The 70206-nt window shown below is 52.5% G+C and overlaps 2 protein-coding genes across 3 annotated transcripts; both read right to left on the reverse strand.

The window, feature by feature from the left end:
- Positions 1–7566: 7566 nt before the first annotated feature.
- On the reverse strand, positions 7567–11608 carry LEMD1 (LEM domain containing 1). The gene is made up of 2 exons (XM_027976141.3): positions 8637–11608; positions 7567–8060 (listed from the first exon to the last, which is right to left on the reverse strand). The coding sequence occupies exons 1-2, from the start codon at positions 8716–8718 to the stop codon at positions 7921–7923; spliced, it is 222 nt and encodes a 73-aa protein (XP_027831942.2). The 5' UTR covers positions 8719–11608; the 3' UTR covers positions 7567–7920.
- An 11869-nt stretch (positions 11609–23477) lies between these two features.
- Positions 23478–43342, reverse strand: BLACAT1 (BLACAT1 overlapping LEMD1 locus). 2 transcript variants are annotated; one of them, XM_060396281.1, is made up of 2 exons: positions 42962–43342; positions 23478–29331 (listed from the first exon to the last, which is right to left on the reverse strand). In XM_060396281.1, exon 2 carries the CDS (start codon positions 29294–29296, stop codon positions 29195–29197), a length of 102 nt encoding a protein of 33 aa, XP_060252264.1. In that variant the 5' UTR covers positions 29297–29331; positions 42962–43342; the 3' UTR covers positions 23478–29194. The 2 variants fall into 2 exon arrangements, with proteins under 2 accessions (XP_060252264.1, XP_060252263.1); XM_060396280.1 differs by lacking the exon at positions 42962–43342 and adding an exon at positions 37484–37585.
- Positions 43343–70206: the final 26864 nt, after the last annotated feature.

A 70206-nucleotide genomic window follows, 5' to 3' on the forward strand; every position in this document is an offset into this window, starting at 1 on the left:
TCACTAAAACCAACCAACATTGTAAATTAACTATAGTTCAATTTTTTTTAACGTGGTGAAAGGTAACCATTGGATTTTCTGGGATATGGGAATTCTATTGAGTTGGTCAGAAAGTTCTTTTGGGTCTTTCTGTAAGATGTAATGGAAAAATCCAAAAGAACTTTTTTGGCTAACTCAATACTATTCTTGCAACTTTCCCCAGGTTTGAACTTATCTCAAAATAAATTATTCAAAAAATGTTTAGAGAGGCAGGGGATAGATTTAAATCTACGATTGAGAAGAAGGAAACCTATATACTGAGAGAGCACATATAACATGTTTTTTTTTAAGTTTGATCTGCCTCATTCAACACACACCACTCACGGAGAGCAATCTTTAATTATATCTGTATGTTTAACTATATAAACACATTTGTGTGCGATGTGATAAGTCGCTTCAGTCATGCCCTCTCTGCGACCCTATGGACTGACGAGCCTGCCAGGCTCCTCTCTCCATGGGATTCTCCAGGCAAGAATACTGGAGTGGGTTGCCTTGTTATTCTCCACACCCAGGGGAGGGTCTGGAGACCCAGGGATCCAACCCATGACTCCTGAGTCTCCTGCACTGGCAGATGGGTTCTTTACCACTAGCGTCACCTGTAGGCAACTGTGAATCACATTCTGTGGCACTTGGGAGTTCAATACTGAAGATTCCGTTTCCATTATATTATTTTTCACTAAGTATGTTGCTTTGTTGGAGAAGGCAATGGCACCCCACTCCAGTACTCTTGCCTGGAAAATCCCATGGACGGAGGGGCCTGGTGGGCTGCAGTCCATGGGGTCGCTAGGAGTCGGACACGACTGAAGCGACTTAGCAGCAGCAGCAGCAGCATATTGCTTTGTATCACAGATAATTAAATATCATGCTTTTTATATAATATTAATGATAAGAATATTTTTATTTGTACTTATATAATCCATTATACTCTACCACTTCTCTATTTTACCCACTCCAACTTAATCCTTACAAAATTATATGAAGTTGAGATTATTATCATCCATATTTATGAGTGAAAAAATGAAGACACAGAGAGGGCAAGTGTCTTGTCCAAGTTAGTGGCAGAACTGGGATACGAACCCAGGCAGTAGAGTCCATATTTTTTATAGACATGTTCTTTGTTTCCGGAGCTCTACTTAAATTTCTGTAAGACAGAAACTACGGCTCCTTTTGCACCTATTTTCTTCCTAAAGAAGGTCCAGCACGACACCCTATATACAGGGTGCATAACTGTATATGCCCTATATACAGTTACGAAGTATAAGCAGTCGCTAACTCACACTCTGAGACCCGGCGGAAGCTCTGTGGTCACGACCCCCTGGACGGTCATTACTTTGCTCTGACCCAAGCACTGTCTCGAGAGACTGCAGTAAGGTGTGTCTAGGAGACGGCACAGACGAGGAGGCCAGAGAGCCAGATCATGATTGTCAGCGCAGGCGAAGCTTCCCTGCAGGTCAGCAGCAGGGACTGTGTAACTGCCCCAACCCACACATGCCTGGTGTTGAACTAGCCAGAGGACTCGGATACAGTTTTTCACCCTCAAAAGCTGACAGCCTGGAGCACTCCTGGGCAGAGGGTGGCAGTAGGGGGTGATTGAAAAGCAGATTCCTAGAACCAGACCCCCAGAGCACATGAGGAGAAACTCCTGGTCGAATGTAGTATAGGAGAGGCGGCAAGATGAGAAGAAGGCATTCTAGGCTGGGAGAGCAGAATGAACGGGGTTTCTGGCCAAAAAGAGCACTCTGTTGGGGAGAGGATAAGGAGACACCCAGATGGGACCAGGAGCACACACCTTCCAGGGCCAGCTGCCCTCTGGGTGTTGCACACGGCAGCTCCCCGCCCCCCCTAGACATGTGCCTGCATAAACACGTCACCCTTTGGAACCACTCCCAAACCCAGGGTGACCATATGCCCTGTTTTGCCAGAATAGCCCTGTTTTTACTCCTGCCATTTCAGCATCCCTTCTGGTTTCATTCTCAAAAGCATCCTGTTAGGGATAATAAATTGTATGGTCACCCTACTCAAGCCCCACTTTATGCAACCTCAGTGCTGTAGATTGTGTTGCCTCCCTACTTTCACCTGAACACTATTTTTCCCTCTTTGGGAGAAGGGCACTTAGAGCCTGAGTTATGCACATTGGCCTAACTCCTTCCTCCATCAGTGGAAGCACAAACTGTGTCTAGAGTCTATCTGATGGAAAAAACTCAATAAAAAATGTTCACCTGGCTTTGTTGGTAGTCTTAATCACCAAATCAAATGGGCCATATATGTGACTTGATAAAACACACACACATATAGTATTAAAACGTGTCCAGAAATTGACACAATCCAAATCTCAAAGTGGTTTGTATTCCCCTAGAAATCTACTAAAATAAGAGGGAACCATGTGTTCACTGGTGTTTCAGAGAAATGTAAACACTACCTTTGCAGGTACTTAGAGGACTATTAGGTACAGACCACTGCTTTTAAGTAATTAAAGTCTATGGTGTTCGACAAGTGTCTCAATACACACACTTTCTACCACATTTTACATGGAAATTTAAGTGCTTATTTACATTTACTTTCAGACTTAAAGTTGAAAAGATGTCTTGGGGCCCTTCCGAGAATCAAAATGGCTTATATAAATCCTTCAGATCAAAACATCTTATGCCATCACAAACTTTCTGTTAAATTCTATTGCTAATTCAAAATATTGACGTGTTTTATTTCAGGTTTCCGTAAAGCAAAGCATGAAAGACATTGGTCCCACCTGATGCATCTTAAATAGTCAGACTGCTATTATTTCTGGAAATGTCTTTGCAGGAACTATACAAAAGGCTTTTTCTGTGGAAATGAGGCTTACTGAATGGAAAGGATTCCTTTAATGAGCCATTTAGAAGAATTTAAAAATCCATTTAGAAAATTTGTAAGATATCAGAAGTCCTTCATCAAATGTGAATTATGTTTCAGTGGGAAGCTAAAGCTACAGTGTACCGCAGAAATGTTTACATGGGGGCTCCTTTTCACTTGGTATTTAAACTCAGCAAGTAGTCTACATACTAGATCACACTGGTAAACTCACCCATTTGCCAACAGAACTGTCTGGTAGATTTGATGAGGTGAGCTTTGTGCTCCTACTATGTGCAACAGCCTGTGGCAGCCACTGAACGGCACACAAGGCCCCTGCCAAGGGATGCGTTGCTTTGGCCTTTGAGATGCGCCTAAAGTCATTGCAGGATTTTAACAGGAAGGGAAACGGGTAGCAGGTGGGAAAATGAAAGGAATTCCACGCAAAAAGAACAGCTGAGGCCAAGGCCTGTGGAAAGAAAGTGTGCGAGGTGCAGAAACAAGCAATTACGGTTGAGTCTGATGAAAATCCCATGGATGGAGGAGCCTGGTGGGCTGCAGTCCATGAGGTCGCTAGGAGTCGGACACGACTGAGCGACTTCACTTTCACTTTTCACTTCATGCATTGGAGAAGGAAATGGCAACCCACTCCAGTGTTCTTGCCTGGAGAATCCCAGGGACAGGGGAGCCTGGTGGGCTGCCGTCTCTGGGGTCGTACAGTCGGACACGACTGAAGTGACGCAGCAGCAGCAGCAGCAGCAGCAGCAGCTGATGATGATGGAGATAAAGTTCCTGGAGACACTGGTGTCTCCTCATGGCGTAGAATAAGCGTGCATCTTGCTCTAAAGCCTCCAGGCAAATTAGTAATATGACTTAATCTCTACTGGCAGATTTGAACCCGACTTGGGTAAGTTGGAGGAAGAGGCCAGTTAGGAAGATTTTGCAATTGTTCAAATTGTTTTTAAAAAGTAGATGAATGCAAACCAACGTAGCAGCAGTGGAGAGATAAGGAGGGATAATTAAAAACAAAACAAAGTTCTAATTCTAACTCAGAATTCTAATCCACGGGACTTGGCAATGATGTATGTGTAGGAAGTGAGGACTGTGGACATCCCACAATAACTCAGAGGTTTCGAGCTGGGACAGTAGGAAGGCAGTGAAGCCATCAGAATGAGCAGAGGCCACAGATGGAGTTTGGGGTGAGTGAGAATGAGCTGCTGGGATATAACCGAAGTGGGGAGTATAAACATATCTATCTAATCTGTGAAATGTCCATGATTACAAGCATTTGTTGGGTGAATGTGAGAAATGGGGAAGGAAGGACGGGGAGGAGAAGGAGAAGGAAGGAGCTTTCCAGGACAGCAGGCAGTTGGATATGCAGACCCAAGCCTAGGAGAGGGTTCTCTGTGCAGGCCATGCAGAGACACCCCAGAGAGAGGCCTGAGGGGAAGAGACAGAGAGGGAAAAGACGCGGAGTGAGACGGAAGCGGCTGAAGACAGACTCGGGCACCAGCGCCCACAGGGGCCGACAGACAAAGACCCAGCTCAGAACAGGAAGAGGGCAGACCCAAGAGCTGCCAAAATCTAAGGAAACAGGTGTCTCAGCAAGGAGGGACAGTGGTCAGAAGGCTGAGAAAGCGCTTCTAGAGTTGATGGCCCGGAGTTCATTACGTGGGCTAACGGTGCTCCAGGTCCAAGGCTAAGAGCTTTCCCCTTCCCAGTCGCTCTGTGTCCCCGGCACAGCGATCCAGCTGCACTCGGGGAGGCCTAGTCGCATAACCAGCAAGTGGAAAGGCAGGGCTGCTAAACCAGCAGGGCTTGCCCAAACCTGCGACTCCCACCAACCGGCTGCTTGTCTCAGCAGTGACGAGGGTGGAGGGCAGACCTTGGCGTCCGGGAGACAGAGAGAAGGGCACGGGAACTCACACTCACCCCATGCTCACTGTGGGTGTACGTGTGACCGCGGGCGAGAGGAGAGACCGGGGACGACAGCTGGAGGGGGCGAGGGTGGCTATTCAGGGAGGGGCGGGAGACACTGTCACTCTGGGCCCTGCACTGGGATGTGGAAATAGTTTCATAAAACAGAAACCTGCATTAACAGGGGCTTTTTAAAACACTAGGATTTTACCATTATAACTGAGTGTAGCGGACTAGCTATTTCCTCCGCTAATACACATGAAAAGTGCTATTTCCCATATTTAATATATGTGTAAAAGTATTCACGCATTAGAATTGTACATACATTTTTGGGTCCCTTGCTTTTTTCTGATGAGGGTGTGATATTTCTTTTCAAAATGATAGTGGCATTAAACTCTGGATCATGGGAAACAAAAGGAAAATCAGCCATGAGAACATACCAGCTAGCAAAGGGAATATACACCAATCACAGGAGTGAATCCTCTCAATCACAGGGCAAGAGATTCTTGTGAGGGGAAGAAAATTCATTTCGCTTTCTGAGGGCAGATTCTGCACTGGCCTTTGGGAGCACACAAGTACGCTGCGGGCTCCTCCCTGGGAGGCTGCGGTCATCTTTGTGTGCCTCTGAGAGAAACACGCTGCAGAGCCGGAGCTGGCTGCTCATCTGGGCGTGTTTTTGGTCTCATCGTTGCCCCTTCAAAGCGGCTGTAAGCCTCATGCATCTCTGATCGTCAAGACAGGGCAGAATTTGTCCTGTATTCAAAGGAGCACCCAGGGGAGGGAAGGCCCGGTCTGTGCTAAAAAGGCTTTAAAATCAGGGGAACCGCCATGAGCAGAAAAGGTAGTTGTTAACTCTCGGCTTCAGTTGGCAGAGAACTGTTTTGATCAACTTGGAGCAGCTGTGTGCTGCTGGACATGCAGCAGAGGTTTTCTTGCAGAGGATTTTACGTGAGTCCTCCCAGTCAAAAGTATTTGGGACGTTTGAAGAGGTTGTGAAAATTGAAAGTGAAGTCGCTCAGTCTTGTCTTTGCGACTCCATGGACTGGAGCCTACCAGGCTCCTCTGTCCATGGGGTTTTCCAGGTAAGAGCACTGGAGTGGGTTGCCACTTCCTTCTCCAGAGGATCTTCCCCATCCAGGGATCAAACCCAGGTCTCCCGCACTGCAGGCAGACGCTTTAGCCTCTGAGCCACCAGGGAGGCCCCTGAAGAGGTTAGATCCACGGAATGCCAGCACAGTGAGTGAGAACAAGAAAAACCGAACCCGCTCATTGTTCGGACCACCTAATGCTCAGCCTCAGGTCTGGTGCTGCCCTGCCCCCTCCACCACAACCCCACCCCAGGGCTGCGTGCCTCTGCGAAACGCCCAAGGCCGAATGCCCACAAGACCTCGTGAATTCCATGACAACCCTGCTTTCTAACGGCACCAGGGTCTATGAAACTCCTCCAATGGGCGGATTCAAGCGTCTAATTCAGACCTGACCTTGAGAGGCAGGTTTTCTGCTTGTACTACCCACCGGCCATTGCCTCTTGCATTACGAGAGAAGGACTGAAGCAGAGCTTCCACTCTGACCTGACTGCCTGCAGTCGGCTAGTGTTGGGCGGACGGTAAAGCAAGAGCAGAGCTTGCAAAGCGCAGGTCCAGCTCCCTCCTAGACCTCGCATGAATGCACCTCTGGGGAGAAACTGCCTGCTGAGAACTGGGATGGCTTGGCTTGAGAACACAGCAGCTTGGCTGTGTAGCTCTGACCTGCAGTCCTGGGCAGCCACGAGCAGTGAGCATACAAGCCTTCCTCTCTGGAATCTTCTAGGCTGACACTGCATTTCATCAGAAGGCTGGTCAGGTCCCTTCAGCTCCTGTCTCTGGCAGGGTACCAAGGTAGCCCCAGATCTGGATCAAGACTCTGAACACATCCCGCCTCCAGAAAAACTCTGCAGTGGCCATTTGTCCTGAGGGACCCCCATGCTAACTGCTCTGCTCAGGGGCCAGTGAGGTCTGTCCCCAAGCTCCGCTGCCACTTCCACGAGGTCATGTTGGGCTCAGGGAAAGCCTCAGGGTCTGCGCCACCACCAACACTAGGTATTCCAGGGGATTCTTTGGGGGCCCCAGGCATCTACATTGTTTCCTGAGTTCTTACTTTGAACTGTATGAAATTGCCATTTTTCGTAGGTCAGACATGGATAAATGTGTCATATGCTCATCCTCATAATGGAAATTACGAGAAAAGTGTAGAGTGAATTCCCGTTGTATGCACAGCATTGTTCCAGGACCTGGACGCGTAGTGATGATGGAGACGGGTGGGCCTTGCTCTTCATGGCACATTCTATTGGGAGCTGATTTTCTGGGGCCGCTTCCTAGCTATACGTTAAGCCAGTTACTGGGCCTCTCTGAACTTCACCTAAGTATTGTGAAGGTTAAATGTGATAATGTATATTAGGCCAGAAATGTACTGATGGCCTTCAATGAATGATAGTTCCTTTTATTTTCCTGTGGTTCCCATAGGACTCCTAATAAATGTCTAGTCAACAAAAAAAGCCTCAGAATGCGTTGTGGGAATCTTAAAGCCCACCCACTCAGAGCCTAAACTAGACACTCCTGCAGGAGAACTGTACACATGGGGCAGGGGTCCCTGAAAAGAAAAACCATGGATCCCAGAGTTCCCCGCTCCCTATGCATCCTGGGGCCTGGTAGAGACCAGCTGTGGTCCACCCGCACGAAGTCAGGAAGGCAGGAGGCACAGGAGGGCTGGTTCATGCGTCTGAATGGACGTGTCATCATTTAGTCTGAAGAAAATAATTGTCAGATTTATTGCTTGAGGCTAAGCAGAGGTTGAGACCTGAAAGGAGACTAGGAAATTACCTGTCGGAACTTCTGGTTTTAGAAATCAAATACAGAGTTGGCTCTGATTAGCAACAGAATGTGCAGATTGACCAGTCCTTTCTCCAACAGTCCACCCGCTGAGTCACTGGCATGACTGTAGATGTGGAGTTAATAGATTCCTTTTGCAGCCCAGGGGCCTATTTTTTGGCTCTGTGTGTAAACAGGCCACAGGGGTATTTCACAGGTCACCTGGCATGTCATTTAAGGCTGCACAAATCATAGCGTGCAAGGCATGAATGAGTGCGCAGCTGCTACCTACAGGTCAGCCTCTGATGGTACCTTCACTGCCGTCGTCGTCCCGAGCTCTGCTCAGTTCTCCGGGTCGATTCTTCTTGGGTGGTGCACATGGAGTTGAGACCAACAATTGCCTTAGCTTCTTTTCATACACTTTTCTGGTGGAAGCTGAGAAAGAATGTGGGGAGCAGTTAAGTCACTCTGTGTATGTGATCTCACTGGATTCAAAATATTACACAACCTAGATTTTTATTCTTACATTATTGGGAAATTGTGGCTCTTACAGTGAGGTGGACCCCATACCTACTGGACTCACTCCTCACCTTCCACCAACACTTATGGTGGGCTTCTGTGCACTGGCCACAGTTAGGCGTCGTGGACATTGGAGAACAAGACTGACAAAGTAGTACATCCTATTTATGGGAAATACTGACAAGAACATAAACAGTTGACATGGTGCACATTCTAGAAACGTAGAAAGAGCCCAGGGTGATATAATCAAGAGTAACTAGCTTCTCACGGTTGTAAAATACCAATACTTTCTCTTCACTAACCTGTGAATAAGAACTGGGTTACTTATGGTCTCTTCCTTCCATGTGGTTTTCTGGGTTTTAAACGTTTTTCCTATTTCTATTTTAATGTTTTTTTACTGCATGTGTTCCTTCCACTACAAATGATTTTCAGCCTTTGGAGTTAGCTCACAAGTAATCACCGCGTAGCGTCTAATAATTGCCGAATACGTACGTAGTATTGGGCCAGGTGGAAATCCCAGTGTGTTGAGTTTATTCTGTAACTCGGCATCACTCAGACACGTCACCTCCACCATGGTGACAAAAGTTTGGTCTCTCTTCTGACAGTGGAATCCTTGAGACAGCAAAACATTAAGTTATACATGAGACTTGTAAACGAGAACTAAAACTTTCCCCGTCCACAGAAGTGTTTACAGCCCTAGCTCCCCAGTTGCGGGGGTGCATAGTCAATAAAGCAAAACCCACCATTTTCTGCTGTTTTTCTGTGGTCAATCTCTTCCAGGTTTAGTGGCCTCAATGCAAAGCTTTGATAGAGTGTCACTTTCCCCAGTGTCTTTGGGGTTCAATTATTTCTAACTTTTCTACTCAGCTAATGTAAGAAAAATCTTCTACACAAAATGAACAAATATTTGGATCACTGCTTAGGAGCTCTGAGTAAGACACAAGCTCTGAGAAGATAAGTTAATTAAATATGAAAGAGCTGAGAGAGATTTTTTAGTGAGTTAAATAAAAGTTATTTATCCCCGCCTTCCTTTTGATGAGAGCACAGAGAGCGCAGAGCACTGAGTACCGCAGACAGTATCTTCTCACACTCGTAATTCAACTCTGAACATAACGGGATGGCAGTTTTTAATTAGCTGCCAGCAGACTTTGTAATTGCTGAATTGGCATTTGAAAAAAAGTCAGCTATTCATTCTCTGGCACACAAATTGATTTATATAGACTCAGGCAATTCTTAATATGGCTTTCCAAATCTACACAACCTCAGGTTCGATCAGTTCTATTTTGTGGATCCTTGTATCCCCTAAAACGGACCTTCTACCTACTTAATAAAACTCTGAAAAGACAGACGCCTTTGTCAAATCTTTATTTATTATACCTCATCTCTATCATGTTTCCAGTCTTCTTAATATTGCAGCAAAAATGACTTCAAGACAATCACTCAGCATATCAGGGTTTGAACCAATTTTAAGTAAGGACTTTGAACTTTATTGGTTCAATAAAGCTATACTTTGACCAGAGTCACATTCTGGCACATAGTAGGTACTTGGTAGATGTGAGTTTCCTTCTTTCCTATGTGTTTGGAAAGCTGAGTTGACACTTAGTAAATGACCTGATGGTGTGAAGGAAAAGGAGGATGCGCCTCAGATAGTTTTTAAACTGGAAGCCAGCTTAGGCAGATCCTATGACACTTGTTCCCAAGAACAGCTGTCTGTTGTTTCACCACCTTCCCAAAAATAACCTCCAAAAGAGCCCTCATCAAGTTCAAGTGACAGGAGACAACTGCTTAAAGGGAACACACATATGGAAGAAAAATTCAAATGGAATCCAGTTGAATGATTAATTCACTTACCCGTTTACATGGTTGTCTAAAGTCTCTGCAGTTGGGGTGGTTACTTAAAGCTGGGTGAGTTTCACCCAAGGATTTCCACTAGTAACCAATCCCTTTTTGCCTGTTAAGTATTATGGTAATCATAATACTGACATGTGACATCAGAAATCCCCCTGGCAACAAACTGATGTGAAAGTCAGATGATGAATTTAACCTGACTTCAAACAGAAGGAGGCACTGGTCAACTTCAGAGGCCAACTGAGAGACTGTCATGCATAGGAAGTGAGAAGGGTCTGTTACCAAACCAAATGGTGCTAAGAAATTGGGAAGATAAAGGAGAAGTCAGACTGACTCAAGTGTCCAGGCCATCATCAAAAGACTCCCAGTAGTAGATGGGTGATTTGGCCATATGCTCTAGGGAAAATGGGAAGGTACTCATATTAACTTGTTAAGGAACTGCTCACGTAGGGAAATGAGTATTTTGGTAAACAGTGTTTCAGAACTTTGATGGTTTTGGCCTATTCAAAGCACTCTCATATCATCTCATTTCATCCTCTGCACACTCCTGAAAGACCTCTGGCACAGATATTATTTATTATCCATGTTGCAGCGGCTAGTTTTTGTTGTTGTTGCTTAATTTTGTTTAAGAAAGAACCCTCAGACTATCAGCTTGGGCATTTCAAAAAATACTGCTGAGACTTTAAAAACAATTATGCAAGACAAAATATAGCTTTGTGAAAACACAATGCTTTCATTAAATACCAGGGGTAGGAGGAAATCACTGGGAGGGCTTAAGAGGACGGTGGAGCCAGCCTGGCTAGAGTCAAATTCCAGTTCTGTGTCCTACCAGCTGAGTGCCCCTGGGTGGGGGAAGTTACTAACCTTACTGCGTCTCCTTTCCTTCACCTGTAACGCGGATGACAGTGGTACCTACCTCACAGGGCTGTTTCGTGGATTCACTGAGTGTTTGGCACATGAAGTGCTTGGCACATGGTGAGCAGTATATAAGTGTTTTCTGCTGTTTTGATTTTTCATGAGCTCTATCGCAGAAAGTTGCTACAACCAGTGTCTTTCTTAGAAGTCTCCACCCCACTTACACTTGCCCGTGGGACTCTGTCATGTCGACACTGTGCAGGTTCTGGGAGAGGACTGAACATCTCTGTGTGCATGTGGTTCCAAGGGCTCTGGCTCCCGAGTCTGTGAATAAAGCTTCAGTTTCCAAACAAACATACAATGCAAACATTTGCCAACATCTGAACACTGGGTTTACCAAACAAAGACTTTGAAAATTGACACATTTGTTTCATATCAAAGCAAATAAATGATAGGCTTGGGTTATTAGGATGCACAAGCATTTTATTTACATTTCCCAGAATTGCTTTGAACAAAGAAAGCAGCCAGCAGGTGGAACTGCTTCCATTCAAACAGACTCTTGGGATGACACAAGCATTTCTAAAATATTTTCTTGGTCAGACTCCTGGAACTTAAAACAAGCTAGGCTGACAAAGAATTTTATCAGATGATGTGATTGTGTTGATCCCCCTATTATTCGCAAACCATTCTGTCTGAAGCATATGCATGATTCTATTCTCAGTGTGATTCTGTTTAAAAATTTCTGTACTCTGCGATATCCTGAAATATTTGATGTTTATGTTTACATCACCCATTTCCCTTGGTTTTATCTGTGAAGTCCTGGTCATTAGCTTGTTTTTTTGTGTTATTCTCTCCATGGCTGCAAAGATGTTTTATTCCATTTCTCCAGGGAAACAAGTTTTAATTGCCAATCGACTAGGTATTCAACATGATAAGGTATCTAAACCCTGAGAGCTTCCTCCTTTCATTAAAATGTAGATCCAATTTCTTTTCCCTTAATGCCACATGCTGTTATTAAACTGAAATAACGGAAATACTAAAAGCCAGATGTCACTTCAGTCTCAGGTTTGACATGGGGCACAATTTCCTCTCCTCAAGCTTAATCTGATGTTATTTACTAACCCCATCCTTTGGAAGAATGCACAATTTAAATGTAAATGCAATTTACATAGGGGAGCAGAGAGTAGATATGCAGTTTCAATTGCCAATAACCATTTGCAAAGGGGGAAATCAACTAAAGCAAGGATCAGCAGCTGTCAGGCTGAAGTATACATCACTTGCCATTCTCTCCCAACTTTCCTCCCAAAGCCACCTGCCTCTGAGCCTCAGCTAGGCAGGTACAAGGAAGTGGAGAACTGAGGCATTTTCTCAGATATTTCAAGCTGCACTTACTATTGACTGAGGGACGAAGGAGGAAGTTTGTTTCAGTGAGCTAATCCGCTTGGCATCACTATTGAAATTGTGAACTGACCAATGTCTTTCAACAAATATGTATTAGTCATCTCCTAAGGGATAGACTTTATGCTTGGCCTAAATTAGGGAGACAGGGAAGAGAAAATACAAAGATGCAAAACCCACAGTCCTTTTAAGGAGCTCATTCCCTTAAAGAGAAAAGAAAGCAAATAATATCAAGAAACTAAGAGAACTGTTAACAGAGTGCTCCAGGAACCCAGAATTGGAAGTTTCTAAGGGCTGAAAGTTTCATTTGGGCTGGGGCTTCTAGAAAAAGCCATAGTTTGCCCTGTAAAAAGAGAGCTGGGGACCGTCATTCTGGGATGTGGTGAGCAAGAAGGAAATGAGCCTGGTGGACAGGCTGGGCCCACTTGTGAAGAGTTCTGTGGCCCATGCCAAGGAGTTAACCCTTCACTTCTATGCGCATTTGGAAGTTCACGAGCAGCGCATGGCATGACTGTGTTTGACACTGGGTTGAGGACAATGCATTTATGCATTTGATGCAATTTCACTTTGAGCCTGAGTAGAGAATGAGTTCGTAGAGCAGAGTCCGGAGGCCTCTTAGGGAAGTTATTGAAACAGTCCAGAAAACAGTTGACTCAGACGGGACCAGGCCAGTCTGCGAGAGGACTAGAGAGAAAGGCACGTGGTCTGCGAATGGTTTAGAAGCTGGAACAGACTGGACAGGATGTCTGATTGGAGGGTTCCTCTTTGCCTCCCTTGCACGGGGACTACTTCAGCCCAAATCTTTGGTCTCAGCCATGAGCCTACTTCACAAGGAGCCATCTGGAGTTTGGTCTACACGGCACTGACACTTAAATGATTATTCTTTGCTCATCTAGTCAGCTCTTGATTCTCCACATCGCTTGAACGCAGCAGCAAAGCAGATAATCCACAACTCTCCTCTATTTGGCTTTGGAATTAATTACACTTTTAAGAGCAAATTTGCCTTCCTAATGAATCTTTCTTAGGCTAATATTAAAATTAACTAATATTCCTGGAGCCCGTGACAGTCAGGCAGGGGAAGAGGGGAGCAGGGGAGGGGAGGGCAGGGTAGGTGCTCCGCCTTAGGCTGTGAAGCAGGAGAAAGACACGCCACACCCACAGTCCACGTGGATCAGCCACAGAGGCCACGAGCTGGGCCTGGCTCACGGAGAGAGGGCTGAGTAGCTAGAGACTCAGGTCCCTTGGGACATCAGTTCCTGAACACCTACTGCACACCAGACACCCTGCTAAGACCGAAGATGAGAAAGTGGGTAAGGCAGACTGTCTGCTTTCAAAGAGCTGCCTCTTTAATGGGGACAACAGAGGAGTGAACAATTGTTTAACCAAATGCAGTGAGGGCTCTGGCAGAAGCATCTTCTCAGGAGAATAAGGCATGAACAAGGCTAACGGAAAAAAAAAAAACCAAATTTGTGCGAAACAAAGAGAAGAAAGTTGCTTAATTGCCATTTTATAAACACAAAGCAAATACGTTTTCAATAAGATCGAGTGCACATAGTCTCTTCTTTCAGCAGCCAAGTTAGTAAATGCTGCTTACGTGAAGTAAGACAAGATGGATCGTTCCCAGGGGTTTTCAAGATATCATACTCCATCCCCAAGGTTCCCTCCAAGCTGCCGTGGAGGCGGGTGCTGAGCACAGAGCAGCCACACTCCAGGGCAGTCGGAAGAGTCTGTCTCTGCCAGCTTCACGTGTTGGGCTCCTATGAAGATTGCTTTTAAAGGCAGAATTTCACTGCTGTGTGAAGTTAGGAAGCTACCCATCTGCCCTGTTCTCTGTGCTGCTTCTTAAAACCGAAATGAATCTATCCTCTAGTTCCCTTATGACGACAAAGCAGCCCTTAGATGCTGACAAATTATTATCTTAAGCACTCCCTTTCTGGTATCCTGTAGGTCTTGTATACAAGATTTATTGTGCATACTGCTAAGTCACTTCAGTCGTGTCCGACTCTGTGCGACCCCAGAGACGGCAGCCCACCAGGCTCCCCCGTCCCTGGGATTCTGCAGGCAAGAACACTGGAGTGGGTTGCCATTTCCTTCTCCAATGCATGAAAGTGAAAAGTGAAAGTGAAGTCGCTCAGTCGTGTCCGACCCTCAGCAACCCCATGGACTACCACCTACCAGGCTGCTCCATCCATGGGATTTTCCAGGCAGGAGTACTGGAGTGGGGCGCCATTGCCTTCTTCTATTGTGCATAACTAATGTACAAAAAATGCTGGATAATCTGTGGACAATAGAAAGAGATCTAAAATGTGATTTTTGTCTTCAAAGAGATTATATCTACATGAAGAAACAAACTCTAAATACACGAGATTAAAAGTAAGAAGTCAAAGTTCATAACTGGATCCCAACACAGTACCCAAAACTGTTGCAGAAGTTCAGAAGCAGAGGGGAAAAGAATCACCCCTGGTTAGGGGTGGAAGGTGTTCAGGGAGAGCTTCCTGAGGAAGGCGAAACTCTGACTCTGTGTGTGTGTCTGTGTGTGTGTGAGTCGCTCAGTCGTGTCTAACTCTGCGACCCCATGGACTGTAGCCCACCAGACTCCTCTGTCCAAGAAATTCTCAAGGCAAGCGTACTGGAGTGGGTTGCTGGAACCTACCAAACAAGTAAGGTGTGGAGAGGCAGAAGACAAGGTTGGACATCCCAGGCAAGGACAGACACATTATGAACAGAGACTTAGAGTAGGAGTGGGGATTAGAGCAGACCAGCTTCAGCCAAGGATTTGCTTCACATAGGGATGGACACGGTTGAACAAGAGAGCCCTAGGATTCCGTCCCTTCTGCCTCCAGGATCCTCCCACTCTGGGGCTCTCTGATGACAATGATGGGTTGTCCCTGGAGGTCCCTGACTGTCAGAAAGACTAATCTGACAGTGCAGGACAAGATGCACCGCAGGGGAAGAGCGGCTGTAGGGAGGGAGACGTGGGGTCCTTCGCCCTAGTCTCCCCATGAAATGATAATAAGCAGTAGCAAAGGCAACGGAGGGAGGCTGCAGACTGCCAGAGTCTCGGCCGGAGGAACTTAGAGGCAAATGCAGAGCAATCAGGAGCGGGCTCGGGCAGGCTGCCTCTGCTTCTACCCTGGACCCACCACCACTCTAAGCTCTGCGATTCTGTGCCCTGGCTTCCACATCTGGGAAATGGAAACGCAGTAAATTACCTTCTCCACAGAGTGCCGCAGGACCGAGGTAATGACCTTCAAGTGCTTCATGCACTGTTCTCAGTAGTGCCCGTGGTAAGGACTCAAAAATGGGAGCTGTGAGTGAAGCCCCGTTACTCTGCGGGGGCAGCTGGGCCCTGTCGCAGGGTGCTTGGTGGGGCGAGGACATGGTGCGATAGCGCATCTGCCGACCTCACGAGTGTCACAGCCCACCTCTCCCTGTGAATTAGGGGAAACCGAAGGTAGCTTGTCCTCCTTTAAAGACCTGCCTGTATATTTTGGAGATTAATCCTGTATCTGTTGTTTCACTCCTTATCTTCTCCCATCCTGAGGGTTGTCTTTTCACCTTGTTTCCAGTTTCCTTTGCTGTGCAGAAGCTTCGAATTAGGTCCCACTCGTTCATTTTTGTGTTAGCTTCCCCTCCTCTAGAGGGTGGGTCATAGAGGAACTCGCTGTGATTTATGTCATCGAGTATTCTGCCTATGTTCTCCTCTAAAAGTTTTATATTTTCTGGTCTTACATTTATGTCTCCAATCCATTTTGAGTTTATCTGTGTGTATGGTGTCAGGAAGTGTTCTAATTTCATTCTTTCACACGTAGCTGTCCAGTTTTCCCGGCACCACTTATTGAAGCGTCTGTCTTTTCTCCCTTATATATTCTCGCCTCCTTTGTCAAAGACAAGGTACACTTAGGTGCATGGGTTTATCTCTGGGCTTCCTGTTTGGTTCCATTGGTCTATATTTCTGTTTTTGTGCCAGTACCATACTGTCTTGATGACTGTAGCTTTGTAGTATAGTCTTAACCCTCTTGCACTGTTGGTGGGAGTGTAAATTGATACAGCCACTATGGAGAACAATATGGAGATTCCTTAAGAAACAAGGAGTAAAACTACTGTTTGACCCAACAATCCCACTGCTGGGCATGTACCCTGAGAAAACCATAACTGAAAAAGACACATGGACCCCAGTGTTCATTGCAGCACTATTTGCAATAGCTCGGACATGGAAGCAACCTAGATGTCCATCGACAGATGACTGGATAAAGAAGCTGTGGTATATATATATACTACAGAATATCACTCAATCATAAACAGGAACACATTTGATTCAGTTCTAATGTGGTAGATGAACCTAGAGCCTATTATACACAGTGAAGTAAGTCAGAGAAAAAATATCCTATACTAAAGCATGTATATGGAATCTAGAAAGATGGTACTGATGTACCTGTTGGCAGGGCAGCAATGGAAATGTCAGCATAGACAGCAGGCTTGTGGACACAGTGGGGGAAGGGGAGGATGGGACGAACTGAGCGGGCAGCGCAGAAGCACAGGCGTTACTGTGCGTGAGACAGATGGCCAGTGGGGATCTGCTCTGTGACCAGGGCGCTCAAGTCTGTGCTCTGTGACAGCTTAGAAGAGTGGGATGGGGTGGGAGGTGGGAGGGAGGGTCAAGAGGGACGGGATTTGTACGCTTATGGATGATAATGAATTTAAATAAAATGGCCAGTCAGGGATCTGCTTTTACTCTAAGAGACATTTGAGAGAGAAAGAATGCACTGGAGGGGAACGGGCTCACATCACAGGGAGAGAGTGTTGTTCAGCGGACCAACTTGCAAAAGAGAGACCAAATTTAATAAAAGATGAGACAAACCAAGATAAAGAGGGCATGGTGGGACAGCCATTCCTGCCCCTAAAACCAAGGACAGGTGAATTCCCACAGCTTAAAGGAGACTCTGTATTAGCAAGGGTTTGAAGACAGGCATAGAAAGATAATCAAGGTAGAAGCAAAGGAGAAAAAGAACAAGCAGGAGCATAAAATGGAACCAAGAATGAGGCTAAGAGAGATGGAAACCCTAACGGCCTAAATATACTCTTACAGGCCTTGCAGGAGAAGCTCTAAGCTGACCCTACTTTTCAGCAGCCACACACACAGACACACACACGCGCACACACACACACACACACACACATCTACAATTCTACACTGGTAAAATGAAAACAGAAAACTGCTCCAGGGCATTCTGAGTTTTCCTGATGTTGACAAGTGTGGCTGTTTCACGGGGATCCTCTCAATGTGCAAAGCAATGAGGTGACTGCTGAGGGTGAGGCCGGAAGCCTGGCAGGGGCTGGAGAGTGAAGGGCGTGAGAAAGAGGAGCACCAAGGCTTTACCCTGAGGACAGTGGGAGCCACTGGAGGTTTTATTTATTTATTTATTTTTTTGCTTCCACAGTTTTCAAATTCAGTTTGCTTTAAAGGGTCTCAAAGAGTAGTAAATTATAAGGAAGTAAAGTGAACGTATGATAAAATCCACACATACCCTTCACACTGCTTCAACAGTTGCCAGTGTTTTGCCTGTCACCAAAGGGCTCTGAGCAGAGCAATGACACGGTGACACCGGTGTTGGGGGAAGATGCCTCTAAACGTGACGGAAAGAGAAGAGCGGGGCAGGGCTGGGCTGCCGTGAGGTGGCGGCAAACCGGTCACTCACGGATTCATTCATTCCTTCCACAAACATCTCCTGAGTTCCTCCACATGCCTGCACTGTTCTTGGAGCTGAGGATTTAAGGGTAAATAAAGCAGATGGGGTTTCTGTCCTGCTAGAGCGTATGCCCCTAGAGGGGAAAGCAGAAAAACAAGCAAATGGAGTGAAGGAGGGGATTCAAGAGTGTGATGATGAGACTGACTGGACAGAGAAGGACTTGGGAGGGGAGGGCCTAACAGCTAGAACGGGCGGCCAGGGACGGTCGCGTGCACCTGGGGCACCACGAAGGTCAGGGCGGCTGCAGAAGCGCCAGTGGAAGGGCGGTAGAGACAAGATCCGAGGGCAAGGTGAGAAGAGATGACAGCTTGCACCAAGTTGCTGGCTGTAGAGATGGAAGCCGGTAGTTTCGAGGGAGATTTAGGAAGAAGAGCCCACAGGCATGGTGATGGATCCAATGTGGGGGCGGGGTGGAGAATGGGGGAACGTCAAGACGACACTCTGGCTTGAGTTGAAGGAGCAGTTCTGGCTTGAACAAGGGTGCCCATCACGGGGTCATGGAGGAGTGATGGAAAAAGTCCAGGTGGCCCCTTCGCAGCCTCTCAAAATGAGGGCCTGGTAAGATGAAGCCCCTCCCACCACTAGACCCAGTCAAGGAATCAACTGTCCGTGTAGCTTTTGGATGGGACAGCTCCTCACGCAATTCTGAGTGCTCATAACCTGCACTCCTAACCCTCCAAAGTAGGGCCAACCTGCCTTCACCCCCAACCACTGACAAGTGCGGAAGGACACCTCTGGGTCCAGCTTAGCTGGCTCGGCCTGTGGAGAAGGCCAAGGCGATGCCGCGGCCTGGGGGAGGGGCGGGCACCGAGACCCCCAGGCGCGGGGCGGCGGCAGCCGGGCGAGACTTAATCGCAGTAGCTGTGGTCCTCTGAAGCCATGTCACTGTCTCATGCCCCTTGAGGCTTCACTCATCTCAGCGTCCCTTCCTTGTCTCAGGCAGGGATGAGGGCTGAGATTTAAAGGGAGCCAGATTTTGCTGGGAGGCAATATACAGGTCTGGCTGGAGAAGAGTCTGGAATTAGAACACATCTATACCCTTAACCCGGAGAAGGCAATGGCACCCCACTCCAGTACTCTTGCCTGGAAAATCCCATGGACGGAGGGGCCTGGTGGGCTGCAGTCCATGGGGTTGCTAAGAGTCAGACAGGACTGAGAGACTTTACTTTCACCTTTCACTTTCATGCACTGGAGAAGGCAATGGCAACCCACTCCAGTGTTCTTGCCTGGAGAATCCCAGGGACGGGGGAGCCTGGCGGGCTGCCGTCTCTGGGGTTGCACAGAGTCGGACACGACTGAAGCGACTTAGCAGCAGCAGCAGCAGCAGCAGCAGCAGCAGCAGCAGCATACCCTTATCCAGTGACTTGAGCATGATGAACAGATTAGAAAGGACATAAAAGGCAGCCTCTGAAGACAGCTGGGCAGGGGAGGGGAAGACCCGAAAGAGCAATCTAGACAGGAGACCACAGTGGTTAGGGCATGTGTCTGTTCTTGGAAATGACTCCACTCTCTTGCGCCGATTTCTGGCTATCCTCTGTCCTTGCAGCACCTTGTCCTAGAAGGGCCTTTCTTTCCAGCTGTCTATCAGGGGAGGGGGGTCGGCAGGGACGGCGGTGGGGTCATCGTCTGGGAATGAATCCTGGACAGCAGGAGGCTGCTGCCCTGACTCCTCGTCGCCCTCATCCGTCACCCAGCGAGGGCGGCGGGCAGCCAGGCTGCGGGCTGCCTAATGAAGACGGAGAGGCGGCTCCGGCTGTGCACAGGGCCGCCTTCCCATCAGCAGAGGTGACATTCCCAAACAGCACTCATTACAGAGCAGACGTTGGACGGGGCTGGGACACGTATTGATGGCAGCGGAGCCAGCCAGCGTCTGTCTCAAATCCCACTGCCCCTGAGACAGCGAGCAAGGAAAAAAGCGTCACGAGCGTCAAAACCGCAGGCCCCTCACTTTGCCCAGAAAAAATTTATTCTTGCCATTGCTGACATTTAAGGCGAAGTCACTCTCTCCACTGCTTGCAGATCCAAGGGGCCTTAGCTTCAACCCGTCCAAACGCTGACCAGCACCTTCCTTCCCGGGAGTGGCTGTGCTGTGGATGCCCGTGTGTGTGTGTGTGTGTGTGTGTGTGTGTGTGTGTGTGTGTGTTGGGGGGGGTGGTGGTCCTCAAAATGACACCTGGATCTGGAGGCCCAGAGGTCCTGCTTTAGAGCTTGGTGGATCCAAGATGCAGCTAGGAGGGATGATGGTTGCTGAATTGGGGGCTGAGGTTATCAGGGGCTGGGGCAAGGGGACTCTCCTTCCCAGGGGCACAGGACAGACCTCCATCCTGGCTGGGGGGGAGGGGAGGCGGGGTGGAATGCACGGTCACCCCTGTCTGCTCTGGGAAGGCAGGCGTGGCCGGTTTGGGTGTCCGCGCCTCCCGAAGGTCGAAGCTCGGGGCAAAGTGGCTGGAGGATGAGGCTGCGACCACACGCGCCAGGCCCAGACACACACAGCCGCGCCAGGCCCAGACACACACAGCCGCCCCGAGCCCCCGCACCGGAGCTGCTCCGCGCCCCGCCGCCCGCGCTACCCAGCAGGGCGCCCCGCCCCCGCCCTGCTCGATTTTAAACCGCAGCAGACGGAGCTCGACTTAAAAATAACTATTTTGACAGTTCGGATGTAAATATGTGAGCTGCGCGTGGGGCTGTTTTCCCTGCACACTCCCCCTCACCCTTCGCTCCCTACCCCAGCCCCAACTCGACCGGCGCGCCAGCGACCGGAGAGCGCCGCCTGCGGGACGCTCCCCGAAGTGCGGCGGAGGGAGCGCCGGTCCTCGGTCTCCAGCCTGGGGCGGGGGAGGGGAGGGGAGAGTCGGGGAGGGGAGAGTCGGGGAGGGGAGAGTCGGGGAGGGGAGAGTCGGGGAGGGGAGAGTCGGGGAGGGGAGAGTCGGGGAGGGGAGAGTCGGGGAGGGGAGAGTCGGGAGGGGAGAGTCGGGGAGGGGAGAGTCGGGGAGGGGAGAGTCGGGGAGGGGAGAGTCGGGGAGGGGAGAGTCGGGGAGGGGAGAGTCGGGGAGGGGAGAGTCGGGGAGGGGAGAGTCGGGGAGGGGAGAGTCGGGGAGGGGAGAGTCGGGGAGGGGAGAGTCGGGGAGGGGAGAGTCGGGGAGGGGAGAGTCGGGGAGGGGAGAGTCGGGGAGGGGAGAGTCGGGGAGGGGAGGGGGCAGTACATGTGTGAGATAAGGGCAAAATCTCCTGCCATTCTTAGCTAAGCCTCTCAGTTAACTCACTGAACTCGTGCTTTATGCCAGGCAGTGAGCTAAGGAAGCATTTTAGCACATGCTATCGTTTGTTTGATCCTCAAAAAAAAACATGCGGTGGGCATTATTATCCGCATTTTACATATGGAAAACAGAGGGGGGGGGGGTGACTGAGTTCCCTGGGCTGCCACAGCTAGTGAAGAGAACTGACATCAGATCCCAAGTCTTCCGTTCTTGCCCCCATAGCCAGCTGAGAGGAAGGGAAGTGGAGGCAGAGATCCACCCGTTCCATAAGGAGGGAAACTGGAATTCAGACAGATGAAGTCATGCGTCTTCCTGGCTACCAACAAGCATCTTAGCTGGGGCAGGGCAGGACAAAAACACAGCAGCTTTAGGACAGGCAACCCACGCCTCTCTCCCCAGTGTCTGTGCTGGGACATGATGGGACATCTTTTGGAAGGAAGCTGGGGGGAGAGTACTTGGAGAGAGAAAACAAGAGGGAGGGGAAAGGAGGGAGGCTGTCTACAGAGTGAGGGCGCTTAAATGGGCTGCACACCTCGGCGCAGAGCCGTGCCGCGGGGGGAGCTCGTTGTCAGAGCTCCCAGCCACCCTTTGCTTTGTCCGTCTTCCCCACCAGGTGCCCCACCACGACCACCAACCCATGCCACCTTGGGATCAGATGTGCACCGACGCTCCCATGCTTTTCTCCTATCCGAGTGAAACCTGCTCTGGAAGAGAGCCCAATGTATTCTCTGATGCTGTGGGGCAAACGCCTGATAACTGCTCAGGGTTCCCCTTCCTCCTGGAGGACAAGCCTCAGGGAGTCAAAGCCTGAAGAGGAAGAAATGTCAGACTCCTGGAAAGGAAAGGAATTTGGGAGCAACTGGGCCCACCTGCGACAGGAGAGGCTCTGTATGGTGCTTGTTTGCAAGGTCACCGCATGTGTATATAACCATGGGCAAATGTCCTAGATGCTGGCAAAGAGAGAGGGGTCCTGGGATCTGTGCTTTGAGCATGCCTTCGTCTCCATCTTTCAAATCTCAGCTGGAAGTCCACTTGCACAGTGAAGCCTTGCCTGATCCCTCCCCACTCTCCGAACAGTTGCGTGTTTGGAGGCCCCTCTCAGGCCCCTGAAGCCTCAGAGCACTCTGCTTGTGCCCTGCATCTTGAATCCTTCAAGTCTTTTCGTTTTATTAAATTGTGAGTTCCTCAAGGGCCTAGACAGCGTGTGATTTCCCCGTGTTTCTCCTACGGCTCTTCCCCGAGGGCCTCGCACAGTCAGGACTCAAGTCTGATGGGACAGATTAACAGACAGCAGGACGCTGCACACATTTCCCCACACGAGGGGCGAGGACTGGGATTCTGGCAGCAGAAGCTGACACGCCAGCTGACTCCTAAAGGCTGAGAGGCGTGGGGCATTTATTTATCCCAGACCGTCAGCAAACACCTTTGCGAGCCTGTTACTAGCTCTGCGGTGGCTGTCCCAGGAGAAGGGGCCGGCCACCCCAGGGCACTCAGTCGCTCTCCACGCTGCAGCAGCCTGAGACTCTTCAGCACCCCCCTGCCCCAGCTACCCTGGGCCTCACATGAAGCTGGCTCTGGGTGAAACCTGATGGCTCTAGCTCTCTGGTCCCCTCAGAGCCTCTTCAGTGATGATTTGAAATCGCTGGCCTTCTAATCAAAGTGGAGTTATGATATAATAATCCTTTTAAAAGACAGTTTTATTGATATATAATTCACATACCGTATGATATAATCATTCTTGTTCTTAATATTATGGCATCTTTCTCTCCTTGTAAGTCTGAAAATTCCCATTTGTCCTGTCAATAGTCCTGAGAAGTACGCCTAAAGGTCTTTATTTCTCTTGTAAAAAATAAAAGCACCTTCATAGCCGTGTGCTCACACTGTTAGTCCCAAAGCACTCTTCCTGTTCCCCACATCATCTCCTCCAGCCAGCTTTATCCCACTGTTTCTCTGAGATGCTCGGAGGGAGAAGGCCTGCCTTCCTCCAGTTTCTAGATAGCACAAGTGAGGTCCACGGCCCAGGGCTCTGCGTGTCTCCCAAAGCCTCCTCCGGGACCCCATCACTTCACTTTGTGTTCATACTCCTCTTGTTCCCAGTCTCCCTTCTCCCCAACAGAGCTGGTGGAAATAAATGCTTAGCGTTTGCTGCTGCCGTGTATTACAGTGTGAAATAAACACGGGTGCCCCATCTACCCTGACAACATAATTCATTTACTGCAAAGGGATATAATAAAAGTCTGTTTATTACAGCAATTAACAGAGCAGCATTTGCCAGCATGCTTTTCAGAGGCAACCAGAAAAGTGCTTACTCCAGGTGCATAGATGGTGGAAACCATGCGTCTTGAGCCAAAATGAAACCCATTAGAGGCTAAGTGAGTGGGTCCCAGCCACCCTAGAAAAATTAGCCATCCAGGAGTCAGCTCACCTCAGGGCAGGAGTCTGACACAATATGATTGCACTTTACTGGGTTAAGACCTGGGACCTGTCTCCAGGATCATGATCTTAAGGACATGCAAGAAATGCTCGCTCTGAACCCAACTACCCCAGCTGGAGGGCTCAAATCTCACTGGCCTCCAAAGCGTATCGGTGGGGAAGGTTAGCACCATTGGCTCTCAAGGGTACCTTGCCACGGGAGTGGGTGGGGTGTAGGGAGAGGACCAGAGGCTGGGCCAGGGAAGAGAGGCTAAAAAAGCTTTTCATTAAACCCAGCCTTCAAGAGCATCATCAAAGTTTAAGACTTCAAGCCTTTGGAGAGAGACAGCTATTGAGGGGTTAGGGGGAGAGAAGGCGACAAACCCAGACTGGAGAATATATGCGAACAGGCTCTGGGCATGAAAACTGGACAAAGGCACGATGCCCAGCTGGCCCAGTTCTTCGGTGGAGGGCAGAGGAAAGGGAGGAACCGTTAGGCTCCCTAGGGATGTCCAGTACATCTGATTGCTTACTAACCAAACTTAGCTCTCCAGCCCCTTTCGGGGGGGCAGGGGTTGGCTTGTGCCAACTGGACATTCTTCAGAACCAGCTCTGGTTTTCCCAAGAAGGGCAGCAACCCCAGTGTCATCGCTTTGTGGGGAAAACTCATTGCAAGCAGCAGCTCTTCCTTTTTTCTCTGGAGCAGCCTCTCAGGGAGACCATGGGGAGTTTTGATCTCACTGAAAACATAAAACTGAGCGCCTAAGCCAGCTAGAAAACAAAGGCTCGCAGGTGCAGAGGCAAACTGCTGTCAGGCAGTCCCCCTGGCTGAGGGGTGGCCCAGCGGGTTTCGTTCCCTCCACTCCGCTTTCCCCTGCCAGGCCTCTGGGAGAAGGTGCTGCCGTGAAGGATGAGGGCAGAAGCCAGCCTGGCCTCTCTCTGGAACAGAGAGTCAGAGCTTTGAGCGGCATGAACAATGGGATAAAAATAGCAGCGTTGCCATGGCAACGAAGGCTGGGAGAGTCCTGAGGATCTCTGGGTCCTGCCATCTCCCCCTCCAGCCTGCCTCCCACCTCTCGCGTGGAACTCAGGGATGGGCAGAGGGGAAAGGGAAGGCTGCCCAAGGGGAGGGAGACAGGGGGGTCACATGCTAGGAAACCCCTGAGCTCCAGAGCCTGAGGTTTCCGCCAGAGCCTGGACTGCCCCGTTTGGGGGCTCTTGGATTTTTTTATTTCTTCCTCACCATAATAAGTCCAGGGTAGTCCCCACACTCCACTCTCATGGTGGACGGTCCTGACCTTCTGGGCTCCCCTTTGAACAGCCAAGGTTACTGTTAAGTCTTCACGGCCTGTGGTTCTGATCCCAGGCAGGACTGGCCACAACAGCCAGCACGGTGTGCACCGACCTGGGGGCAGAGGGTTAACTACCCTGTTCCTTCGTTGCTCAGTGCCTTGGCCTTAGGGAGCTGTGTGTCCGGAGAAGGGTGAGGGCAGGACCACTCCCTCTTGCTCTTGCTTCTTTGTCTGAGGGATTGAGTTTGCTCTTTGGAACAGATTCCGGTTCTTGGTTCTGGCGATGGTGTCAGCTTCATCACCTGCTGGATACAGCGGCCACCTTCACAGTGAACACCACGCTTTCTGGACCAGCATGCCAAGGAGTCCACCAGACCCAGCAGCCTGAGATTTCCTTCTCTGGTGAAAGCCCATCTTCATGGCTGTGAACCAAATGTCTGTCTGCAAAAGTTCAAGCCACCCTTGGGCACATCTGGTACAATGTACGCCTTCCTATGAGGTAGGGAGGAAATGGGTCTTGTCACTACCTTTCTCGGAGGCCGGGAGAGCAGAAGCAGGCTGCCGAGGCCAGGAGTCAGCCGTGCGGAGCGTGGGGAGATGCGGGCCACAGCTCTCCATCCAAGGACAGTCAACGGCCCATCCCAGAGCGCTGGGCAAAATGCACGTTCAAGTCTGTGGACAGCAGATTGCAGCCTGAGGCACTTCCCCTTGCAGAAGGCAAGGTAATAACGTGGAGCGGGTCAGTCAGCTTGGAGATGGGCTCACCAGCAGCCGTGCAGGGGTTACATAAAGTGCGGCAGGGAGCAGACCCTTGAGACCCATGTGCAAGGTGTGTGTGTGTGTGAGAGAACATGCACAACAGTGGCACTTGGGATAGCCCCGCCTGGGCCTGGAATTGGGGTCCTGGCTACTGGAAGGAAACAGAGCTGCAGGGCGTCCTGGCTCTGAGCAGGGGGTGCGGGGGGCCGGGGCGGGCGGGATTCTAGCAGAGGCTCTGGGTGCCTTGGCTTTTCCTCAGTCCTCCCACCTGCTCTTAGATCCACCGTATCACTCCCATCTGCCTTCCCCATATTTGCTACACAGACAGCACAGCAGCGGAGCATAGGAAACCTGCAAGCCCTCTGGTTCCACAGCCCCGGGCCCCACTGACCTCCCAGACCCACAGAACCCTGGACTCTGGAGGGGACTGAGGCCATTAGTGCAGTTCTCTCTTTACAGCTGAGGAAACGGAATCCCAGAAACACAACATAATCAGCCTAAGGCCACACCACTGTCCGTGACCGAGCAGGGCTGGGACCCAGGAGTCCTGGCTCCCAGCTCAATGTTCTTCGCAGCCCACCGTGCTACCTTATACATACCGCACTCAGTTAAATTACTGCTCTTTTCCTCAAAAAATCATAATCTTCCCGTACTGTCCCGCTGACTCATACGCTCCGGAGAAGGAGATGATACTCTAAGGGAAAAAAGACCTGAGAGAAGAAAAATGACCCCTGGGGGCCTCCGGCCAGTCAGGTCGTGGGAGCCTCGGGCACCCTTCACGGCCCTTTATCCTGCCACCAAACAGCCCACACGCAGGGGAAGTGCGCCTGGGGAGGTCTCCCTCTTACAGACGGAAAACTAAGGTCTCCTGCGTGTCTCCAAGGACTCATGCCACGTGGCAAGACCGGGAGGCCCGACCCCTCCTCAGAACCATCACCTCCTCAGGTGGGGTCTGGGAGAGAACACTGGGGCTGGAGGGAATTAGAAACAGGGAGGACACAACGGTACCACCTGATCTCTGGGAAGGAGACTTAGGGCCAGAAGCAAGGCGGCCAGACCCCCCACACACACAAACACACGAGGAACAGGAGGAAGTAGAGTCTGGACTCCAAGTCCGCTGCCTGGGGAGCATGGTCTGTGGATGCCGGCGCTGCTCCTGCCTTTTGGGGTGAAGCCTGTGCCCTGGGCTCACCTTTGAGACTCTGAGAGGAGCGAAGGCCCCGTTTCCCTGAGGCAGAAACTAAGGGACAGTAGATAGGGGTGAGCTGCCAGGAAGCTGCCGTGTTGCCCTCCACCTCAGCGTGGGATGAAAAAGGGGCCATGGCTTGGAGGCGAGGCCAAGGGCAGCTGTCTGCAGGCACAGCTGGGCCGTGACCTTGGGACCTCTCCATGTTTCCAGAGCGGGGGCTCAAGGTATCCAGTATCCCTCCAGAGCCAAGGGAGGTCCCCTGGGGGAAGCAGCTCTCCCCGAACAGGCACACGGCCAAACCCCTGCAGCTGAAATCCCTGCCGGCCTGACAGCAGAGAAGCTCTCGTTCACCACCCCTCCTGCGCGTTCCCCACGCTCCTGACCTTTCCTCCAGGTCAACCCGTGTGGTCAGGACAGGACACCCAACACCTCAGTCTCTAGGGATACAATTTCATCCTCCGCCACAGAAGTGACTTCGCTGGGGCTGCAGCCTCGCAGGCGACTGCCAGAGCTGTCCCCGGCCACCAGGAGGGCTCTGTGGCCTCATACAGGGCCCTGGGAGGCTTTCCTGACCATCTCTTTGCCTCATCTGAGGCCGCTACTGTTCAGGAGGCTGGAGAACCAGGGAGGTTTTCTTCTGTCCCTTGTGACCTCAGTGGCCATTATTGCTCCTTCCTCGAGGGAAGGATTTGTTTATAATTCTTTGGATATAAAAGGAAATAACAGACTGTAGAGGGCTGGGGCTCGGTGGTGAGGGCAAAGGAGGGTGCTGGAGGCTGGGAGGAAAGAGATCTTAAGCTGTGCTCTGGCCTTGCAAAGAGGACCTGGAATCCACCAAATCTGCTCAAAGTTTAGGAAATGCCCCTGAGCGTGGGGGTGGCGGGACAGACAAAAGCTGCCAGGATGGCACGTGCCCTTGCTTCCAGAAGAGACAGCAGAGGTCTCCTGCCCTCCCCCACTACCCAGAGATGGGCACATTCCAAGCAGAGGGTGTACAGCCCCTTCTGTGCTGACCCTGACCTCCTCTACCCAGGTCACTTGTTATGTGTCAGCAAGGTTATTTTGTCCCTGGATGCAGACTGTGTTCCTGGGCTGAGTTGTTCCAGTGGCGAAGTAGACGGCAGACTCACTCAAGACGCAGAATCTGCCTCAGCTGTTGGCTTTGCTGTGTGTGACCCTCTAGCACCTGAGAGGTCCAGACACAGTGACAGAAGGCCAGGTCTCATCAAAATGAGAGGACAGAGGGATGGAGGCAGAGAAGGAAGGAAACGGTTTTTCGTTTGCTTCCCACCTCCTGGAAACAGGCTGGGAGTGGGGATAGATTCTGACCCTGAAGACAGGATTAGAGGGCACGTCCAGGAGGGTATCAGTGTCCCCTAAAGGCACCACATGCAAGCATTCCCCACTATGGCTTCTGAGAAGAGAAGGAAGGGGCAGGCGAGTGAGGCAAGAAGATGGGAGAGCAAAGGAGGGGCTCGGTTTAGTACAGGAAGGGGTCCCTCGGTCTGGGCCCAGAGGGCAGTCCCTGAGGAGGCCCCGCCACATCTGAGCTGCCGTTGAGGGGCCCCAGTGGAGGCGAGTGAGGCCAGGCTGGGCGCAGGTGAGCTGGGCTGGAGGGAAGGCTGCTCTCCGTGGTGGAGGAGAGTGGGGCAGAGGATAGGCGGCCCGCTGAGCTGAGGACAGAAGTCTGCTCCGCGTCCCGTCCCTCCACCGCGCTCAGGGGGCCTCCTGGCGGCCAGGCCCAGCGGGACCTCGGGAGGGGATGAAGGGCAGGAGACTCAGCTCCTGGCCACACGCCTGCAGCCGTGGCTCCCGGCTCACGTCCTGGGATCCCAGGGCAGACTCCATCCTGGGCTTGGAGGGGTCTGCCTCACATTTCCTCCTGCTTGAGGCTTCCCCGGGGTCAAGGCTGCTGGAGCTTCTCTGGCAGGTTTCCTATTTTGCAGCAGCTCTCCTGGCCCCAGGCAGCATGTTCCTCATGGGAGTGGTTGCTCTGGGCAGAAGCCTCCAGGGCAGGAAGATGCTTCATTCTTGGGGCCTTCCTGGGGCTTCTCTGACTCTGGAAGGCCCACAGCACATCCTGGGCTTCCCCTGGTGTGACCAGTGTCTCTCTTCAGGGAGCTCTTGGGACTGGAAACTCAGGGGCAGGAGGCCAGGCCACACGGAGGAGGCTGCTGTCTACAGGTGAGATGGGGTCAGGGGTCACCTGAGAAGAGCCCCGGTCAGAGGGAGGCTTCCTGCTCCAAGCCTCAGCCAGGGGCGGGGGCTGAAGAAGGGCCCCCGGTTCCGCTCACACCGCTGTTTCCCGCTGCCTGTGAGCTTCCTCCTTCTTCCTCTTCATCTTGCAGAAACCGTGGAGGCCACAGAAGCAAGCGAAAGTGAACTGGGGCATGCCCGGGGCCAGGCCGGGGGCTGCTCACCAGAGATCTGCAGGGGAAGGCAGAGGAGGAAGGGGGTGGGAGAGAGGCAGGAGAGAGAAGCAAGCTGGGGCTCACTCCGGGGTCCCCCGAGGCTGCAGAGGCCCCGCGAGGCCTCTCCTGGCCCTGAGGGTGGGGCCGCGTCGCTGACGGCTGTCTCGGACAGCTCCTTGCATCCTGGTCTCTGTGGAGCTGAGTCCGGCCTTGGACTGGAGCCGGGCGAGCCCAGGGAGAGGGGGCCCTGGCTGCAGCTGCCTCGTCCCTGCCCTGCCCTCGGCCTCCCCGTCCCCGCACACCTGCGGCTGCCTCGTCCCTGCACAGCTGCGGCTGGGGGCAGGCAGCATGCCAGCTCAAAGCGAGCTCTGCGCTGCGCCACTGTGGGCATCAGGCGTCCACTGGGTCCTCAGGACCACGCAGTCCCGCGAACCAAGGGTGGACTTCGGGGGCCTTGAGGGCAGCCCCTCAGCCAGCACCACCCGACACCTGGCAGAGTCTCGGATTCCTTGCGCCCCCTCATAGCCCTGATTTGTCAGAGGCCCTTTGGGAAACCTACAGGGAACAAGAGGCACTTCCCCTGACCAGCCCAAGTCCTCACCCTCCTCAGCAGAGAGCAGACAGTTATTTCAGCGCCCTGGGCTATTTTATTGAGCACTAGGCAGGGCAGAGGGGTGGGGGGTAAGAACATGGCTTCTTCCCTGGTGTAAAAGTCTCAGCCCCAAGTACAGGCTGAGGCTGGATCTACCCCGCTGTACCCGTTCCAGGTGACACGACCCTCCTAACAGGAGGCAGGGGCCTCTCTGGGGTCTGCGGAACTCGGGCTGGGCCACGGGAGGGGTCGTCAGTCTGTGAAAGTACCCCTTTCTCCAAGGGGCCCCTTTCACCGAGGCCTCCCTGGCCGCGGCCACCCACAGACGCCTGCAGCTCGCTTCTCTGGCCTTCCTCTGCCCCTGGAGGGAGCAGAAGGGACAAAGGAAAGCCCCCTGCATGGAGGTCAGGCCCACACCCTGGGCCTGCTGCGGTCACTTCTTTCTGGGAGGAACGCCAAGGACAGCCCAGACACTGCGAGGAAGCGGCTGAGAACAAGCACGCAGGCCCGCGTCCCTGCCCCGGCCCCTCCAGCTGTAGACAGTGCCCGGGATGCCAGCCCTGAGTGCTGGGTGCGAGGACTGTCTCCACTGTCTTTGAGGAACCTGGCAGGGCCCGGGTGGTGGCTCTCCGGAGAGTTCCACAGGTCCTGCCACCCTTGCTCCTCTGAACAAACTTCCTTCACGCTTCTCCGGGCAGAGCAGAGTGCCCAGTTGGCTGGCAGGTCCTCCCTAAGCGCAGCACCCACAGTGGGCTGGGTCCCGTCAGGATCCTCTCCTCCCTCCCGCGCTCAGGATCCCGGTAATACGGATAATGGCTGTAATTAATAGGTGCAGCGCATTTCCAATGGCCAGCTGGGTGGGCAGGAAGCCCAGCTTGAGTCAGCATGGGTAGGTAGACTGGTTATTTAATCACCCGCTTTCCAAAACCAGCCACACACCCACTCTTCTGGAGTATATATAGAGAGCAGAGCACAATCTCCAGGATATATATAGACAGAGCCGAGACACAACTACTATATCTATCTCCGGATTCCTCCCGTGACAAACCTAGAGAGAGACAGGGATCTTAATGGGGGCTTCGGCGGCCTGGGTTCTATTCTTGGCTATGACGCTGGCACGTGTATCACCCTAAGCAAGGAAGTGTACCTCTCTGGGCCTTCATTTCCTCATTGCAGTGTTCCAGGAGATTAATCAAGGTTTAACAGATTAGACCCCAGAGCTAAGGGGCTGAAAGGGCACTGGGAATCCTAGCCTGATTAGGAAGAGGGCCAGAGTCCTCGTAGCCAGTCATTGTGAAGGCACACACTTTCTTTGCTGCAGGAGGTGGAGTGTATCAAGGGTACTAACGACAAAGCTCAGGAGAAAGTATCGGGGGAGGAATCAGCAGGCGCAGCAGACTTGACCTAGGGAAGGAATTCACAGCAGAAACAAGTTGGAAGTTCCTTTGACCCTGGCTCCCTCACCTCCACGCTCAGTCTCTGATCCCAGGGCTCAGAGATCCTCCTCCATCCCACCCTACTTCCCTTCCAGTGCCTGCTTTCTTAGAAACAGCAAAAGGCACACAGCCACCCCAGCCCCCACACGCCCTCCTAGCAAGGCCTGTGACTGTGCTTCCCAGGGGTACTCTGGGGAAGATGAGAACAAGCTGAACCTTCTGCCCACTGTAAGCAAGGTGGGTGATGGAGGAAGGAGCCAGGAGCTACACGTTAGAGGAAAGGGGGGTTGAAAAAGCCACTCAGAGCTGGACGAAGGGCTGCAACCTGGCTCCTCCGGTGTGGATCTGGGGACTGCCTCCCTGGAGAGCCGGGTCCTTGTTTCTAAGGGCAGAAGATGTATTGGGGGAGCCTGGTTATTCTGCTCAGGGCTTTGACTGGAAGTGCCTGGCTGGCCTGCCATTCTCTCCTAGGGCGTGCAGGGTCTTCACTCCAGGCCCTTTTGGCAGCAAGTCCCTGGGCAGCCCCGGTGCCCACTCAGTGTCTGGCCTGAGAGCCCCTTTCCTCCTCCCCGAGTCCCTCTGCCCCGCCAGTAGGAACCTGGGTGCCCTCTGTGCCCAGGCTGTGGTCTCTGCTCTGTGCCCCTTTCTTCTTCTCTTCACAGTAGCTGGAGGGCTCCCCAGAGAAGCCAGACCTTGAAGAACCTCCTCTTACTGTTTCTAGGGGGAAAGGGTCTGAACATTTGAAACGAATGGAGTCTGAGAGTCGCAATGAAGCCAGCGGATGACAAGGGGAAGGGGGCGCTCCCTGCTCACGTGTGCGATGGAAACTTCCCTTCCCACTCTGCAGCCTTCCCCTCCAGCCTCAATTCCCCTGCCCAGGAAGGGCACGGAGCTGAAAAACAGCTCCCCAAACCCAGAATAGGAAGGAAAGGGACGTGAACACTGGACAGACGCCTGCTCTCCCATGCTAGGCTGCATCTGACTGCAAGCTGTTGGCCTTGGTTTCCTTCCCATCCTCCTCCCTGGCCGGACCCCAGTCAGCTTTGTGGGAGCTAAGCAGAAGCCCTTCCCACCCCCAGAGCATCAGCTCCAGCCAGGAGTGTCCCTGCCTCCCTGCTGACCCCTTCCCAAGCCTTCACTCCCCTTCACTCCAAGAGGACCCTGCAGACACCCTACAGGGTCTTCCAATTCCAGCATCTTCAGCAGAAATGGGGCCGTGGGTCAGAGACGGCTTGAATGGTGGAAGAACGAAGAGGGAGACAGGAGCCAGAGCTGCCCAGAGACTAAAATGAGGAGAAAGCCAGGGTTCCAGCTTGCAGACCACAAATTCCTAGGTGTCTCAAATTTTGGTAATGCCCTTCACCAAGGTGGGCCAGAGTAGGGGTTGGAAGGACAGGAACATATTTACAAGTGTTGAGACAAGCCTGGAATTCTCTTACAGGCTAAAAAGGGATATATCCCTCCCCCCAACTCCCCACCCCTCACAGCCCCCACCTCCTGAAGCAGGGTAGCTTCCAGCAAGGCACGCCCATCTGCACTCTGCCCCAGCCCCACCCCAGGTAAAGGGCAGAAGGGGAATGACCCAGAGAGGAGGGGTGCCCTCAGCCTCCAGAGCACTGCGGAACCCTCCGCCCCTCCCCAGTTCCCCTCAGCTCCGCGCCTTTGTAATTAAAATACGGATTCACCTTCCCTCCCCGAGCCATTCATCACGGGGAAGCAGCTGCGGCTTAGCAGACCGGATTTGGGGGATTAGATCGGGCGAGGAGCAGACACACCAGGAGAGAGAATTAAAGGGGAGTGAACTGGGATTTCTCTCCACCTCCTCCCCTGCCACCCCAGAGCCTCACACCCCACCCCTTCCGCCTCCACCCCCCTCCCCCCCAGTCTGGCCTCTGTAGGTTTCTGGGAACTGTAGTCTCCAGCCTGTGCTGATAAACAAGGCAAGCCAAGGGTGGGTGGTGGCACAAACTACAGATCCCAGGCCTTCTTCCCAGAGTTGGCAGCAGCAGAGCTGGGCACCGGCCTCCTGTCTCGGAGAAGTCCAGGCCTCCTTGGAGATTCATTCCTTCTTGGCCTGCTTGAGACCGTGTTCCAGCCTCTGGCTCACTGAGCGCCTGGAATCTGAAGCCAAGGTCCCCTCTGCCTTTGCTGGCTTGCCCAGGCCAGCTCCCACCCCTTGTATCTCGCTCGCCTGCTTATGGAGAAAGAGGAGAAACTCCATCAGCTTTCGAAACTAAGAGGGCAACCCGTCATTTACCAGTAGTTCTGGGGAACTTGGGGGCCTTAGGAGCTCAAGTGATCAAACACTAACAGTCTTGAAATGTCTTTATTCCCTGGCTTCCAGGGTCTTCCAGGCCTGCTTGTCTGAGGCTGGCCCACCCCCAGGGTCATCACAAGAGTGACTGGGGTCATCAGCTTGACATGATGACATGGGCCCCCAAATGTCAAACTTTAATGCCATCCCCTTCTAAAGATGGGACAGAGACTTTTTTCGACAGTCTTTGCATTCAGAAAACAGAGTTTTAGAAGTCCAACTCCATTTCCACTAAAAATGGGCCAGAGAGATTCATTTGCAGCATTAAGCACAGGCCCAGTGTCCCAAGGGAGGCCTTATGCTGGGTAGCTCTGAAGACTGCGAAAAAGACTTAGATTGCTCAGAATATTTTAGGTCTCAGCAGTCTGCAGGCAGAGGACAGGATAGACGCAGCCTTCTGACCTGCACGTCGTCCAGGAGAGGGCAGGAGGCCAGCTCGCCTATTCAGTACAGTTCAACGATTATGTGAAATATTTAACTGCCTGTCTCTTCCAGGCCTGCCCCACTGGCAGGGGCCAAGAGACAAAGAAGAGAAAGGAGCTGCAGTTTTGTAACCCCAGAAGCACCCAGGCCCAGCCTCTGCAAGGGGGGACTCTCTGGTGAGTGGTGGGCTTGCTCCTGTCCCCCTGTTAGTGGCTTTGACCCCTCCCTCCTGCTCTCCTGGTTCAGGATTTATTCAGCAAACATTTACCCAGCAACCCCTGCTGAGAGTCTGCCTTGCTGGAGCATCACAGAGAGATAATAATCCCTGAAGGGGTCATCTGTCCCCTTCTTCCCAGACCCAGCCCAGTGTCCGGGGCCTTCCTGGCAAATTGTGCAACAGGATTCCTGGGAGAGACTCAGTGTAGGCCGGAAGGGGACACTGCTCCAACCCCTGTTAATTTATGAGACGAGAAGCTAGAGGGAGCAAATCGGGTGCCTGGGTGTCCTAGAGGAACAGCACAGGCTCACGGGAGGGAGGCGGGGGAAGGAGATGCCAGCCCCCTCTGATCTCTGGCCAAAGGAACTCAGGGGGAAAGTGGGAAACCCTGGCAAATTCTCATCCCTGTTCTTGCACCATCTAAGCTGGGGCAAGAGGGGAAGTGGCTTGGATGAGCCCCAGCAAAAACCCAGCTGCCTCGGGCTTTCTCTCGCTTCTCCCATTGTTTTCATTCCCCCCCCTCACTTCTGATGGAAAAGGAAAACCCAGGAGAGACAAAGGGTGATTAGAGCTGCTCCTCGGGGCCACTTGTGAACGCACCTCCTACAGAGGCCTGGTGAAGAGAGGCCCGGGTGTGAGGCAGCGCTTTCCCATGCCCTCGCCTTGGGCTCTCCCAGCACCCAGCAGGGCGTGGCAAGAACATCCATTTGAATCCCAGCCCTGCCCCTTTCCAACCACGCGAGCTTGGGCCAGTTCCTCAGCACCCCTGTGCCTTGGATTTCCCGGAAGCAAAATGGGGTAATAACAGTATCCTTTTCCTGGGTTGTTTCCAGGATTAAATGAGTTAGTCCAGGTAAGTTAGAATCCTGCACGGTACATGGCAGGTAAATGCTGGCCGAGGAAATTAAGGGCTCTGAGACATTATAAGTAGCTTGCCTTCTGATTTTCAATACCAAACAGAGGACCCTCTGATCCTTCAGTGGTCTTAGACCAGAGGCTGGAAGGGGGACAGAGGAGAAAGTGGTTCCTCTGCTCTCTAGCCAGGCTGCCGTATTTCTGTCTGTTGGTATCTTTCAGGACGGAGTCAGGCAGGTTAAACACAAAAGCAGAAAGAGCCCTGGGAAGCCCGGCAAGAGGGATTCAGGCAGGAGGGCGGAGGGAGAGGAGACACCCTCCAGAGACCTAGAAGGAGGGCGGTAAGCGCCCGGACTGGGCAGGAGCCCGGGGCTGGGCAGCAACTCGCAGCCTTCCCAGCTTCATTCTGCTGCCTAAGCTGTCTCAGTTCAGCCCCTGAGAAGTCCTGAGGTCTCTCTCACACAGAAAAAGGCTGAGGATCCCGAGCTGACAGGAGGCGTCAGCAAGGCCAAGAAGCAGAGGCCAGAGGGCTATGTGGCCCAGTGCCCCGATTCCAGCGCCCCGATCTCTGAGAGCACAACAGGCTTCAGGAACTTGGCAAAGCGAGAGGCACCGGCCCAGAGACCCCCGCAACCCCTGGACGTTTCCCTCTGTGCTGAGGGAGCCTCCCTGGGGAATCCCTCGCCTAGCCTCTTCTTATCAGAGTGAGAGACCAAGTCCAGAGAGGGGAAGTGACTTGGCTAAGGTCACACAGCCTCCCGATCCCAGGTTACCAGAGCCCCCACATGCACAGCTCCCTCGGTACCTGCTTTGTGGCTGCCCCCAGCCTGGCCCTGGGGGGAGACGCAGGTGGTGCAGGAGTAGGCGCACGCCCCTCACTGTAACCCATGGCTTTTAGCCCTACATGAGTTTGGAACAGTAATCACATAGGAATGAAAAGCCATAGGCCACAGCAGAGCTGGCGGGGAGGGGGCGTTCCAGCGGCAGTAATCTCAAAAGGGAGCTGGGGGTTTCTGGGGAGCACGCACTCATCTTCCCACCGACCCACCCACACCGCCTCTGGGACAGGATGTACAAGGGCCCCCCAAGTTACATTCTCTTACCATCCCCCACCACCTGCCGGGGCCTCAGAAGCTTTAAAGCCATCCCAGTAATGAGTTTCCAGTTCTTGCCCTACAAAGGCCCCACACAATGGGTCTCACTCTGGGGTGTGAGGAGGGGTGGCTTCCTGGCCATAAAGGACCTCCTCAAATGTTCTTAATGAGCCTCCAGCCCCCTGCCCAGCGTCCTTAACTACCTCCTCCTCTAGAGAATAAGGCCGGATCTTTCATCGGGCCACTGCAGCCTGAGGACCAGTCCCATACTGGGCTCTCTCCTTACAAAGCTTAACCCTTTCTAGTCCAGCCACAGGAAGCAGAGAGGGCAGAGGAGGGCCTGGGTTTACAGGAGTGAGCAAGTTTCTTAAGCAACCCCAAGGCTGGGGTCAGCCCACACTTCCTAGACTAGTGCGGGTGGCTAGCAACTGCATCCATTCTTGGGTGGCCCCAGAGCTGGGGAAAGGGATCTGTCTTCAGAGCTCAGTGGAGGCAGGGGAAGGCCTGACCTCGAAACTGCAGCCGAGGGCAGCTAGCTTTGGAGCGAGCCATCCCTGGGCAATGGTGGGGGAGAGGGCTCCTGGTGCTCTGCCTCTCTCACTGGAAGGATGTGTGGTTGGCCAGGCACCTCTAGAACTAGGGTGAAGAGCTCAGCTGAGATGAACCAAGGTCTCAGGACCCCAGAAAAGATGCTCTCGAAGCCCAAGGACTGTGTCTTCACTCCCTTCCCCGTGATGGGTCAGTTGCAGGCATGCATCAGCCTTGGAGGGCACGACTGCAGGGAAGCCCCAAGGGGTTCAGATCCTTGAGCTGGCCTTGACCTCACTCAGGGACGCCCAACAGGACAGGAAGAGGCCTCAGGACCAGATCCGGCCCTGTGTCTGCAGGGAGCGGCGGCACCCCCACGGCAGCCTCCCACCCAGCCTTGGGGCCGACTCATTGGCTGTCTCCTGCAGGACCCTGGCCAGGGCGGCCTCCTCTAGCTGGGTCACCTGCATGCCCCAGCAACCCCACACAGTGCACCCCAGCCTTGCCCAAACTTGGGGCCAACCTCTCACCTGAACTTGGGTCATCGGCCCCAACCCCAGAAGCCTTTGGTTTCCCTGCCCTTCCTCTCCCACGGGGCCCCAAACCCCAGACTTGGGACCTGTAAACACCTGTGGGTGCCAAGTGGCGTGCCCGCAGCTCCCTCCCAAGAGACTCTGGGCCCTGGGCTGGGGTCCAAGGGGCTGCTCACCTGGCGGGCCCAGCAGGGGCCCCTTGTCCGACGAGGTCTCCCTCACATCTCTGCAGAGCCACTTCCTGGCTTCCAGCAGCCACTGACTCTCCACTTGCCCCCAGAAGCTCCAGGCCCAGCCCCCGGGGGCAGGCCTGCTCCCTCTGCCCGCCCACCGCGGCTGCTGAGCAGTGCCCAGCTCAACTTGACTTGTGAGTGAAGACCCGGCCGCCGCCCCCGCTGGGGCCAGGATGGGGGCAGGACCGGGAGGTCAGGTATTCCTTCAACCCTGACTCGGGCCTGGGTAACAAAGGTCTCATTGAGCCTCTGGCTGTCTGGTCGGTGAAGCACAAACCTCTTGTATCTGCTCGCTTTTGATCTCACTGCCTCTGAACCAGCCATGTATTACTCACGTCCCCCCCGCCGGGCTATTGGTGTGGAGGGGCTGTTTGGTCTCCTCCCTCCCTCCCCACCTCTTTTCTCTCGGTCCTCCCCCTGTTGCTCCCCTTCAGCTTTTTTATGGTTTAATTTTTGGCAGGAGACCTGAGGCGGCTCCCTGGGGGGCCCCTCTCCCGCCTGCCTGCCCCTCCCCGTCTCTGCAGCCGAGCTCCTCTCTACGCTCACCCGTCCTCCCTGGGGCCCCCAACATCCTCTGCCCTGGCACTGCCTGGCAGCCTTCTGTCTCAGAGAGCCTCAGACCCACTCAGGGTGGGTCCTGCCCTTGGGTTCCTGGGCCTCAGCTGGGACCCAGGGCTGGCTTGCCCACTTTGGGCACGGGACAGGCTGAGTCCCGGGCCTGCCAGCCCCAGCCCACCTGGCAAGCCCCTGGTAAGCTCTGGAAGCGGGCAGCCCCTCTCCACTGGTGTTTCTGGGGCCAGAAAGATTGGAGGGAGGGGGAGGGGAAAGAACAGGTATCAAGTCTCAGGTACTGGCCTGTCCAGAGCTCCTTGGAATGTGCAGGAAGGGAAAGAGGTCACCAGGCCTCACCTGCTTTTCTGCTTCCTCCAGGCTTGAGAACCTGCTTTCCACTGAAAGACCACCACTTGCTGAGAGCCCCAGGGATTCACCCTCTCAAGCTAGGACCACACCCCCTCTATTCCCGTCTCCTTTGTGGCTGCCTCTGAACCATCTGAAGCTCTGTGTGGGAGGGTGAAGACTGGGTAGGGCCCAGGAAACTCAAGGAGAAATACACAGAAACCACCCCACAGGCCACTAGCCTCCTTGGTCCTGTTCCCCAGGACAGGCCACTCCAGGGAAAAAGACAGTCACTTTGCAGTCTGAGCTCTCCCCAGAAACGTCAACAGACGCTAGCAACACCGGGGAGCCCTGTGGGTCCCCCATGCCTACACCCGTGGGGGCTTCCCCCCACCCTGGCCCCCGGAATGCCCATTCAGCTGAGCTGAGGATGTGGGAACCTTCTCTGGCCCGACAGAGGCTCCATCCTTCCTGCTGCTGGCTCCCATTGCCCCTCAGGACTCCACACACTCTTGGGCCTGCAGTGAGAAGCCAAGCCTGCCGCCCGGCCCCCCAGCCTTGCTCCTGTCAGCACAGCCTGGGACAGGAGGAGGGCAGGGGCCGGAAATAAGCGGGAGTGAGTGGAGGTCGGAGACAGAGCAGAGGAGGGGAGGAGACAGCAACGGGAGAGACAGAACCGAGACACTGAGAGATACCGTGAAAGAAAAGGAACAACGTAGGAGAAAAAAGAAAAGGAACTCGTGTTATACTGAGTGAAAGCTATGTGTCATGCAAGCGCTCGGCCCCTGTTAATTATAACCATTTGGTTCATGCAAGCGCTATCATTCTTCTTCCCATTTGGTAGATAAAGAAACTGAGGCTTGCAGAAGCTGGGTGGGCATTCTGCTCTTAGAAAAGAGGGCAGGAGAAGGCTGAGAGAGAAAAAAGGAGCAGGCAGGAAAAGGAAAAATGCTGACCACGAGCAAAGTGGAGGGCTGCAGTGGGAAACAGGCAGAACAGGAGGAAGCAGAGAGGGATGGGGGAACTGGCTGCTGGCTGACGCCCGGCTCGTGGGAGCGGACCTGAGGTATTCCTGACCTCTTGTCCTTCCCCTCAGGGCCGTCTGACCGACCAAGCGCAGACACCCTGAGGGCCCTGCAGGTGTGCCATCCCCTCGCCAGTAATGAGTCCCCTGATGCCCACACATGTGGCTGATGTCCAGCCTGGAGACTGAAGCCTGTCTCACGGGGGAACAGGCCACAGCAGTCCCACCATTCCCTTCAAGAGCACACAGCAACACTTAGCCTCAGCCTACACTGGGGCCCTGGGGCTGGAGACGGTTCCAGCTGAACTGAAAGCAAGGGGCATGGGATGCAGACTGGGCTCCGCCCGAGAAACGAGTAGGCAACTAGAACTCCAGCGGGGCCAGTGTGCTGCCTGCCCCCAGCGGAAGCCAGACACAAGGTGCAGAACCACTTCTCAAACCAGGTGCAAGGCAGGCGCTCAGGACCAGCACACTGGTGGGGAAGGAATATTTGCACCTGGAAGTAAGCTAGAGCAAAACTTACTTCCCATCAATTCCGGGACAGTGAACCCACACAGAGCTGACTTCTCCTAACTGCTCATAGACTGTTGTACTTTGGGGGGAGCAGTTTGGATCCAAGCAGCCTTGCCTCTTCGCCCCATGGTAGCAACAAATCGGGACATTAGGAATTCTGATGGAGGTACTGAACAGGAGGCGGTCACTCCCATGTGGAGAAGAGTTCACTGGAAGCTCATTCACCGTAAGGATGTTGGCTGAATGATGTCAGTACGGATTTGTTGAATGAAGGAAGAAGTTTGGAAGCAAAGGCAAGAGATCTAGGTTGTCCCATGGTTCAGGCGTGGTGTGTGTGTGGCGCTCCCTCATGCCTGTATTCTCTGGGGGGAGGGTCCCTGTGCTGGAGCAGGTTGTGGGTGGGGAACTCCACCCACCACAGGGCTGGGAGGGTCAAAGTACTTCAGAGAATGCGTAGGGATTTGATTCTGCCTCTGTCCCAAACAGGCCTCCAGGTTTGGAGCTGCCAGCGGACTGCTGCAGTCCCGAACCAGAACTGGCCCACATGGACCTGGCAGTCTCCTATGCCTTGCCCTCCAGACCTGAGCCAGCCCAGCGGCTAGCTTGCTACTAGAGCAGCATGGCTATCCTGTTATTACCCCAGCTTTCCCCATGGCTCAAATTTCCTGTTTCCCAGCTCCGCCTCTACTTCAAAGTGTGACCAGCTCGGTTCCCACTCAGTCACTGACTTGGGAGCTCCTGCCTAAGGGTTGAGGGGAGGCGGGTGCTGCTCCACTGAGCAAGAAAGCAGAGAGGTCAGGCACGAACTTGTTCCCAAAGGCTTCCTCTAGTTGTCTCAGGAGCCCCAGTTCTGAGCCTTCTTGGGCAAAGACAGGAAGCTCCCCAGCTGGTGGCAGGGTCCCCGGGCAAGGAGAAGCCAGAGCTGGTGACAGCCTCAGGCAACAAAAGCACAGTGCAATCAGGGAAGTAGAGAGCGCAGGCAGAGGCTGGGGGCAGTGGGTGGCCCCTACAGGCTTGACATCGCTGGCCCCTGCATCTGATCTCTAATAAGCTCCAAGGATGGGCTTGTGAGAGACAGAACGCTGTCAAAGAAAAATACAATAACAGGTCATTGGCAAACACAGGCGCTTCGACCTAAGCAGTTGGTGAACATCCAAAGGGTCCAGGGCCTTGCCCAGGCCCTATTCCCCCCTGACTCCTTTCTTCCCACGCCTTCCTCAACTCACATAAGGCAACGGTGGTTCAACCTAAAGAACATGGCTAGGCGCTTCCAAACCGCAGTGGACCACCTCTCAGAGAAGGAGGCAGGCAGAGAGAAAGGATGGGAGGAGGTCTGTGGTGCACATTTAGCACACTCGCACCAAGCACAGAAGAGGGGACAGGCACTGCGCTGGGTCCAGGGAGCACGACCCCGAGCAGGCAGTGCCGGGGCGAGACAGGCCCAGGCGTGTAGGCACACGACTGCGTTCAGTCCTGCAGCCCCACCCTGCTCCTCCCCACCACTCAGAGTCCTCACGCTCCCTTTTGGGGGTTAAACTGAACTTAAGCCTTCCCCCCATTTGAGGGTCGGTCCTGCCTCTTCATACCTTTAGGAGAGTGGCCTCAGCTGGATATTCTGTGTGTGTGTGTGTTTTCAGGTGTATGGGTCCAGTGAGCTGTTCTGGGTCTCAGAGGGTGCCCAGCACCACCTGGAGGAAGTTCTGCCGTGTGTGTATGTGTGTGTGTGTGTGTGTAAGGGAGCTCCTCCTCTCTCTCCTTTGACAGGCCCCATGGGGTGATGGGAAGGTGGAAATGAGTGACAGAAGCTGTTCCCAGCCCCAAGCCCCAGCTGTGTCCTCCTGGAAGCTGGAAACAGGGTTTGCAGGCCACCAAAACTGCTCCCCAAGGGGGCTTCTTAAAGGACAATCATTTCCGAGTTCTCTGGTCCTGGGGCTCCAGTATCAGACTCAAAAGGGCCAAATTTCTCTCTAAAGTCAGCTTCTTACAGGCTTGCTTATGTTAGGCTAAGTTGTTCACTGGCAGATGAAGATACATTGAAAAACCACCAGCAAAAAGTAAATTCAAACCTGAAGAAGAATCTGTTAACGAGGGCTGAAAGAAGAGCAGGATTCTATAGAGCTTCCGAAAGGCGGCTATGGAATGTCCGTCAGGAAGGGAGGGTTCTCCCTCCGGCCCCCAGGCGCCCTCTCCTGACCAGTTCGGCAGAGGCCGGGGCTGGGGGCCAGCAGGGTTCCCAGAAGCACCCCGTCGCGGACCCTCTCTCAGGAAAGAGAGCCGCTCTCCCTTGCGTCGCGGCCTCCCCCGGCCCCACCCAGCCCGGCGTTCCTGCTCCTCTCGGGATGCGAGGTTGAGGACCCAGGCAGGAGAAGGATCCAGGGCCAAGAGTTGGTGGTTCTGCCCAAGGAAATGGCCTCTCCAGCCTACCGAGCTGGCTCTTGAGGACTTCTGCCCCAGAGTTCCGGACACCTCTGCTTTTCATGTCTTAGCGCCAAACAAATGCACCGGGGTCACAAAGTCCTGATCCTGGCCTTGTTCACAGCCCCTTCCCCCATCCTACCCTACAGCGAGGGGAAAGCAAAGCGCGGAGGCACCCGGGTCTCTCCCAGCCGGGAGAGGGAGACTCGGCTCCCTCCAGAACCGGGGCTCCAGCTCCCTCTCACACTCCCCACTGAATCCCACCGGCAGCAAAATCCTTTAAAAGGAACAAAGACAATGCGGGCGGAGCGGGGGGCTTCCCTTCTGCGGACCCGGGGCGGCAGGTTGACGCAGCCCGCGGCTGGTCAGCGCCGGCTTTCAGGTGAGTGCCTGAGCCCGCAACCTGGGGTCCGCCCAAAGCTCAAGAAGCCCTCATCGCTCAGCCAAACCCCCCCGCCGCACCCCCCACCCCCACCCCTGGCCAAGAAGAGGGTCCTCCTCAGCCTCTTGGCCCTCACCCGGCCCAGGGGTTTGCAGCACTTTCTGCCTATTTGTTTTCGCTCAGTACTCACAGTTCGGATGCTAAGCCGTGTCCTCTCTCGCACTCACTTCCTTTGTGTCTTTCTCTCTCTCTCTCCCCCTCCTATCTCTCTCTCTCTCTCTCTTCACTCCTTGTCTTATTCTCTGCTGTAGCTTCCAGTGGAGAAAAATAATTATTCTTCTCAATGGGTTCGCACGGGGCTCACGCACACACGAGCGCGCGCGCACACACACACACTCACACCGCCGAGGAACCCAATCAATGCACAAATCTTCAGGGTCCCTTTAACCTCTGCGGATGCTCCGGGAGTTAATTATGAAGCCTATTCCGGCGCAGCATAAATATGCATTAACGTATGAAATGACAACCGATGCGCTGAACTTCGGGCAATTGGCATTTAGACAGACTGAGTCTCGCCGCCTCCCATGCCCTCCGCAACCCCACCAGCCGCCCCCGCAGCCGCGCCCCTTCCCCGGGCTCGCAGGGGCCGTCGTGATCTCCCACCCCCGGGCGGGGAGGCCCAGTGGCGGCGGCGGCGCCGCGCTCGAAGCCCAGAGACACCCCCAGGTGCGCCCCCTGCGGTCAGGGCAGATGCTCTGCAGGAGGTTCCACTCCCCCAATGCCCGCAGGCCGGGCCCAGGCCGGCGCGCCCCTTCTCCCCCGCGCAGCGCTCGTCTGTGAACAAACTCCGAGCTCAGTCCTTCGAGAAGCCGGCGAGAGCGGGACGGCTACCTGCTCGCTCGCCCGAGTTCGGCGCAGAGTGAGAAAGACCCGGGCACGCGGTGCAATCCCCCGCCCCGCCAGGCCGCCCAGCGCCCTCGGGCCCCGCCGCCCCCGGCCGGCCCTGACCCGCACAGGCAGGCATGCGTTTTCACACGCGCGCGCATATCGGCACGCACACACTCGCGCACAGGCACTCCCGCGCGCGCTCACACTCAGGGTTATAACAAAGGAAGAGGGGGCAGCGCTGCCTTACTTTTTCCTGTCTTTTCTCCTCTTTGGGGCAGCCCCCCAGCCCCGGGGCCGGCGCGCCGGGCCCCCCACCCTGCCCTCCGGGCCCTACGACCGCAGCCGGCGGCCGGCATTCCGGGGCGGCGGGTCCGCAACTTCGCGCACGGGCGCCCGCGCCTCGCAGCCCGGCGGGCGGGAGACAAAAGCTGCGGCGCCGCCGGAGGCCGCGCGGCCAAGGTGTGCTCGCTAATTGTCAGGAAATGTGTGTGTGCGCGCCGGGCGCCGGCGGGGGCGGGGAGGGGGCGGCCGGCGGGGGCGGGCGGGGAGGAGGGGAACTCCCTCCCGGCCCCCGCCACTCGCCAGCGCCCGGCACCCGGACCGGGATTAGAGAATAAATTATCTGCTCTCTTTTCATTGGGCTGCGGCCGAGGACGCCGTCGGCTGCGCGGCGCTGGGCGCTCGCCTGGCTCTTTGCATTCACCGCACAGCCCCGGCTCGCCTCGCGTCGTGGGGGCCGAGAGCCTGGGCCTTGGCTCCAGCCGCCGGAGGACACTGGCGGCTTGGCGCGCCGCCCTTCCCCCGCCGCCCGGGCCGAGCCACCCACCTCTCATCCCAGCTCTGGCTGGTGCTTCAAGGACTGAGGGACCGAGGAGGAAGCCCAGAGGGCGGCGGTCTCAATCACCCCCACCCCGCACCCCGCCCCAGCTCTTTCCACCTCCCCCGCCAGAAGGAGACCGGCGAGGGCAGCCGGGGTCGGTACCCCGAGCCAGGCCCACCCCAATGAGAGTCGGGGCTTCGAGAGCCCTCGGATAGGATCCCTCCGGGGACCAGGGCTCCTCCCTCGGGGCCATCTCCTACCCTCCACACCGCAGCAGTAATAGCGGGGAGATGGCACTCAGGCTCTCTGCTTTCTCCTCTCTCCAGCCCAATCAGCTCCCCCCTAATCCTGTTCCCCATTTCCTGGGCCCACCTGAGAAGACTGCTCCTTAACTGTCTGCAAAGGAAATGCCCTGCGGTTCAGAGCAGCTCCTTGCCAGGAATTACCTCCTTCATTCCTTCAGCAAGGAGTCGGTGTGCAGGAACACCCCTGTGCCATGATGCCAGCTGGGCACCAGGAATATCAAGGGACAAGATTCAGATGAGACCGTCGTGTTAAAAAAAATAGAACTCCGACTGTGTGAGAAGTGCTTTAACAAGGTAGAAACAAAGTTTGAACCCAGAGGTAGGAGGGACTAACTTCAGATGTTCATTCAACAGATACTTTAGCATGTCTTAAGCTCTGTGCTGGGCGTTGGGGATACACAGGCAAATGATGGGCTTGGTGCCCACTCCCCTGGAGCTGACAGTCTGGTGCACAAGATGGGTACGACTGGTGATATGAGCTAATCAGGAGAGATGGGGGTGGGGTGGGGGTGGTGAATAGCAGGGGCTCTTAATCTACCCTCGGGAGTCCAGGGAAAAAAGCTTCTCTGAGGAAATGGGATCTAAGCGGAGGCCTGCAGGCTGAAAAAGGGATAGCCAGGTGAAGATGGGCTGGGAGGGACACCCCGAGAATCCTGGCAGAAGGAACTTGTAGGAAGGCGCTTGATCTGCTGGTATCATGCCCTCGAAGGCAGGTGAATATCCATCATGCAGAGAGCGGCATGGGCCTGGGAAGCCTCAGAGCCTGCAGGCTAATGTTTTGGAAGAGACTCAGTTGTGTGTTGTTTTTCTTATTCTAGGCCAACCCCACCCGCTGCCCACATTTTACTTCTAGTCACAGTCTGTTGCAACCTACCTTGCATGCCAAAGACAACCCTGAAATGAAGAGCATCATGATGGCAACCCTGTTTAGGTTCATCGCATCCCAGCTCCTTGTTCTGTGCGGTTGGCTTCATGTGTCAGTGACCCTTGGCCCTCACACAGGGAAGCCGTCCATAGGAACACCCTGGACTCCTTCCCATGTGCTGGGATTGTATGCTTCCCAAGAACTTCTGCATTTATTATCCCTAGATTCTGACAACAGCCCCTTGAGTCAAGTTCATCAGATGCTTAAGCTTTCTTCATCAGACAGATAGGGAAACTGAGACTCAGAAAGAGAGTGGCCTGCTTAAGTGCCATATACAAATCCTGTGGCCAAGCCATGTTTGTGAAATTTCGACCTCCCCAGCTCCTCCATGAGCCTGGTGAGTGGAGAGGCCAAAGTGATCCCTGCTGTCTGGGAGAGTCTTCAGCACCTAGGACAGGGCCCTGCACACCCAGGCTCTCGAGCCAACCCTGCTGAGTGAATGACTGTGGAAGGGAAGGGAAGAGTGAGCTGTCTGAATGCGAACCTGTTAGAGCAGAAGCTGTGTGGGCTTTGGAATTACACGTAACTCAGGTGGAATGGCCACTGCTACTAACACACTTTGTGCACTTTACCTAGCCTTTCTGAACCAAAGGGGGTTCACAGAAGCCACCTGAGAAGGCTGTCGTGAACATGAAGTGAGACTAGATGTGTGTGGAACAGCTGCAGGAAAATACACGAGACAAGGTAACAGTCGGTTCTGGGAAGGGGATCTGAGTGGGTGGGGCACAGGAGTAAGTAGGGAAATTCAGTTTTCATGGTTTACCCTCCAGTAGTTCTGATATTGTACCCTGTATGGGTATTACCTGTCCAAAATGAGTAATGAAATAGCTTAATGAGATAATAGGTGAAGCAATGTAACAATGACAGTTTTAAAAGTCACTCTGTATACATTGGTTGAACTGAATTGACTTTTGCAGTTTGAAGCACCAGGATGTGTTACCAAGGAAAATCACAGAGTCTCTTTCAGAAAGTGACTGTGGTCTGAAGGTTTGCACGCTGTTCTGTCCTCAGCCAAAGGCAAGGATGTCTAACAGGATCAGCTGTTTTCCAGCCCAGAAACTCTGCAGTTCAACTCTCTGTCACAGAGGGGAACAACCTCCCAGCAGGCTCACTGTTCTGAAAGAATCCAAATCCCTGCAAGAAGCATGAGCTGGATGGGGATGGAGCGGGGGTGATGGGGAGGAAAGGCTGTGGGGTCTGGGCAGCCTTGCTGCAGGCCCCGTTCTGTCTGGAGAGGACAGGGCAGGAAGGGCTCCTGCACCTGCTTCCTAGGGTTGCTCTTCTAAGGCTTAGTGAGCGAGCTGCCTGCCTGGGCCCCCTGTGGCCCCCGAGGAAAGTTGAGAGCAGCAGGTGCAGAGCCTAAGGAGGGGAGTGGGCTTTCTCCTGTTACCTTCCCGGTATTGAGGTCCTAGACAGGACAGGGCAACCTTTCATCAGCCAGCACAAAGGGGCACTCTCTCAGCCACATGGGGACTAGGCCAGGTCACCTCAGACACTGGGGCATAACATCAGCGGGAACCTTAGAGGCCTCTTAGAGAAAGATCTGGACTCACAGCTAATGGTGTGGGGGAGGGGTGGGGACAGGAGGGAAGCATTATTCTGGGGAAGAAAAGACAGAGATTGAGCCCCGGCTTCAATGAAGCAAAGAGGAGGCAAACGAAATCTGAAAGGCTAGAAAAAATAAGAGTTTAAAAGTTAGAAATCATTTATTCTGGGGGAAAAGCAGCTACAGGGAAAAGGAAGGGATGCCAAAGGCCCAGGGCAGGGGTGGCTTCCTCAGTCTGACCAAGGACTGCAACTTCTCTGTGTCTCCAGAGCAGGGCCTGCAAGGAGGGTGCTGGGTTTTAGTCGGCAGAGGTTGGGGGACAGGGTGTCTTGCAACTCCACCCTTGGACGGGTCACCTTCCTATCCCAACCTTTGCCTCAGCTGTCCACATCTTGCCAATTAAGGCAGAACACAACCACACTCTATCCCCTGGTGAGTCTCGAATGCAGAAACAGACTTTTATCAGAAGGGCCAAAATGCAAACTAGTTCCATATTAAGCATCAAAGGTAGTGAGAGGTCATCACTATCTGCAGGATTCTGAGCACCTATTGTATGCGATGCTCTGGGTTATGACCCTCTCCTGTTAGTTACCAGCGCATCGAATACACGGAGTTTAATCAATGAATATGCCATGTGCCTGGCAGGGCACTGGACATCTCAAGGATACAAGGGCTCATTTCATTCATCCTTCCTTCTCATACTTGGCAGCTAAATACTCTGGACTGGATGTGGCTTTAACTGATGATGCTACGGCCAGAACACACCCGTCACGCCTCCTATCACAAGTCCTTGCTTCCCACGTTATCCATAATCCCAGACCAGAATCCCCAAACCACTCTGTATAACTACGAATTGAATCCCATCTCCCACCTCTTCCCAGCCTTCCTAGCCTTTTCCCTGTATGCCCTGGAGTGCAATCTGTCACCAGCCCAAGCCCCTCTATCCTGAAACCCATCCCTGAGCGGTCCCTTCCTGTCTTGCTTTACTGGCACCTGGATGTCTCTGAAGATACTGCCTCCTCCACCGCCCCGCCTACAGGCAAGGATGAAGGGAAAAGGCAACAGTGAAGGGTGTTTTTTTCTCTTGCACCTCACACATCTCGGGGTCCAGGGAGGTGCTTCCAAGCTACTTCTTCCTCCTGCAAAAACTCCAGCATCTTTGGTGATGAAGAGGTTAGACCCCACCCCTTGCTACCTTTTTGCTATCTTCTCCATCCACTTGTATTCTCATAACTAAAGGTTGCTCTCACCGATATCTGCACCTCCAATAATCTCATTTCAGGCATCTCAGTCTCTGATGCCTCCTATCTTTCTAATTAACTTTTTTTTGGAACCCCCATTCCAACTATTCTTTGATCTCATAGCGACCTAATCCATGAAATAAGTTTTCTATTGTACACCATGCTCTACATGTGAGCGCTTCTTCCTTATCTAGCTTAAATTCCAAGGTTCATTACGTGATCTGTCTCTTACAAACACTCATTTTCCTTGCCTCTCTCCATTCGGGAACTCGCCAAACTCCAAAACTCTGGTTAAATCCAGCTAGCCACCCACCCTTCTGTACCCAAGCAGTTGAATATTACTGAAGAAAATCACACAACCTGGCCTATTGACTGGTCTCAGTGGAAACTTAGCACTTATTTTTTTTTTTAGTTCTTATTAAATTTCATACTATACTACTTGTGTTTTATGGTTTTTTGGCCACAGGTCATGAGGGATCTTAGCTGCCTGACCAGGGGTCAAGCCCACATCTCCTGCCTTGGAAGGTGAAGTCTTAACCACTGGGCCACCAGTGACGCCCTGAAACTTAGGACTTTAAGTCTCAAAAGAGCACTCTGTCTAGCAACCTTGTACATTTCCAAGGTGTGTCCATTTCCTCTTCCTCTCAAAGGACTGTTTCATACTTCCTCTTTCTCCTCTCTCCTATATATATATCCTGCTGCTGTTGAGTCGCTTCAGTCGTGTCCGACTCTGTGCGACCCCAGAGACGGCAGCCCACCAGGCTCCCCGTCCCTGGGATTCTCCAGGCAAGAACACTGGAGTGGGTTGCCATTTCCTTCTCCAATGCATGAAAGTGAAAAGTGAAAATGAAGTCGCTCAGTCGTGTCCGACTCCTAGCGACCCCATGGACTGCAGCCTACCAGGCTCCTCCATCCATGGGATTTTCCAGGCAAGAGTGCTGGAGTGGGGTGCCATTGCCTTCTCCGATATATATATATCCTATATATAATATATTCACTAATATAATAAATACAAAGAAATGCAAACAAATAAGAAGTACTTCATCTGCCCACCACCAAATCTGCCAACCCGCCGGCATGATCTCGACCCCGTTTTCTGCTGTCCCTGCAGTTAGAATAGAGGGGAAGGCTCTGTTTGCATCCAGGGCCAGTTCCCTCCTGATTGCACTGGCCCCTCCACTCCTGCCAGGACTCTGCTCCTAGCGGCTGTCCTGTCTCTCTTCTGAACCATTCATCACTCACTAACACAAGAATATGCCTTAATAATGCCTGCCTTAAAAGAAAACCATCCCTTGAGCCCTATACCTTTTTTCAGGAAAGGCCCATTTATTTGTTATTTCATAGCAAAATTCAAAGCAGTTCTCTGTAATCACTCTAGACTTTTAAACGTACATCCTCTCCTCAGCTCTTTCCAGCTTGGCTTCTGTCTCCACCACCTGCTGACATCTCTCTTGTCAAGGTCATATGCAGCCTCCCTCGTTCATTTTCTTTTTCAGCCTCTCTCTTCCCGAGTCCGGAGCAAACAAAGCTGTCTGACTTGCTCTATCATCAGTCTTTGACACAACTGACCAGGCTCTCCTCCTTGAAACGCTCTCTTCCTCCTTGAAACACCTCCCCGCACCCCCCACCCCACCCCACTGGCCACTCTCTCATCTCTCGGAAGCCTCCTTTCTGTCAACTCCCTCTCATTCGCGCTCAAGGCAGACTCAGCTAGACCTATGACTGAGAACATAGCCTCTCCCCTGAGCTCCGGGTGTGCATACCCGGATGCCCACTCGACCTCTCCGCTTAGATGCTGTGTTGACTTCCTAGGGCTGCTGTAAGAAAGCACCACACACGGGTTGGCTTAAATAACCAAATTCTATTTTCTCAGAGCCCTGGAGTCTGGAAGTCCAAGATCAAGGTGTCGCAGGGCCCTGCGTCCTTCCTTCCTCTAAGGGGAGGATCCTTCCTTGCCATTTCTGATTTCTAGTAGCCCCGCTGGTAACACCATCACTCCGGTCTCTGGCTCATCGTCACATGGCTATGTTCCCTCCAGATCTGTGTCTTTACATGGTGTTTCCCTCCGTGCTTGTTTGTCCCCCAAATTTCTCTTCTTAAAAGAACACTAGTTATATTAGGGCTACCCCAGTGGCTTCCTCTTACCTTATATCTGCAAAGATGCTTTTTCCAAATAAGATTATGGGCATAAGGGATTAGGATTTCAGCTTATCTCTGGGGAAGAAACACAGTTCAAATCATAACAGATGTCTATCAGATATCTCAAATTTAACAGTCCACAGTGGAATTCTTGATTTCTATACCTCTTGCCCTCAACCTGTTCCTGCTCCATTTTTCCCATCTCAGTTAACAGCACCATCAACTCTGTCCAAAAGCCTAGAAAATACCTCTGATTCCTCTTTTCCTCAGCCTGTGCATCTAATCCATCGGCAAGACCCAGCGCCCAAACCCAGTTCCCTCTCCCGTCTCCTTGTTGGCGCTTGAGGCTGGTGGGGGCTGGGTTCACCCCTTTCCCTGGACCGCTGCACCTTCTGCCTGCTTCCAGCCCTCCTTGCCACCCGAGTCTACTTTCTGTCTAAACACCAGAGTGATTGTTTTAATGCGTAAATCAGATCACATCCCTCCCACTGCTTAAAACCTTGCAAAGACTTCTTACTGGAATTAGAATAAAACCCAAGCTTCTTAGCTTGGCTTATGGGGGTTTATACGATCTGACCCCTCTTCTCTCGCTTCCTACAGCTCTCCCCACACTTGCCTCCTTCTGTCTCCCTCCAACATTCCGAGCTTGCTCCTGCCTCATGGTTTTGCACTTGCTGTTCCCTTTGTCTGAAACACCTCTCCCCTATCTTGTCAATGAAGAGCTTTTCCTCTTGTTCTAGTCAGATTTTCAGACGTTACCTCTTGAGAAAAATCCCCCACTGCAACAGACACTCTCTCTCCCTTTACTCTGTTCCTTTAAATTCAGAAATTTATTTCCATCTGAGACTGTTTTCTTTGCTGGTTTCTGTGTTTGCCAGCTGATTCTCCTGTTAGATGCAATTGTCAGAAGGGCAGGTGTCTAACCTGCTTTCGTCACTGCTGAAGCCCCAGAAGCTACAACAGAGCCAGTGCAGGGGACATGCTCTGCATTATTAAATAAATGTACCTCTGTATGCCAGGCACTGTACTAAGACCTAGGTATTCGGTGAGGAATGGAAAACAAAATCTATTCCTTTTCCATGAATTGGACAGTGACTGTCCCCCCAAGGAGCATATTGCAGAGACAAGGAGCTCGTGACCAACGTCTTAGCAGCATGATCTGTGATGCTGGGTACACACCCTCTAGCCAAAGAAGCTTTGCCAAAGCTCCACTGCCTCCTCATCTCAGTGGAGGATGAGGCCGAGAGCAGGAACTCCAGCCTCTACCTACCCTTGCCTGCCTGCCCTCTGGAAAGAATGTGGCTTTGCAATCAGGCAGCTGTGGGTGCCAGCCCTGGGTCTGTGAGGGCTGGAGACAGATTGTCTAATGCAGGAGTCTCAGTTTGCCCATCTGTAAAGTGGCCGTGATGGCCCCAGCCTCATTAGCTTCCCCAGAGAATCAAATGACACCCTGTGTCCCATGCCTATTCACTGATGCTCAGTAGACGTCGCCTTCCTTTCCCGACTCCTCTCCCTGCTCCCGCTGTGAGGTAAATGTTGTCGTTTGACAGCGAGGAGACTGAAGGCGAGACTGTGTGTGCTTGTGCTGAACCAGCTCGGTCGTGTCCGATTCTGTGTGATGCCACGGGCTGCAGCCGCCAGGCTCCTCTGTCCATGGGGTTCTCCAGCAATAGCACTGGAGGGGGCTGCCATGCCCACCTCCAGGGGACCTTCCCCACCCAGAGATTGACCCCGAGCCCCTTATGTCTCCTGCATGGGCAGGCGGGTTCTTTACCACCAGCGCCACCTGGGAAAGCAAGTCCACTGGTGTTCACGCGTGCCCGTTAATTTACCTAAAGTCACACTCGGCTCAGTGGCCGGCCCCGAATGCAATCCAGAATCTCTGAATCCGGACCCAGAGATTCTCGCTCTACTACAAGGAGCAGACATAAAGACAATCGGGTATCTTTTAATAAAGCCGAATTGATTCAGTCTAAAGGATAGTCCTTCAGTCTGACGTTTTGTCCTTTCTCTTTCTCTCCTTCAGTGTTAGAATGTCCTTTATTTTAAGAAATTATTGTATTTTTCTCATCACTTGGGAAGAAAGCTAGCTCCCACACCATCCAATCCCACTATTACAAAACTGCCCCAGATATGCATGCAAGCTGCCACTCACTCCCTCCGGCAGAGGCACTTGACCGGGCTGAGAGGGATTTTGGGGTTGGAGGGAGGGGGTGTAGGAGTTGAGTTGAAGCTGGTTGCTATTAACTTTGGTTTGGAAAGATTAATGGAGATTTCAAAGAAATTGAAGTCTCTCCCCAGCCACCCTCTGTGACTGCAGCGTCCTGCTTACACAGGCGCAGACCCGTCCGAGAAGGAACATCCAGCCGCTGGACACGCCGCACCCTCCTGGGAGGCCTTCTTCCCTGGCTGATCCTAGACCGATCTCTGCCTTTTTCCTCTGAAAATTTTCCAGCAGGCCCCATGGGGAAAATTTTGGATTTGAATGGGGAGCATAAAAATGTAGTCAGCATATTGGCCCTGGTATTTTATTATCTTTATTCCAAGCAACCCACCCCAGGAGGTGACTGACAAGTTGGGCCAAGTGCACGGAACCAGTCTCTGTGCGTCCATAACTCCTGAGCCGCACAGACCCCTGAGGACCCCGCAAGGCAGCGGAGAGCCATAAATTCAGCAAGCAGGAGGCTGGGCACTCACTGATTGCACTGCACTCTCTGAGTGCTATGTGTGCTGGAGAGAAGCTGGTGACTGGAGTGCTGGAAACACAACCACTTTGGAACAAAATGAAGCAACAGAGAAATGGGAGGAGGGACTGTGGTTTTTTTCATCTGGACAACAAAGGGGCTGGATTGGACTGCATCTGAGGCCCTTTCATCACAGACATTCTGGGTTCCACTTCGTAACCAAGGGCAAGCGTGATCCCGCAGACATGGGAGGAAGCAAGAAAGCAGATTAGGGGACCCAGGGAGACCAGAGGAAGCGAGGAGGGAGAGGAGACCTTTATTAACCAATTACTAGGTGGCGATAATAAAGAGCCTGCCCGCCAATGCAGTAGACATAAGCGATGTGGGTTTGATCCCTGGGTCGAGAAAGACCCCCTGGAGGAGGGCATGGCAACGCTGGCCACTCCAGTGTTCTTGCTTGGAGAATCCCATGGACAGAGGAGCCTGGAGGGCTACAGTCCATAGGGTCACAGGGAGTGAGACCCAACTGAAGCGTCTTAGCACACATGTACGCACATTGCATTTAATCCCCCAACTAATACTAACTATCCCCATTTTACAGGGAAAATGCTGAGGCACAGAGGCTAGATTAATTTTCTAGGGTCACACTGCCGAGTGCTCAGGCTGGGATTCTGACGCAGAGCCTCCTGTCTTGGGCATGGGGCTGTCTTGTCTGAGTATGCAGTGTGACTCAGAGAATGCTGGAAGAAGCACGGCCTAACCCTGCTTCTCCACTCTGCAAAAGAGAAGTGGAAAACAGAGGTCATTGAGGAGTGGACTATCCAGAATGTGTGCCTGTTGTCTGGAGGAGATGAGTGTGTGCGGGTATGTCCGTCTGTCTACAGGGGGTATGGCAGACAGAACCACAAATAGCGTAGGTGAAAACATTCAAAGGAGTGAATGTAAACTCCTGTCCCTGGGCACAGCATTCCTATTCTGCAAGAATAGGGTGGGGGCGTTAGGAGCAAAAAACATCAAGTTCCTGGTTTCATCTGACAGCAAGCTCAAACTGAGCCACCAGTGTGGCGAGGTTTCCACCATGGGGCTGCATCGACAGAAGGGCAGTGTCTTGAACCAGAGGTGAGGGCCCTGAAGGCACCCTTGCAGGGGCTGAGTCCCAGGCCCTCTGTTCTGAGAAAGGTGGGCAGGACGCAGAAGAGGACACCTGGGGCCCAGGCGGGTGCTAGGGGAGCAGTGAGACACTCACCAGCTGAAAGAAGCAAGTGGCCTGGCGCAAGCTCTGCAATATGTGACTGACTCAGTTTTCTCATCTGTGAAAGGGGTTTAATATTAATGGTAGGGATGGCATAAAGAATCAATGAGGTAATATACATAATACAGGAACGGTTATTAAACACTGGGTATGCGCCTCTCAGGAAAGGGGAACTGTCAGAGACATGCTGGAGGGCCAAGGACAGGGGTCTCCCTGCCATCCGTGTGCCCAGAGACACTAGCTTTGGGGAGCAGATGAGGGCATCCAAAGGCCTGGGGGCTGGCTTCTCATCCTACCACATCAACATTAGACCTCAACAGCCTGTTCTCGTGGCCTGGTGAGCCCTCTTGGTGATCAAAGCAACAATCGTCCCTCCTTCCCAGCAGGCTGGTTGGGTGGGCAGGGCACCGCAGTGACCCAGCAGGCTGGTTGGGTGGGCAGGGCACCGCAGTGACCCAGTGGCTGCCAGGGCCTGAATGCCCCTCCTGTTTGCTCACTCAGCCCTTCCCGCCCTGCTGTCTCCCCATCCCCAGCCCACTGCCCCCTCTCACCCTCACCTCGCCTTCCCTACTATTCTGCTGGGAGCAGGGACAGTGATGCTCGTCTGCTCTTTGGCTATTCCCCTAAGCCCTGACTGAGCGTCAGTCTCCTACACGGGCAAGAGCGAGGTACACAGGAAGCTCATAATGACAAGTGGGTGGAGACGGAATGCTTGGATGATGGAGAAGTATGTCACAGGCTGTCAGACTGGAAAGTGCCTACCAGATCACCTAGCCTGATCCTTGGTCTGGGTGGTTTCCTGACTTTACTAAGCATAGGATTGTTGGTGGTGGTGTTCAATCGCTCGGTCGTGTCCGACTCTTTGCGACCCCATGAACTGCAGCACGCCAGGCTTCCCTGTCCATCACCATCTCCCAGAGCTTGCTCAAACTCCTGTCCATTGAGCTGGTGATGCCATTCAACCACCTTATCCTCTGTTGTCCCCTTCTCCTCCTGCCTTCAATCTTTCCCAGCATCAGGGTCTTTTCTGAGTCAGCCCTTCTCATCAGGTGGCCAAAGTATTGGAGCTGCAGCTTCAGCATCAGTCCTTCCAATGAATATTCAAGGTGTTAGTGACTTTACTAAGCATAGGATTACTTGGGAACACTGTTAAGATGCAGATTAATGGCCCCCAACCACCTTCCCTACTGAAATACAATCTCTTGGGTGCCTTCCTGGCAATGTCATTTGTAACCAGCTCTAGCAGGAGATAGTTCATGCAGGTGGCCTGGGGGGACACTTTGAGAACCACTGCTCTGATTCATGACCCCTCTCTATATTCCTACTGTATCCCTGGACCCATGGGGAAACCATAGCAGCTACAAAAGGCACCACCCTCAAATGGTTCACAGTCCCGCTGTGTAAGGGAGGGTCCCGGGGGCATCAGTGCTAAGGTCCTGACTGCTGGTTCATGCTCTGAGAGCTTAGAGGAGGCAGAGCTTGAGTGGGGTGAGGACGACCAGGCAGTTTCCTTCCCCGGGGAGCTAAGACGGGTTCCCCCATGGAGGTGCTCAGCTAGCCACCTAGGAATTCCGCATGTCTAGTCTAACTGACTTCCATCCACTCCCTGTCCTTCTTTCAGAGGGAGGCTTCTGTGCTCGGGGACATTAATTACGATGTCTGGCCTATTTCAATGAAGGCAGACGTGTACAGTCTATGTATGTGGCTTCTCCCATGTTGGAGATGGTTCGGGGGGCAGGGGTGGGGGCAGGCAGTCCTTTGGGGAAATGAGAGCGTGATATAACCCCACTTCACACTTCCATGCAGTGTCTCAGCTCTCAAGGCCCATTCACATAAATCTTCTCATCCACTCTGCCACCCTGTCGCGGCGGCCGCGCATTTCAGAGCCGTCTGTGCCACCAGGGTGTGCCCACATGGCTTTTACAATGATGTCTACGTTATGTCAGCTGAAGGAAATCAGTATTTCCATCTCAATGAACACATTTAGCTGGGCGTTCACACACCAGGATACGGGTTAACTCACATGAGCCCAACATCAAAAATAAGTCATTAGGGTGTGAGTTTTTAATTTCTCTCATTGTTCATAGTGATATTCTCCAACCTCTGCCTTGCATTCTACACAAACCTTGGACCATTGATTGTAATAAACACAATCACTTTAGTCAGTTGCCATAGAGCCACTGGTTATAGGATGTGTGTTGACCCCAAAGATGCTAAAATCTGAAAAGATAGTGCACGGTAAAACCAGAGAAATGGATGAATGACAGAAATCCCGAGAGTATACATCAGTCCACTCGGCCTTGGCAATAGATCTTTTTATTAAACATTTATCCCCAGTTCAAAAGCAAATGGATAGTGGGTACAGGAGAATAGAGGTGAGAGGCAGGTTTCCAGTTGTTCAACCTCGAGGAGCAGCTCATTTTTCTTATTCTCTGAAAGGGGATGAGAGGTTTAAATTTTTACAGTTCCATTTTACAGGTCAGATCGTCAAGACTCAAAGACATTACATGGCTGCTTAATGCCACACAGGTAAGAGTGGTGTGGGGCTCAGGGTGGGGGTGTTTGTTTCAAAATTCAGTGCCTGACAACCCAAGTGTCCATCGGCTGATGGGCGAGCAGATAGACAAGTGGTCTAACCATATCGTGGAATATTATGCAACCAGAGACGATGATGTACTGGTACACGCTAAAACATGGAGGAACCTTGGAAACATGCTGAGTAAAAGAATTCAGACAGAAAAAGGGTCTGAATGCCAGAATAGCAAATCTATAGACACAGAAAGCAGGTTAATCATTGCTTGCTGCCAGGGGCTGAGGGGAGGGCTGAGAGACCGGTGATGAGCATGGGGTCCTTTCGGGGTGATGAAATGTCCCGTAGCTAAATACTGGTGATGGCGCACAAGTTTGTGCCCTAGAGATCTGTAATGATAAATTTTATCTTATGCATATTTTTCCACTTTAAGAAAGAAAGAAAAAGAGAGAGAGGAAGGAAGGGAGAAAGAAAGGAAGAGAGAGACAACCAGAGAGACACACACACATAAAGCTGCTCCTTTCTTCCCTGGAACTGCTGTAGCCACGGCCTACGGGCCAGCGTGGCTAGGGCTTGACACCCAGTGGGCTCTCAGGAAAGTGCTGACGGAATGGGGAGGGGCGAGGCTGCCCCTCAGAGAGCTACCCGGGGACAGGAAATCCCAGAGAGGAGAGTGCACGCTGTTCCCAGGGCGCTGGGGACACCCCTGGGTGTGGACGGGGGCAAAGAGGGAGAGAAGGGAGGTGGGAGAGCTGCAGAGAGCTGGGCCAAGGAAGAAACGAAGTGGAGAAGGGGAAAGCGACTCATCCCAAGGAGGGGCAGGAAGGAGGACTAAGGTGGGGGCAGGGGGCTAGGAGGAGGGAGGGCGGGCAGCTGCCAACCACAGCAGGGAGCTCTCCCACATCTGCCCCCTCCCTCCTCCAGCAGGAGGATGAGCAGGGCTGGCCTGGGATCATCTGTCTTCATTACACCATCCCCACCAGCTCCGTCACTTCTTGCCAGAAAGCTCATCAATATTCCCCTGTGCCCAGGCAGACTCACCGCCCCCCCCCCCGCCCTGCCCCCAGGCTGGCCCCTCCCCCCCACCAGGCTGTGTGCCGACCCGCTGACGGGCACACCTCTGTCCTCCACCCTGGGGGCCCTTTTGCCGCCTGGGACGTCCAGCTGTGCCCTCTGTCCAGCAGCAGGTTTTCTGGATGTGTTCCCTGGAGGTGGGGACAAAGCCTTGGGGAATCAGCCAGGCTGAGAGCGCTGTCCTGGCGTTATCAGCCCCTTCAGGAATCATCCAGACACTTCTATTTGAAACACCTAAGCCCCGACCCCCCAGCCCACAGTCTGTACTCCTGTGTCCCCTTCATTTTTCTGTAGTCTAAAGCCGTGATCATTTTCTAATGAGTCATATGTTTAGAACGTATTTGACATACTTTACTTGCATATGTTACTTGCCTGTTAGAATGTATGCTTGGTGAGAGCAGAGCTTAGGTCAGATGCTCACTGCTGCACGCTCAGCACCTAGACCAGTGCCTGGCAATAATAAATGGAATGAGTGAGTGTTTAGGGGGTGGTCGGATGCCCAGTGGCGAGCTGTTAGCACCTCTGGCAGCCTAACGGGCTCATTAAATGTTGGGTTAGGGATTTTCAGTACTTCTAGAATCCAATGGCTTTGATAGCAAGAAACCGAAGTATAACCTGATAGGAAATTTCCCTGCTCTCACCCATTTTGTGGCCTCTGTTTTACCTCTTTCCAACGTTGTTTCCCAGCCTGGCTCCTGGCTGCATTTCTGGGGGTTCCCACTGCTCTTTGCCCTTTTCCCTCCGGAGCTCTCCAGTTCCTCCAGGACACCAGCAGTATTCCCTGCTCGGGCTTTGAGCACGTGCTGACCCCAGAGCCCAGATCCCAGTGCTGCGTCCATCAGACACCTAACTGGCCTTCAGATGGCCTGTCCCTGGCTTCGTTCAGGCGTCTGCTGAAAGCTCAAGTCCTCCAAGAAGCCGCCCTGCCCCCTGAGCTGACGCAGCTCTCCTAACCTCCCTTCGTCCCCTTCCCTGCTCTATTGCCCTTACGGAGCTACCTGACTGCACACTACTTGCCCTGTCTGCGCCTCTCACTGGAGGGCAACCCCACGAGGGCAGGATCCGTGGTGCACCCCGGGTAGCAGCTGCTGCTGATGCGCTGGCTCACTTCCTCTTCCCTACCACCGTGGCTTGGCTTCAGCTGCCAGCATCTGCATTTCTTTGCCTGACAGATTCTTCTTGCTGCACTTGCTTTGCGTGCTTCTGCATCAAGCATAAGAGAATTGGCAGGAGATTCACACATAGCAGTACTCAGCCAAGGCTGTTAGGGATCAGCAACCCCCCAACGTGCTCCTCAGGTGGGACGGCTGGTTCTGATTCTATACTGACGCCCAGACGGACTTGCAGTGGCCTTCCGCTTCGGTTACTTTCAGTTTTGGTTTGCTTGATAATGGTCTTCTCTTGGCCGCTTTCCCTTCTTTTTCTCCCGTCCGAGTTTCCTACTGGTGTTTCCTGGGATCACTTTCCAAATAAAATCTTATCTCAGGTTGGAATGCTCACGCATTGCTGGTGGGGATGTAAAATGGTACAGCTGCTTTAGAAAACAGTTTGGCAGTTTCTCAAAATGTTAAACATAGACTTACCATATGACCCAGCAATTCTACTCCTAGGTATGTACTCAATAGAACTGAAAACATATGACCACACAAAAATTTGTACACAAATGTCCATAGCAGCATAATTTGCAATAGCCAAAAAAAAAAAAAACGAACAACTGTCTGTCAACTGATGAACAGACAAGCAAATGTTGTACAGCCAGTGTATAAAATGGAATACTATTTCCCCATAAAAAGAAGGAAAAAGCCACATATGTTGCAACATGGGTGAGCCTTCGAACCGTTATGTCAGGTGAAGGAAGCCAGTTTCAGAGGGTCACACACTGCATGATTCCATTCATTTGAATACCCAGGGTAGGTAAATCTAGACAGAAAGTAGATTCCCGGCTGCTGTGGGGCCCTAAATGGGAAACCTTAAAAAAGAAGGGCTGGCTTTGCGGTTTAGAGCTAAGATGGCGCCTGGCTGACGAGATGAGGGCGTGGCCTAAGTTGTTTGTCAAAACTTTTGATTGGCTCTCTTGATTTCCGTGCACGTGGACAGTGCGTGATCACCGTAGACTCCTGTTACAATGAAGGCACATGATGATTTGACCTTTAACATGATTGGTGCAACTATGGCATATTATGATTTGACCTTTAACGTGATTGGTGCAACTGTGGCATATTACGATTTGACCTTTAACACGATTGGTGCAACTATGGCATATTATGATTTGACCTTTAACGTGATTGGTGCAACTGTAGAAAGCCCCTCGCAACCCCCCCTTGCTTGCCTATATAAACCAAGAGTTTGTGGCAATAGAGCGGAGCTGCTTGGCGGGAACCCCTGTCGCGTGTGGTTGCTTCTCCCTCGCCGAGGGGCTGGGTTGGCGGACAGCAGGTCACCTCTCCTCGGGACCCCTCGGCTTTGTTGAGGGAAGTTCCACAGCCTGTCTCTTTCTGCGGAGTGCCTCCCACCCACCCCAACCCCCCGCCCCCACAGGCTGCCATGGAGCAGGGAGGAGGGAAAGGGGAGTGACTGCTGCTGGGTATAGGGTTGCTTTACGGGATGGCGAAGATGGTCTAAAATTGATTGTGGTGACGGTTGCACAGCTCTGTGCATACACTAAAAATCACATTCCCTTTAAATGTGTGTTATCTCCATAAAGCTTTTTAAAAATTATCTTTTAAAACCCTTATTTCGAGACCAACCTCTTGGGAAACCCAACTGAGATCCCCAGAACCTCGAATTGTGCCTGGCACATGGTAGGCATTCAGCCAATGTGGAAACACATCTTGCAAGATTAAATGAATGGAAAACCAGCGCAAACAGCCTGGACGACAGTCACACAAACAACGTCGGCAGAACCACAGCCGCTGGGACTCTTCTGGAGGTGCAGGGCTTGAGGCTCCACGCTGCTTCCTCTGCAGCAGCGACCCCTGGCCAGGGAGCTAAGGTTCCCCATGCACAGAGCAACAACAGCAGCAAAAAACAGCTAACCCACAGCCACCACCCCATCAAGCTTGCCATTCGCCATCACCTTACTTCCCACTGGAAGCAAACTCAAATCTCACAGGCATGTCTGGAATTGTCTAGACCAGTGAAGGAGGCAGAGTGGTGTGTGTGTGTGTGTCAACGATCTGCTAAGGGTGGGAAAGGGGTGTGTGTATGCGAGTGGGGCTGTATGTATGTGTGTACATCCGTGACCGTGTAAGGGTGCATGTGTTTGCATAATGGTGAGTGGGGTGTGTATATGTGTATCTGTGTGTGTGTGTGTGTGAGGTGACGCAGGAGTCGTCAGCGTAATGTGCGTGCGTGTTATGCTCAGCCGTTTCAGTTGTGGCCGACTCTTTGCGACCCTAGGGACCGCACTGCGCCGGGCTCCTCTTTCCGTGAGATTCTCCAAGCAAGGATTCTGAGGTGGACTGCCATTTTCTCCTCTAGGGCAACTTCCCAAGCCAGGGATCAAACCCTGTTTCCTGCGCCTCCTGCATTGCAGGCGGATTCTTCATCCCTGAGTCAACAGGTAGGAGTTGCCAACAGAACCTCGAGGGAGGTCTCTGAGCCGCGGGAGACCACTTCCTGATGCCTGAAGGACAACCAGCTCCCTCCCAGCGCCCTTCTTGTCTCCTTCCGACCCACGAAGCTCTATCAAAAAGTCCCTGTCCACTGGGCTCTTTGCAGCAGGTCGCCGTCATTTCTGCAGGGTGTTCCAGCCGAGCGGGGCTTGGCCAACACCCCCAGCTGTTCAATCTTCACTGGTCCCATCTCTAGGGATCAAAGACTAAGAGAAGGAAAAGCAGCCCAACTCGGAGCAGGTTCAGAGAGGAGAGGGCACCACCTCATGCATAATCCAGCAGTCCAGGCCCTTCCCCTGGTAATAGAACTAGTTTTTCGTCGATAGAACACGGACCCCCCTCGAATGCGCTTCTGATCACCTGGGACTCCTCAGCCCACTCAGCTGAGTGAATTCCTGAGTGATGTCAGCATCCCCTGCTCTGCCCGTCCAGGCTCTGCCGGGCTTTAAAGACAGGTCCACGCGGCTGTGAGCGTCTGCGAGGCTGTGTGATGGCCGGGAAGCACGCGAGGGACCGGGGTGGGAGTCCTGAGAGGCGTGGGCAGGGCACGGGGCGGGCTCTGCTAAAGGACGGTCCTGTCTGTCGGGGATGGCGCCCCTCTCATCTTGGTGGCCACTAGGACCGTCCCCTCTTTCCTGCCCGCCGTGGCCACTCCAGGGTGCCTCATCCATCCTGCGGGGCCCTGTGGACTCCCTCTAGCTGTCCCTGGCCCAGCAGCTTAGTGACGGGAGCGTGAACCCTCTAGACTGGCTCCCCTCTACCTCCCTGAGCACCTGCCCTTCCCGCCCCAGCAGACGGTCACAGAGCACTCGGGAGCTGCGAGCAGGAAGAGAAAAGCATGGCACCAGACCAGGTGGCCACTGACGCGCTTCCTGTGACTCGGACAGCTCCCCACAGATCCCTGCACGGGGGCCCCCGCCCAGCCCTGGCTCTGCCCTGCCCGTCCCAGCGCTCCCGCTGACCGCTGAGTCGGTCCTCATTCAACAGATATTTCGGCCTGTCTCCCCTGAGTCAGGCCCTGTGCCAGGCCCTGGGGATACCAAGATGAATGGGGAAGTCAGAGGGTCTCTGCCCTCAAAGACCTCGGGACAGGTAGACAAATAGCACACAATGCGTCATGGTGATGGCCGAGGCAGCGCTCAGAAAACAGAGAGCTCGCTGCGTGCGATCCCTGTTTTGGGCGATTACTGTTTTAAGCACTTTGTATCGTCATGTAATCTCACATGTGTGGATATTACAATGCAAAAGCTGAAGCTCAGAGAGATTAAGTAACTTGTCCAAGATCACCCAGCTAGTAGTAAAGGAGGTGGGGAGTGATTCAAACCCAGGCCACCCAGCTCCAGGGTGGAGCTTTTGAACAATCCTAGACTGCTTCTGGATGAGTCCAGGAGGGAGAATCTCAGGGGCCAGGCCATCCCAGCTGCCAGAGGGGTAGTGAGGGATTGTGGATGGTTTTCCTTCTCTTCCCAGACACCTTGAACTACCCTAAACTTGGGTCTAAACACAAGGGCCTGTCAGGAGTTTGAGCTTCACAACGTTAAGTCCTGAGAGGTGCAAGCTCTTGCCCACACTGAAGGGCAGCAGAGCCCGTCCTTGGCATGGGAGGGCAGCGAGGAAGTAGCATTGGATGCCAGGGGCCTGTGCCCGTGAGGACCACAGACCCGTTACCCTCACATGAGCAGGGTTCCTGGGGACCCTAACGAGGCCTGTCCCCTGTTCATCTCATTCTTGCCTGTTGCACTCTATTTCTCGGTCATAACTCACACTTCATGATTTCATTGTCTGTTTCATAACTCTCCAAGTTCCCCGGAGGTATGTCTTAAGCAAAGGTCTATCCTTTGCGACCAGGGCCATGCCTGGCATAGAAGATACTGATCAAAGTTATGGGATGGATGGATGGATGGATGGATAGGTAAACAGTGGGCGAGTGGATGAATCTGAGCCACACGACTCCTCGGGGAAGGTGGAATAGGTATCATTACCCCCTTTTATGAGGCTCAGGGCAGCGGCACGGCAGAGCTGTGGGACCGTCTCCGTGGTCTGACTCCAGACCAGGGAGCTTTGTTGCGGCACACCGGGGGCAGGTCCCAGGGTCCCACGAATCGCCGAAGACCCGAGGAGAGCTGGGTGACAGCGGACGTCTCACCACTCGGGTCCTGTTATCCTTCCCCTTGGCCTCCTCTCTCTGCTGGTCCTCTCCAGCAGTGAGTCTGTAGCCCCAGAAGGTTCCAGGCCCGTCCCCTAGCTTGGGCCATCACTGTGTTTTGATGCCCATTACAGTATAGTAGACAGCCCAGGGGAGTGAGACAAATGTTGAGGGGTATCTCTGGGACATGGTGACACCACAAAGTCCCCTACACAAGCACCCCCGCTACAGGGGAGACCCACACCCAGCACTCTAGGGGCGAGCGCTCCATCCGTTCGGTTGGTCGACACATACCCCTCGAGGGCATGCTATGCGCTGGGCAGAGTTCCAGGCACCAGGGACCCAGGCCTGCCCGCAGAGCTCTCAGTCCAGCTGGGGAGACACACACAAGAAATCAGGCAGACACGCCAGCAACACGAGCAGCAGGCTCGGTGGGCACACTGAGGTCGGGAAGAGGACACAGCCTCTTTGAAGGACCCAGGCGCTAAGAGGAGAAACAGCACAATTTGCTCCCGAGGTTTTTGCAATTCTCCAAGAAGAGCCTGGCTGTTGAAGCAAATGTGTGAGGCAGACAGGGGCAGCGAGGCAAGGTGGAAGGGGAGGTGGTAACAGTCCCGGTTCTAACTGCTTAGCACAGAAAAACTCATTTAATCCTCACAAGTCTATGTGGCAGGGACTCTTTTGAAAAAAACTATTTATTTATCTGGCTGTGCTGGGTCTTGGTTGCGGCATGTGGGCATGTGGGATCTTAGTTCCCCAACCAAGGATTGAACCCGTCTCCCCTGCACTGCAATGCAGATTCTTTGGACCACTAGGGAAGTCCCAAGGCAAGTACTCTCAACATTCTGATTTCATAGATAAGGGGGCCACAGCACAGAGAGGTTTAGTGACTTGCCCTTGGTGAAGGGCGATGCCAAAGAATGTTCAAACCACCGTACAATTGCACTCATTTTACATGCTGGCAAGGTTATACTCAAAATCCTTCAAGTAAGGATTTGATGGCTCCGACAGTAAAGCGTCTGTCTACAACGCGGGAGACCCGGGTTCAATCCCTGGGTCGGGAAGATCCGCTGGAGAAGGAAATGGCAATCCACTCCAGTACTATTGCCTGGAAAATCCCATGGACAGAGGAGCCTGGTAGGCTACAGTCCATGGGGTCGCAAAGAGTCGGACACGACTGAGTGACGTTCTGTTCCATTAGGCTTCAGCAGTATGTGGACCAAGAACTTCCAGATTACAAGCTGGGTTTAGAAAAAGCAGAGGAACCAGAGATCAAATTCTAAATGTTTGTTGGATCATGGGGAAAGGAAAGGAAATTCCAGAAAAACATCTACTTCTGCTTCATTGACTATGTGAAAGCCTTTAACTGTGTGGATCACAATAAACTGGAAAATTCTTTAAGAGATGAGAATACCAGACCACCTTACCTGCCTCCTGAGAAACCTGTATGCAGGTCAAGAAGCAATAGTTAGAACTGGACATGGAACATTGGACTTGTTCAAAATTGGGAAAGGAGTACGTCAAGGCTGTATATTATCACCCTGCTTATTTAACTTATATGCAGAGTATATCATGAGCAATGCCAGGCTGGAAGAAGCACAAGCTGGAATCAAGATTGCTGGGAGAAATGTCAATAGCCTCAGATATCCAGATGTCATCACTCTTATGGCAGAAAGTGAAGAACTAAAGAGCCTCTTGATGAAGGTGAAAGAGGAGAGTGAAGAAGCTGGCTTGAAAGTCAGCATTCAAAACCTGAGACCATGGCATCTGGTCCCATCACTTCATGGCAAATAGAAGGGGAAAAAGTGGAAGCAATGACAGATTTTTATTTTCTGGGGCTCCAAAATCACTGCAGATGGTGACTGCAGCCATGAAATTAAAAGATGCTTGCTCCTTGGAAGGATAGCTATAAGAAACCTAGACAATGTATTAAAAAAGCAGAGACATCACTTTGCCGACAGAAGTCTGTATAGTCAAAGCTGTGGTTTTTCCGGTAGTCTTGTACGGATGTGAGAGTTGGACTAAAAAGAAGGCTGAGCGCCAAAGAACTGATGCTTTTGAGCTGTGGTGCTGGAGAAGACTCTTGAGAGTCCCTGAGTGCAGAGGAGTGAGCGCTCCCCGGGGGCCAGGAGACACAGTGCTAACCCTGGCCCTGCCACAGGCCTGACCCGAGAGCCTGGCTCACTTGCTCAGGCCCCTCTGTGCTGTCTAGGCCGAAGGCCGACCTTTCAGCCGTGCACAGCTCTCAGGCTCCCGGAGGGCCGCCTCCGCCACCCTTAGGGGGAGAAAGCCCCCTGGCCCTAGATGGGGTTCCGGGGCCGAAACTGCCAGGTGTTTTAGCAAGAAGCGGGACAATGGAGCGGCTTAGCACCGGGAGATTACTCTGCTTACTTTCGCGGCTCTGTGTTGGGACACGCCGGGGCTGGGTGTCTGCGTTTCGTAAGCCGCTCATTCCAATAGCGTTCTGGCAGCTTCAGTCACTTAGACCGCGTCGTAATCCGCTCAGGAAGAGCCTGGCCTGACACGGCGGCCAGGGGCCTGTTCCGGGCGGGCGGGAGCCGGCATGCTCCGCAGCCACCCTCCTTCTGCCTCCTCTCCCCCGGCCCGCCCCGGGGTCACCTTCAGACCTCCAGACCCACCCAGCCCTCCTCAGGGGGACGGCTAATGAGTCCTTCTCAACAGGGAGGAATTGAGCTGGACGGTAGCAAGAACTGTCCCAGGGCCAGGGTGGTCGAGTTTGGAGCCATGTGGCCTTCCTTTGTCTGGAGTTTAAGAAATATGAGATATTTTCTTGTCTGAGGTTGAAGTTGGATGAGTAGAGGTTTGGCATGAGGGCAGGGAGATGATGATTAAAGTTTCCAGAACTTTCTGGAAAGGACTGGGAGCTGGGGGCACTGCAGCAAAGCTGTGGGTGGGGACGAGCCCTCAGGAACAGCTAAGAGATGGCTGCCCTTCCCCTCTCGAGGTGATGAGCTGTGAAGCACGAGGCCCGGGTCTGGGTTTGACTCAGGAAGCGTCTCTCCTTCCCTCGCGCATAGTCTTCGGTTGGTAGGACACCTTTGACCCGGCACTCCCAGCACGTGACACTGTTTATTCACTTCCCCCTCCACTTTGACATCAGTTCAGTTCAGTTCAGTCCAGTTGCTCAGTCATGTCCAACTCTTTGCGACCCCATGAATCGCAGCACACCAGGCCTCCCTGTCCATCACCAACTCCCAGAGTTCACTCAGACTCACATCCATCGAGTCAGTGATGCCATCCAGCCATCTCATCCTCTCTCATCCCCTTTTCCTCCTGCCCCCAATCCCTCCCAGCATCAGAGTCTTTTCCAATGAGTCAACTCTTCGCACGAGGTGGCCAAAGGACTGGAGCTTCAGCTTTAGCATCGTTCCTTCCAAAGAAATCCCAGGGCTGATCTCCTTCAGAATGGACTGGTTGGATCTCCTTGGAGTCCAAGGGACTCTCAAGAGTCTTCTCCAACACCACAGTTCAAAAGCATCAATTCTTCGGCACTCAGCCTTCTTCACAGTCCAACTCTCACATCCACACATGACCACAGGAAAAACCATAGCCTTGACTAGATGGACCTTAGTCGGCAAAGTAATGTCTCTGCTTTTGAATACGCTGTCTAGGTTGGTCATAATTTTTCTTCCAAGGAGTAAGCGTCTTTTAATTTCATGGCTGTAGTCACCATCTGCAGTGATTTTGGAGCCCCCCCAAAATAAAGTCTGATACTGTTTCCACTGTTTCCCCATCTATTTCCCATGAAGTGATGGGACCAGATGCCATGATCTTCGTTTTCTGAATGTTGAGCTTTAAGCCAACTTTTTTGCTCTCCTCTTTCACTTTCATCAAGAGGCTTTTTAGCTCCTCTTCACTTTCTGCCATAAGGGTGGTGTCATCTGCATATCTGAGGTGATTGATATTTCTCCCGGCAATCTTGATTCCAGCCTGTGTTTCTTCCAGTCCAGCGTTTCTCATGATGTACTCTGCATAGAAGTTAAATAAGCAGGGTGACAATATACAGCCTTGACGGACTCCTTTTCCTATTTGGAACCAGTCTGTTGTTCCATGTCCAGTTCTAACTGTTGCTTCCTGACCTGCATACAGATTTCTCAAGAGGCAGGTTAGGTGGTCTGGTATTCCCATCTCTTTGAGAATTTTCCACAGTTTATTGTGATCCACACAGTCAAAGGCTTTGGCATAGTCAATAAAGCAGAAATAGATATTTTTCTGGAACTCTCTTGCTTTTTCCATGATTCAGCGGATGTTGGCAATTTGATCTCTGGTTCCTCTGCCTTTTCTAAAACCAGCTTGAACATCAGGGAGTTCACGGTTCATGTATTGCTGAAGCCTGGCTTGGATAATTTTGAGCATTACTTTACTAGCATGCGAGATGAGTGCAATTGTGCGGTAGTTTGAGCATTCTTTGGCATTGCCTTTCTTTGGAATTGGAATGAAAACTGGGACCTTTTCCAGTCCTGTGGCCGCTGCTGAGTTTTCCAAATTTGCTGGCATATTGAGTGCAGCACTTTCACAGCATCATCTTTCAAGATTGGAATTCCATCACCTCCACTAGCTTTGTTTGTAGTGATGCTTTCTAAGGCCCACTTGACTTCACATTCCAAGATGTCTGGCTCTAGATTAGTGATCACATCATCATGATTATCTGGGTCATGAAGATCTTTTTTGTACAGTTCTTCCAAGTATTCTTGCCACCTCTTCTTAATATCTTCTGCTTCTGTTAGGTCCATACCATTTCTGTCCTTTATCGAGCCCATCTTTGCGTGAAAGTTTCCCTTGGTATCTCTAATTTTCTTGAAGAGATCTCTAGTCTTTCCCATTCTGTTGTTTTTCTTTATTTCTTTGCATTGATCGCTGAAGAAGGCTTTCTTATCTCTTCTTGCTATTCTTTGGAATTCTGCATTCAGATGCTTATATCTTTCCTTTTCTCCTTTGCTTTTCGCCTCTCTTCTTTTCACAGCTATTTGTAAGGCCTCCCCAGACAGCCATTTTGCTTTTTTGCATTTCTTTTCCATGGGGATGGTCTTGATCCCTGTATCCTGTACAATGTCATGAACCTCCGTCCATAGTTCATCAAGCACTCTATCTATCAGATCTAGGCCCTTAAATCTATTTCTCACTTCCGTTGTATAATCATAAGGGATTTGATTTAGGTCATACCTGAATGGTCTAGTGGTTTTCCCTACTTTCTTCAATTAAGTCTGAATTTGGCAATAAGGAGTTCATGATCTGAGCCACAGGCAGCTCCTGGTCTTGTTTTTGTTGACTGTATAGAGCTTCTCCATCTTTGGCTGCAAAGAATATAATCAGTCTGATTTCGGTGTTGACCATCTGGTGATGTCCATGTGTAGAGTCTTCTCTTGTGTTGTTGGAAGAGGGTGTTTGCATGACCAGTGCATTTTCTTGGCAAAACTCTATTAGTCTTTGACCTGCTTCATTCCGCATTCCAAGGCCAAATTTGCCTGTTACTCCAGGTGTTTCTTGACTTCCTACTTTTGCATTCCAGTCCCCTATAATGAAAAGGACATCTTTTTTGGGTGTTAGTTCTAAAAGGTCTTGTAGGTCTTCATAAAACCGTTCAGCTTCAGTTTCTTCAGCGTCACTGGTTGGGGCATAGCCTTGGATAACTGTGATATTGAATGGTTCTCCTTGGAGACGAACAGAGATCATTCTGTCATTTTGAGATTGCATCCAAGTATTGCATTTCCGACTCTTTTGTTGACCATGATGGCTACTCCATTTCTTCTAAGGGATTCCTGCCCACAGTAGTAGATATAATGGGTCACCTGAGTTAAATTCACCCATTCCAGTCCATTTTAGTTCGCTGATTCCTAGAATGTCGACGTTCACCCTTGCCATCTCTTGTTTGACCACTTCCAATTTGCCTTGATTCATGGACCTGACATTCCAGGTTCCTATGCAATATTGCTCTTTACAGCATCGGACCTTGCTTCTATCACCAGTCACATCCACAACTGGGTATTGTTTTTGCTTTGGCTCCATCCCTTCATTCTTTCTGGAGTTATTTCTCCACTGATCTCCAGTAGCATATTGGGCACCTAATGACCTGGGGAGTTCCTCTTTGGGTATCCTATCATTTTGCCTTTTCATACTGTTCATGGGGTTCTCAAGGCAAGAATACTGAAGTGGCTTGCCATTCCCTTCTCCAGTGGACCACATTCTGTCAGACCTCTTCACCATGACCCGCCCGTCTTGGGTTGCCCTGAAGGCATGGCTTGGTTTCATT

This window comes from Ovis aries, chromosome 12, assembly GCF_016772045.2.
Source record: "Ovis aries strain OAR_USU_Benz2616 breed Rambouillet chromosome 12, ARS-UI_Ramb_v3.0, whole genome shotgun sequence".
NCBI classification, from domain to species: domain Eukaryota; kingdom Metazoa; phylum Chordata; class Mammalia; order Artiodactyla; family Bovidae; genus Ovis; species Ovis aries.

Bases quoted from the DNA above. Each gene is read 5' to 3' on its own strand.
- LEMD1 (XM_027976141.3), bottom strand. From the start codon at position 8,718: ATGGTGGAGGTGACGTGTCTGAGTGATGCCGAGTTACAGAATAAACTC. The intron at 8,061-8,636 runs GTACGTATTCGG...ATTCTTTCTCAG, and splicing joins TCCACCTGGCCCAATACTAC to CTTCCACCAGAAAAGTGTAT.
- BLACAT1 (XM_060396281.1), bottom strand. From the start codon at position 29,296: ATGCCCCAGTTCACTTTCGCTTGCTTCTGTGGCCTCCACGGTTTCTGC.